Source organism: Sorex araneus, chromosome 9, assembly GCF_027595985.1.
Source record: "Sorex araneus isolate mSorAra2 chromosome 9, mSorAra2.pri, whole genome shotgun sequence".
Lineage (NCBI taxonomy): Eukaryota > Metazoa > Chordata > Mammalia > Eulipotyphla > Soricidae > Sorex > Sorex araneus.
Genome location: NC_073310.1, coordinates 12,186,604 through 12,238,795, shown reverse-complemented (window position 1 = coordinate 12,238,795; position 52,192 = coordinate 12,186,604). Strand labels below are relative to the sequence as shown.

Sequence of the window (52,192 nt, the reverse complement as noted above, 5' to 3'; positions counted from 1 at the left end):
TTGTTCGTTTTTGGCATACTGAATATGCCATGGGTAGCTTGCCAGGCTCTGCCGTGCAGGTGGGAAACTCTTGGTAGCTTGCCGGGCTCTCCGAGAAGGATGGAGGAATCGAACCCGGGTTGGCTGCATGCAAGGCAAACGCCCTACCCGCTGTGCTATTGCTCCAGTCCAAAGATAATAGGCAAAAGAAAAACCATCTTGGGGCCAGAATGATCTAGTTCAGCAGACAGGGTGTTTGCCTCGCACGTGGCTGACCTGGTCCAATTCCCGGCAGCCCATACGGTCCCCAGTCTGGCAGGAGGGATCCCTGAATGCAAAACCAGGAGTAAGCCCTGAGCATCACCAGGTGTGGCCGAAAGATCAGAGAAATAACCATCTTTGTCCTCTTCTGGTGTGAAAGCCTGCCAGCTGCTGGCAAACTCTGGGGTTCAAATTCGCTTTCCACCATGCCAGTGAAGACGAGGAGCGGCCTGGTCCCACCCGACCTACTTTCTGCCCTTGGTCCCACAGCACGCCAGCTCCCAAGCCCCCTTCCCGGACAGGGCCCCCCCCCCAGGGAGTCTCCTCAGTGCCAAGGCCCTGGGCCTCAGGTTCCCGGGGGGAGCCCAGAGCTCCCCACTACCCCCAGCAGCCTGGCCTGGCAGGACACACCGCCACGGGGGACACACTGATCCCAAGGCAGGTTTCTTAGCCAAAGCAGCCCTCTGGGGTACAGGAGCCCCGGGGTGCTGCTCGCACCCCCACAGGCGTCTACTCGGCACAGCTCTACCAACTGCCTCGAACGCTGCCCCTGGGGAGGCCGGTCAGGGCTGGCTGAGGCTGGAAGGAGGAAGGAGACCAGGGAGGCTGGGGGCGGGGGAGTGTCCTGTCTGCAGGTGCCAGGGGGCAGGGAGGGAGGCCAGACAGAAACTTCCAGAACCCCCCTCCCCCATGAGCGAGACCTTCCACAGACACAAACCCCTGTGGGGCAAACTCTTAACATTGTAAACAATCTTTATTACCAAGTCCTGTGGCCAGCCATCAGGGAACCCAGAAGCGTCTCTGGGACGGAGGCCGGGACACAGACTCAAAAGATTCTCCCCAGGGACTGAAAACACAGCTAAGTACATCTGCCTTGGTTTAACAAAAGCAAAATTCTCCAGGGAAAAAAGAAACCCAAAAATCCCAAAACCCACCACCAAAAAATAAAAATAAAAAAATAAAAATCCCAAAGTAACTTCAGTCCATAAAATAAAACAAAAACCAAAAATACAGTGGCAGTTTACGCTGCCTTAAAAATCCCAGCCTCGTAGACCTAGAAGGCCCTTTTCCCCGGGAGGGAGCAAGCCGCCCTCCCGGCAAGGCACACGGTGGCCTATCACCCACCACAGGGCGGGCCTCAGGCTCCCCTAACATGGGGCTAGGCCCAGGTGCCCGGCTCCGAGCACCAACTCTGCCCTCTGCCCTCGGGCGGCAGGTGGAGACCGTGCCATCTCGTGCCCAGCCCCAGTGCGGACAGAAGTGGGGCAAGAAAAAGTCTCGTCGTCTTTCTCTGGCCGGTGAAACAGTGCAAGGCCTGTGCAGCCGGGTTCAAGGTTGCTTTCCGGAAACTTCTTCCCATCAGCCGAGGGCTAGAGGGGAACCATTTCCCTCCCCCCCGACCTCTTCCTTCAACCCAACTTCCTACGAGGCAGACATTTGAACAGTAGCTTCGATAAAACCCCCACGGCGATGCCCCCACGGCCCCTGCGTGGTCACAGCGCCTTCCAGTCGATGGGCTCCTTGCCGGACTTCCGCAGCAGCTCGTTGGCTTTCGAGAAATGTCTACACCCGAAGAAACCCCGGTACACGGACAGCGGGGAGGGGTGAGCCGTCTGCAGCACGTGGTGCCGCTTCTGCAAGACAAGAGGGGAGACGGTGACTGCGCCGCCGCCCCTGGGGCTCAGCGTCCCTGCACCCCGCCCGGTGCACCCCCCCAGCACCCCCATCCCGGTGGGCACCACACGGACACCCCCACTGCTCCCACGCCTGAGGAGGGCTGCAGTCTGCCTTCCGAGGTGGACCTGCCACGGGCGGCTGCCAGTTAGCTGTACTGTTAGCTCTGCCGGTCTGGGTAGGACTCAGCCGGCTGTGAATGGGGCGCTGGGGTGCAGCCAGGCTCTTGACCCCAGCCCCCCTCCCGTGAGTGCAGACCCACACCAGGAAGCAGGTGTGGCAGCAGGGCTCCGAAGAGGCAAAACCCAACATTTGCTCCAGCGCCATGGAACTATAAAGGAGCTGAGCCAGGCTATATATAGGGGCGGGCCACTTGCTTTTTATTTTTATTTTGCCCTAGCTGATGGTGCTGAGGGTTGGTTCAGGGGACCATAACGTGATGCTCGGGGGGGGGGGGGGGGGGGGGAGGAGGGTGTCGAACCTGGTTCGGCCGTGTGTGCGCAGGCAGGCGCCTTACTGCCTTACTCACTGTGGTCTCTGGCCCTCCTCACCCCCTTCTCCTTTCTATACTGGAAACAACTGTTTCTCAACCCACCCCTGCCTTCAGGAGGCAGGAACAATGGTCAGAACTGAAGCCAGGCAGCCCAGAGCTGGGGGGAGGGGGAGTCAGGTCCTGGCGCCCCGCTTAGCTGCAAGGACATGACTAAGCGGCTCACACTTGGCGTTTCCTTCCCACCAGCCAGCTGGGAATAGCTGGGCCAGGCGCACCAAGTGACCAACGAGATACAGGACAGGGGCTCAGGCTGATCCCTGGCGTGTAGCCCACTGGAGCTTGATGCTTGGCACAGGGTCCCCGGATCATGGCCGGATGCAGCCCTGGAGACCCCCGGGCCTGCCGGTCACTTGCGAAGTGTCTCCCCGACGGCGCCCGGCCGCACACGCCGACATCCAGCCTGGCGTGCAGCAGAGGGCCCTGGGCCCGGCGCTGTGCTGAGCCTGGGGCCCAGTTTGAAGTGCTGAAACCACCCACCCACCCACCCGCCAGTGAACCGACCGGTCCCGACCTACCCTATCGATGGCACTGCCCTTCTTCTGGGCGTAGGAGCCCCAGAGCAAGAAGACGAGGCCGCTGGAGTTCTCATTCAGCCAGGACACGACGGCGTCGGTGAACTGCTCCCACCCGCGCTCCTTGTGGGAATTGGCCTGGTGGGCGCGGACGGTGAGCACGGCGTTGAGCAGGAGGACACCTGCGCACACCCCGGAGGGAGGGACGGGCTGAAGGCGGGCTGACGCAGGCCAGTTCACCCAGCCGGGGACGGGGTTCCGCCCGTGACAAGTCGCCCCACGGTGATCTGCAATCAGGCCTCTGGGCCGCAGGGGAGGGAGGGCACACAGCTCGGGGCCATCCTCCCTGGGCTCGGAGTTTGCAACGTGTGCCTCGGAGCCCGTTCTCAGAGAGAACCATTAAAAAAAGAAAACCCAGGGGCTGGAGTGATAGCACAGCGGGTAGGGCTTTTGCCTTGCACGTGGCCGACCCGGGTTCGAATCCCAGCATCCCATAGGGTCCCCTGAGCACTGCCAGGAGTAATTCCTGAGCGCAGAGCCAGGAGTAACCCCTGTGCATCGCTGGGTGTGACCCAAAAAGCAAAAAGCAAAAAACAAAAACAAAAAACCCAAACCCCCGAAGATTGGGGTAGTCCAGGAAAACGGAGCAGCAGGTGAGGCGCTCAGCCCTGGCAGGCCGCTAACCATATTCCGTCCCTGGCAGTGGACATGGTCCCCCACAAGCAGGAGCGTCCGAGCGCCACCCAAGGCCCCGACTCCGAGGCAGGTCCCCTTCACGATGCCCGAGCCCGGTTACTCGGTGGGAACAAGGATGACGATGACGACGGCGGGGAACAGACTCCACTTCCAAAAGAACGATGACCCCGGGGAAGCCCGGGTCTTTCACGAAGCCCACCCGCCCAGCCCGACTCTCTCTGGCCAGCGCAGGCCAGGAAGGCCCCGTCTGGCCCGGCCGTGGCTGGCTTACCTTGCTTAGCCCACCCCGACAAATCTCCGTGACCAGGATGCACGAAACCATCTATGTCTGTAGACAGCTCCTTATAAATGTTTTCCAGGCTGGAAAGCAAGCAGAAAGAGAAACCCCACCAACTCCGGGTCAAGACCTGTTCTAAGAGGTAAGCGACGCCCCTCCCCAACGTGAACCCAGGCACCCAGCCTGCAGTGCGCACGGGGTCCCTCTCCCAGAGACCCAGGCCCCAAGGGCTGGCTGTGCGGAGACCAAGGAGTCAGCTTCAGACACTAGTGAAACTGCCGCGCCCCCCCCACCCCGCCCATGTACGGTCACAGCTGGGCGGTCACCCACGCACTTCCGAAAGCAATCACAGCAATCACAGCTGCCGTACCTGGGCGGAGGAGGAACAGGCCTTTGAACGCTGAAGCAGAGCCCGTGCGCCTGATTGGGTCCGTGATAAGGATCCTGTCCCAGGATGACAACCTTCACCTGGGAACATGGGGAGGGTTAGCTGCCAGGCGGGCACGCCATGACTCGGCAGAGGGGGCTGGGGAGGCAGGCCGAGCCCCTCCCGCTCGCTGCTGTGTGCCCCCCGCCTCTCCCTCCCCCAACGCCCAGTGCAGGTGGGAAACAAGGTCTGAACAACCAAACAACCGAGCTTTCATTCCCTTCCGCTCTCAGAACCTAACCCTGCGCCTGAAACGGTCCAGCCGCCCAGAAACAGTGGCCACCCACCTCCTGTCCTTCCCGAACTGTTCCAACCCCTAAGAAACCGGGGAGGCGGTGAGGTGGAAGGGCGGAAGGGCCGAGTTTGTCACCGTATGTCTGTGCTTCCCATGTTAGACACCGAGCATCTCTGATGCCGACTGGGCCCAGTCACTAGTGAGCACTCGGCTTACTGCCCTACTTTTTAAATTTTTTTTAAAATCTTTTGGGTCACACTGGCAATGCTCAGGGGTTACTCCTGACTCTGCACTCAGGAATTACTCCTGGCGGTACTTGGGAGACCATACGTGGGATGCTGAGGACCGAACCTGGGTCAGCCGTGTGCAGGCCATGCCCTCTCCGCTGTGCTATATGGCTCCGGCCCCCTCCCGACTAATTCTTTTTTTTTTTTTTTGGCTTTTTGGGTCACACCTGGCGACGCACAGGGGTTACTCCTCGCTCTGCACTCAGGAATTACTCCGACTAATTTAAAAAAAAAAAAAATCAAAGTGTTATTACCACTCGAGCCCCAGGTCCCCAGGTCTGGAACCCGAGTCTCTCCACAGCAAAGGAAACGCGGTGACCATCTAGCATACCAGCCCGATACGCGTCTCCCACTCTCCTGTCACCCTTAGGTCTGCGCAGAAGTAGGGTGGCTGGTCAAAGGAAAGGTGCATCTCGACATTTCAGGCTCAAACCAGCTTTTGAGGCATTTTAACAATTCAAACTCCCCACCAAGGGGTCAGAGAGACAGTCCAGCGGGAGGGCGTTTGCCTTGCACGCAGTCGACCTTGGCCTAGGTGTGATCCCCAGCAACCCATAGGGTCCCAGCAGGGGTGATTCCTGAGCGCACAGCTAGGAGCAACCCCTGAGCACTGCTGGGTGTGCTCCCCGCCCCCCAACCAAACCTTCCCACCAAAAGGATGGGAAGATGCTGTTTTCCCTTTAGGGGTGAAAGTAGGAAAGAATGAGGTCAGGTCCAAGGGCCAAGGGAGCAGGTGAAAGGTTAAGAAAATAGGGTGCTGTTATCCGCCCACCTTCTGCCCCCCCCACCCTGGGGTGCCATTCAAGAACTGTCCACACCAACATTCTCCTTCCCAATCCTGGGACTGAGGCCTTCTCAGACCCCTCCCGCTGCTGGGGTGCCCAGATGGGCCCCTGCACCTTCCTCAGGCAAGCTCTGGCTCTTCTGTGCTAAAACAGGGACCCCCGGCCGCCCCCCACCCCCGGATAAATCACTCAGCCTCCCCGGGCCACTCTCTCCCCTGGGGATTGGCCGCTGCCTCTTCTTCCTCCCTATTTCCAGCCGTCACCGGGATTCAGCGCAGGGCCCGCGACTCAAACCAGGCGCCAGGCGAGTTCTCGGGACCTCAGAGGCAGGAGCTATATTCCGTTTGGGCTAAAATAAAGACGGCCAAGCCGGCGGCTAAGCGTGGGGCTGGGGGTGGGGCGGGGCAGCCGTATGGAGGCGGCTCAGATACCCATTTCACTCCCCGACCAAGCACACGTGTCACACCACAGGAGTAACATGTGTGCTTACAGAACAGGGAGGGGGAAAAGGCTAAGAACAAACTGTACCCACATCCGGTGCGACCTAGGACTGGACACGCAGGGCAGATCCAGGCTGGGAAACCCAGCCACAGGCCTCAGCTCAGAGGGCCAGTGTGCACGTGCTCTGCCTGCAGCTCAATCCGAACCGTCCAGGGCTGCACCCCACCCAGTCACCAGAACACACTGACACCAGGGAACCCCCGCCACCCCCAGAGAGTTAAGGTAGGCTGGGATGTGCCGGCCAGACCCCGCAATTTCTGCACTTTCCTTACTACTTATTGCACACAGGCCTTCATTAAGAAAGACTGGGGGGGGGGGGGGCTGGAGCCATAGCACAGCGGGTAGGGCGTTTGCCTTGCACGCGGCCAACCCGGGTTCGATCCCCAGCATCCCATATGGTCCCCTGAGCACCACCAGAGGTAATTCCTGAGTGCATAGCCAGGTGTGACCCAAAAAGAAAAAGAAAAAAAAAAAGAAGAAGAAAGATTCAGTATGGCCCTAAGAAACAAACACTACCTGATTCCCACCCCACCTTTTTTGTTTTTTGACCCACACCCCAGCAGGGAAGGGGGCTCAAGGCACCACTTGGGGTGTTGTAGACAGTAACTGGGTCAGCTCCAAGCACCCTGAGATGGGTAGAATCCCTCAGGCCCAGATTCCCCCCTTTTGACACCATGCCCCCCCCCCACTTACATCTCTTATGTCACACATCTGGGTCCAGGTGAAGACTTGGTGCGGCGGTGGGTATACCGTGTAATGCTTTCTTTCCTCGGCCACAAATCCCATGAGCTGAGTTAGAGATCAAGGAGCCTTCAAGTCAGACTCACTAGAAGGCATTTCCAGCAATTCCTTGCTTTTTCTGGGCCAGCCCCTTGCTTTATACCCACTCTTCCGAAAAACAACAAATAAAAAGACAGCTCCTGGGGCAGGAGCGATAGCACAGCGGGTAGGGCGTTTGCCTTGCACACGGCCGACCCGGGTTCGATCCCCGGCATCCCATATGGTCCCCCAAGCACTGCCAGGAGTAATTCCTGAGTGCAAAGCCAGGAGTAACCCCTGAGCATCGCTGGGTGTGACCCAAAAAGCAAAAAAAAAAAAAAAAAAAAAAAAAAGACAGCTCCTCCTCCCCCTCCCCCGCCTTAGGGTAGGGCGGGGCCAAGCCGATTGGCCCCAGCGGCCAAGCCCGCCCTCGCAGCTCTGGGGCCCGGCCCGGTTCCTGGAGAGCAGGCGCACTGCACGGCACTGCGCGGGTTCCGGGAGCGGAACCGATCACCCTTCGCGCAGCAGGCGCGCTCGGAACTGCAAGCCGGGGCCGCGGGTCCAGGCGCCAGCCCTGCACGGGGCACCGCCGGGATCCCCGGGACAGAGGTAGGAGTGGCCCCTGCGCCCCGGACAAACAACAACAGCAGCAGCAATGATAATAAAGGGCAATGCACAAGCCAGCCGGGCTCGGCCTGCCGTGCAGGGGGGCCCGCCCCGCCGCCCCACGCGCCCCTGCAGGAGTACCTTGATGAAGTAGGGCTTCCCGAACTCGGCGCCCAGCCGCTGCTTCCAGCTCTCGCCCAGGCCCGGCGGCACGTTGCGGGCGGCGAGCCTGAGCAGGGCGGCCGCCTTGTTCCTCTGGATGCGCACCAGCTGCTCGGGGCTCAGCGGCGCGGCGGCCGGGCCGCCCGGCTCCTCGCGGGCCCTCTTGGCGGGCGGGTCCTGCGGCTCCTGCGGGCGGCGGGGGGCGCCCGGGCGGCTCAGCAGCTGCAGCACCCGCCCCCCACCCGCCAGGCGCCAGGGGCTCAGGACGCCCATGGCCCGGCCGCAGCCCCAGTCCCGAGCTCGGCCGCGCCGCCCGCCCCGCCCCGCCCCGCGCGCCCACGAGGTCTTTTCGCGGCAAACACCAGCGCCGGTCCCGCCCCCAGGCGCCCCTGATTGGCCGCCGGCGAGAGGACGCTCGTCCTCATTGGCCGCCGGCGCGCGGGCGCCCGTCCCCATTGGCCACCCGCGGAGCATGGCCGCCGCCGAGGCGCCGCCGCGGCTGATTTGAACACGCCGAGGCCGGGATTCGCGCAAAGCACCGCCGGAGGCCCCGCGCGGGGGTTCGCGGGGGTCGCGCCGGGCCTGCCGCCCCCCGCCCCACTCTCCCTCCCGCGGGGCTCCCGCCCAGCGGCTCCTCAGCCGCGTCTCACCTCCGCGTCCCGCTTTTCTGCAGCCGCCAGGGCCACGCCGGGGCCCGGGCCCACGAGGTCGGGGCTGCGCGCGCGCCGCCGGCCCGCGGGGCCCGGGGAGAAGAAGGCGTCGAGGGTCTTCTGGCCGATCATCGCAGCGCCCGCCGCCCCGCCGCGCGCCCGCCGCCCCGCCGAGGGATTGGCGCCAAGCGCCCGCGCATGCTCCGAGCCCGCGCCGCGCCGGGGTGGGCGGGGGGCGGCCGGGGCCGGTGCGCGTGCGCGCGAGGGAAGGGCCCCTCCCAGCCCAGTGGTCCGCAGGGCATTGACTTTCTGTGTGTGTTTTTGTTTGTTTGGGGACCAACCCCCCCCCAGAGGTAAAAACTATAAGGAAGACATTTGCACTTTTTTTTTTTCTTTTTGGGTCACACCCAGTGATGCTCAGGGGTTCCTCCTGGCTCTGCACTCAGGAATTACCCCTGGCGGTGCTCGGGACCATATGGGATGCTGGGAATCGAACCCCGGTCGGCCGCCTGCAAGGCAAACGCCCTACCCGCTATGCTATTGCTCAGCCCCGACATTTGCACTTTCTTTTTTTTTTTTTTTTTTTTTTTTTTTTTTTTTTTTTTTTTTAATTTTTATTAAATCACCATGTGGAAAGTTACAAAGTTCTCAGGTTTATATGTCAGTTATACAATATTCAAACACCCATCCCTTCACCAGTGCCCAAATTCCACCACCAGAAACCCCAGTTTACCCCCCGCCCCCACCCCCTACCCCCTACTGTATAACTAATGAATTTCACTTCATTTTTTCTTTACCTTGATTACATTCCATAATTCAACACAAAACTCACTATAGTTGACATAACTCTCTCTCTCTCTTTTTTTTCTCTTTTTCCTTTTCCATTTTTTTTTTTTAATTTTTCCCCCTCATCCCCCTTCCTGCGCCTCATAGTATGGTGTACTCCACGCCACGTTGGCCAGCGTGGGGCTTTTGCTTAGCTCATAGTCCAGAGGTGGCTGTTACAATAAGAACCTTCAATATTTCAACAAAAACTTACTGTTATTATTTGGAGTTTCCCCCCCAAGTCTGACCTGTTCAAATGGAACCCTTTCACATTGATGACAATTATAAATGTTAAGTCGCGCGGACGCGGCAGCGTCCGCGCGGTTTTGGATTTCTGTATAAAGTCCTGGGAAAATTCTGCCAGAAACCAATTCCTAAAGCTGTCTCTGGTTCCCGCTTGTTCCACATCCACCGGCTCTGCAGGGGCATGGGCGCCCGGGCCGAAAACCCGGCCGGCCGGAGCCGAGCACGGGCCCGACTAGGGCTGGCTCTGTATCCTGCGGCTGTTTCAAGTTCAAAGCACACATTTTTTTTTTTTTTTTTTCCGCGCCACCAAGTTCGTACCTTCTCAATGGACCCGCAAAATGTCGGACACCACGCCTTCTCCCGGAGGGGAGAGAGACCCAGAAGGGAGGTTCTTTCCTCCGTTAGCCGGCGTGGGGCAAAGGCTTAATTCACAGTCTCCATCCATGGGTGCAGGCACTTGCTGGAACCCCAATTCCTAAAGCTGTCTCTGGTTCCCGCTTGTTCCACATCCACCGGCTCTGCAGGGGCATGGGCGCCCGGGCCGAAAACCCGGCCGGCCGGAGCCGAGCACGGGCCCGACTAGGGCTGGCTCTGTATCCTGCGGCTGTTTCAAGTTCAAAGCACACATTTTTTTTTTTTTTTTTTTCCGCGCCACCAAGTTCGTACCTTCTCAATGGACCCGCAAAATGTCGGACACCACGCCTTCTCCCGGAGGGGAGAGAGACCCAGAAGGGAGGTTCTTTCCTCCGTTAGCCGGCGTGGGGCAAAGGCTTAATTCACAGTCTCCATCCATGGGTGCAGGCACTTGCTGGAACCCCAATTCCTAAAGCTGTCTCTGGTTCCCGCTTGTTCCACATCCACCGGCTCTGCAGGGGCATGGGCGCCCGGGCCGAAAACCCGGCCGGCCGGAGCCGAGCACGGGCCCGACTAGGGCTGGCTCTGTATCCTGCGGCTGTTTCAAGTTCAAAGCACACATTTTTTTTTTTTTTTTTCCGCGCCACCAAGTTCGTACCTTCTCAATGGACCCGCAAAATGTCGGACACCACGCCTTCTCCCGGAGGGGAGAGAGACCCAGAAGAGAGGTTCTTTCCTCCGTTAGCCGGCGTGGGGCAAAGGCTTAATTCACAGTCTCCATCCATGGGTGCAGGCACTTGCTGGAACCCCAATTCCTAAAGCTGTCTCTGGTTCCCGCTTGTTCCACATCCACCGGCTCTGCAGGGGCATGGGCGCCCGGGCCGAAAACCCGGCCGGCCGGAGCCGAGCACGGGCCCGACTAGGGCTGGCTCTGTATCCTGCGGCTGTTTCAAGTTCAAAGCACACATTTTTTTTTTTTTTTTTTCCGCGCCACCAAGTTCGTACCTTCTCAATGGACCCGCAAAATGTCGGACACCACGCCTTCTCCCGGAGGGGAGAGAGACCCAGAAGGGAGGTTCTTTCCTCCGTTAGCCGGCGTGGGGCAAAGGCTTAATTCACAGTCTCCATCCATGGGTGCAGGCACTTGCTGGAACCCCAATTCCTAAAGCTGTCTCTGGTTCCCGCTTGTTCCACATCCACCGGCTCTGCAGGGGCATGGGCGCCCGGGCCGAAAACCCGGCCGGCCGGAGCCGAGCACGGGCCCGACTAGGGCTGGCTCTGTATCCTGCGGCTGTTTCAAGTTCAAAGCACACATTTTTTTTTTTTTTTTTTTCCGCGCCACCAAGTTCGTACCTTCTCAATGGACCCGCAAAATGTCGGACACCACGCCTTCTCCCGGAGGGGAGAGAGACCCAGAAGGGAGGTTCTTTCCTCCGTTAGCCGGCGTGGGGCAAAGGCTTAATTCACAGTCTCCATCCATGGGTGCAGGCACTTGCTGGAACCCCAATTCCTAAAGCTGTCTCTGGTTCCCGCTTGTTCCACATCCACCGGCTCTGCAGGGGCATGGGCGCCCGGGCCGAAAACCCGGCCGGCCGGAGCCGAGCACGGGCCCGACTAGGGCTGGCTCTGTATCCTGCGGCTGTTTCAAGTTCAAAGCACACATTTTTTTTTTTTTTTTTCCGCGCCACCAAGTTCGTACCTTCTCAATGGACCCGCAAAATGTCGGACACCACGCCTTCTCCCGGAGGGGAGAGAGACCCAGAAGGGAGGTTCTTTCCTCCGTTAGCCGGCGTGGGGCAAAGGCTTAATTCACAGTCTCCATCCATGGGTGCAGGCACTTGCTGGAACCCCAATTCCTAAAGCTGTCTCTGGTTCCCGCTTGTTCCACATCCACCGGCTCTGCAGGGGCATGGGCGCCCGGGCCGAAAACCCGGCCGGCCGGAGCCGAGCACGGGCCCGACTAGGACATTTGCACTTTCTTAAAAATAATTTTTAATTATTTGGGGGCCATCCCCGGGGGTGCTCAAGGCTTACTCCTGGCTCAGTGCTCAGAGATCACTCCTGGCAGAGAGATGATAAGGGGCGCCCCGGATTGAACCTCCCCCCGACCCCGTGAAAGGTTGCACCCATGTGGCTGAGCACGTATGTTCTCCCCATCTCCCCTCTTGAGATGTGGGCTTTCATGTTTTGCGAGCAGCACAGGGGCTCGGGCAGCCTATGTGTGCCCTTCCTTTGTTCAAGGTGGCCTTGTAGGGTTTCTCCAACCTGCCCCCACTGGGGCTTCTTACCTAGGTCAAAGTCCGTTGCTAAGGAGGTTGGGGGTGGGGAGGGGTTGGGAGCGGTGATGGTCTTTGAAATTCCTTTCCTGGTCTTTTGTTTCTGCTGGAGCTTCTTGGGTCTGTTGCTGTACAAATAGGTGAGGGTCTTTTCAGGCCTTCGTTCCTGGTTTTCTCCTGTTTTCTGCAAGGTGGGCTTTTGCCATTGCCTTGGGAGGGGGCCTTCCTTCCCTGTCCTGCCTACATCAAAATGAATCAGGAGGATGACACAGAATGATCTCGTTCACATTCAGGATATAAAGAAACAGAGGACAGGAATAACAGTTGCCGAAGGCAACGGAAAACTGGTCTTCAGTGGGAAGCTTTCCACAGGGGAGGGGGCGGTGACATAGGGTACAGGGGTACAGGCAGTGCACACTGTGGGGTATGCCACCGGATGGTGTAATGCACGAGACCCTACCATTAACGGTTTTGTAAACCAGGGAGAATCCAAAAAAAAAAAAGGATAACGGTACCAGCAACAGGGAAAATGTTAAAAAGCATAATTGGAAGTGAGAGAGGCCAGACACAAAAAGTTGATTGATATATTTATGGATTTACTGAGAGGAAATTCTGGAAAAGGCAAAAGTATAAGGACAGAGATACATTGGTGGGGCCGGAGTGATAGTACAGCAGGGAGGGCATTTGCCTTGCACACTGCCGACCCGGGTTCCATCCCCGGCATCCCATATGGTCCCCCAAGCACCGCCAGGAGTGATTCCTGAGTGCAACTCTAGGAGTAACTCCTGAGCATCACTGGGTGTGACCCAAAAAGCCAAAAAAAAAAAAAATACATTGGTGGTCATCAGGGACAGTATGTGGGTGCAACTTGGAAGAATTTTTATGGGTTCTATAGAACTTTGGGGCCCTGAGTGCACTGGGGATGTTGATCAGACAGCAAACTGCATGGTTAAAAGGTCAAAAGCAAAAGGCAACTCCACGGAGGGGGTCAGAGCACAAAACATTAGGAGCAACTATAGAACCTGCTGTGAATTCCGAGCATGCAAGCACTTGTCATATGTTCTCCGCTTTACAAAACGCCTTACGTGGGGTGGAAGAAGCATCAGGTCTGGGGGCCACACTCTGTGATCCTGGGGATAGAGATGGGGGACTGCCCCAGGCCCACTGCTCGGATCTGCGTGGTGCCAGGTGCCAGGGATGGAGCCCGGGGCCCTTGCATGCACCCGCTCCAGCCCTCGGGGCCAGGGTTGAGTAGCTCCTCGCTGGACAGGTGAGGGATGCCCAAGTCAGTCCCACAGCTCAGGCGGAGGAGACGGGCATGAAAGCCCGCCCTCCGTGGAGGCTGGCCTGCTTCTCTCTGCAGCCGTGGATGCTGATGGCTGATGTCCCGAGGCAGTGCCCCGCAGAGCTGGAACTGACCCGAGGCATGACCCGAGGCAGTGCCCCGCAGAGCTGGAACAAATGAGGGTCCAGGGAAACGAGGGGGCTGCCTGCGATGCTGGAGGGCGCCGACAGATGGCGCTCCCGTTCGCAGCGTTGAAGGAGGCCCTGTCTGGCCCCACGTGCTCCCACTTCCTTCCCCTACGAGGTCTCTGGCGCTGGATGAAACGGAGGGAGGGACTCGGCTTGTCTGGGTGGCTCTAGGCAGCAGTGTTCATACACGGGGCTGGGATATACATTGGGGGTGCGGGGAGGGGGTCGCCCTTGAAGATCCTGGCCCACAGGCAAAGTGGAGAAGTGAGCGAGCGTGTGCTTTTGCGTGCATTTGCACGCGAAGCCCCCCACTGAGCCAGGAACCAGCCCTCACTGTGACCGGTTCCGGCTCCCAAAGAAATAAAGTATCCAGGGAGGTGGATACAGTGGCCCATGGGATGCTTGCCTTGCACGTGGCCATCCTGGGCTGGATCCCCGGCATCCCGTATAAACCCCCAAGTCGACCTGGAATAAGCCCTGAGCACTTCCTGGTGTGGCCCCAAAACAAAGTAGCTAGGCCCCAGGTTTTGCAAGCTGGCCCTCTGCTTCTAACACCTAGCCAGGGGCCAGGGAGCGCCGAGGGCCCTTCCGGTGTTGAGGTCTTCCACCTCCTTCTTAGGAGGTTCTGATAAACTTCGTTTTTTTTTGGGGGGGGTCACACCCAGCGATGCTCAGGGGTTACTCCTGGCTCTTCACTGAGGAATTACTCCTGGCGGTGCTCAGGGGACCCTATGGGATGCCAGGGATCGAACCCGGGTTGGCCGCGTGCAAGGCAAACGCCCTCCCCGATGTACTATGGCTCCGGCCCCTCTGATAAACGTTGAAGAGGAAACTTACAGTGGGAAGTGGGGGTGTCCAGCTGGGACCCTTTTGGGGGGCAGGTTTTGTACTGATCCAGCTAATCTCTCTGTCCGTCCCCAGCCTGGCTCCCAGCCGCGGCCTCGTGGAGACCAGATGGACAGGTTCCTGATAAAGAAGGCTCCGCCGGACCCTTTGGGACTGAGGGGGCAGGAACAGGTGGCAGAAGACCAGGAGAGCGGCAGGAAAAGGCCGAGGAGAGCGGCAGACCCCGGGGCTGGGGGGGACCTGGCGGCCCCCCGCTGGCAGCGGATCCGAGCGGAGGGCCTGGACTGTGACTACACGCTCCTGTTTGGCAAAGCGGAGGCGGATGAGATTTTCCAGGAGCTGGAGAAGGAAGTGGAGTATTTCACAGGTGAGCAGAGGCCCTGGCCCGGGGTAGAGGTGCTGCTCAGGTTCCTGCGGTCCCGGGAGTGACTCTGGCCACCTCCACCGATGCTCAGGGGACCGTGTGGACACGTGAGGCTTGAGGCATGCACCTTAACCTCCATCTGTCACCTGGTGCCCGGACCTGGGTAGTTTAGAGGCACCAGAAGCGAGGTGCCATTGATCACTGTAGATCCGCTGACGACTTCACCCACCTCTAGACTCGGGACCACTAAAGGTGTGTGGGCTTAACTCAGAAACCCACTTACCATGGCGCTGAAGGAGGGTGCAGGGCCTACCAGGGGTTGAATCCAAGCCACTAGGGTGCATTGTGGGCCTCTGGAAGGTTGTTTTTTTTTTTTTTTTTGGCTTTTTTTGGGTCACACCTGGCGATGCTCAGGGGTTCCTCCTGGCTCATGCACTCAGGAATTACCCCTGGTGGTGCTCAGGGGACCATATGGGATGCTGGGAATCGAACCTGGGTCGGCTGCGCGTGCAAGGCAAACACCCTCCCCACTGTGCTATTGCTCCAGCCCCGCCTCGGGAAGGTTTTTAAGGCTCTCCTGAGACTACATGTTTGCTCGGCAGCGAGTAACCAAGTAGCTCCTCAGCCTGGGGTCCTCGGTGCCTCCAAATCTAGTGTCCAAGGAGTCTCCCTCCAAACGAGGCTGCAAGATGCTGGAAGCCCAGTAGAGCCCCAGGAGACGCCCCCCTCTCTCTTGTGGCGCCCCCCACCCCCACCCCAAGTCTCCTCACGTGGCAAATGTCGCCCCAGCAGGTGACTCAGTTATGCTCACGGTCCAGCCTCTTTGACCCACCCCGACTCTACTTCAGGATGTAGGACTGTGAAGCAGAGCATGGGGGCCGGAGAGAGAGCTCAGTGGGCAGAGCACATGCTAGGCATGGTCCCTGAGCACCTCTGGAAGAAACCCCTGAAGTGCAGGAGCAGTCCGGAGCACTGCCAGGTGTTCACCAAACACGAGGGGGAAATGCAGAGATTGGGCTAAAGCCTAATTTTCTAAAAGGGGGACAAGAACTGCAGCCGGGTGCCAAGACCGTAAGTCAAGGGCAGTACCTGGTAGGGGGTGTGGGAGGGGCAGGAACCACCGTGAGAATGCGGGGTCTCGGTGACTGCTGAGGGGTGCTGGGTCGGGGGTTATGTGTGGGTCCCCTTTTGCCCCCTCTGCTTCCCGATGACTCTGGCGTGCCAGCGGGCCTCCTCCGTGAGCCTTCTGAGCCGTCCTGTGTCCGCCCAGGGGCTCTGGCCAGGGTGCAGGTGTTTGGGAAGTGGCACACGGTGCCCAGGAAGCAGGCGACGTACGGGGACGAAGGGCTGACCTACACGTTCTCCGGCCTGACCCTGTCGCCCCGGCCCTGGCTCCCCGTTCTCCTGCGTGTCCGGGCTCGCGTCTCCGAGGTGACGGGACAGACCTTCAACTTTGTACTGGTCAACAGGTGAGCCCCTCCCCCCCTCCCCTGGCCGGCCGACCGGGTGGGTGTCCGTCACACCGCCTGAAGGGGACAGAGAGCTTCGGGGTGTGGGGTGTTTGGTTCCTTTGTAAAGATGCAGCTCAGTGAGGCGGGCCCGGGGACCCCCACTTCAAAGCAGGACTCGGGGTGGGAGGGTCAGCGTGGTCAGCGCGTTCTGTTACGGGAGCACCGTCACGGACAGAATGCCGAGCTCAGAGGCGTGTTGGTGGGAGGGGGTAGTGGTGGGGGCCCGTCTGAGCTGACCATCAGCCGGAGGAGAAGGAGACCAACCACCCATCTGGCCGGGAGGCAGAGGGGCAGGAGAGAGGGACACGGGTGAGCCCAGGAGTGGGCAGGGGCCAGCGGTTCTCAACGGGGCACCCGATGCGGGCTGCAGGATATCCCAGAGGTAAAATCTGGGTCGGGGAGCGGGCGCGGGAGAGCTCGTACACTGGGTAGGGCCCTTGCCTTGTACGTGACCCACTGGGGTTTGATCCCTGGCATCCCATCGGGTCCCCTGCCTCAAGGCACGCCAGGAGTAACTCCTGAGCACAGAGCCAGGGAGTAACCCCTGAGCATCGCCGGGCGTGTCGGAAAAACAAAAAATGTAAATACCTGGGTGGGGGGGGGCGGGGGTTGGGTCCGAGCAACACGGGCTGAGCCGCAGGGAGGGGTAAACTGCTGATGAGATCGAGCTTTCCCGAGGCAAACCCGAGAGGGGCCTCCTCCATCAGACTGGCTCCCCCCAGCCCCCCCCCAACATGGCCGTGAGGGGCGCCACTGCACCAGGAGGAAGCGGAGGCTCAGCCCTGCTGTCCCCCCGTAGGTACCGGGACGGCAGCGACCACATTGGCGAGCACCGGGATGACGAGCGGGAGCTGGACCCCGGGAGCTCCATCGCCTCCGTGTCCTTCGGGGCCTGCCGGGACTTCGTCTTCCGCCACGGGCAGTCCCGAGGGAAGAAGGCCCCCCAGGGGCTGGCGGCGGTCAGGCTGCCGCTGGCCCACGGGAGCCTGCTGATGATGAACCCCCCGACCAACACCCACTGGTATCACAGTCTCCCCGTCCGCAAGAAGGTGCTGGCCCCGCGGGTCAACCTGACATTCCGTAAAATCCTGACGAGTAAAAAGTAAAATAATAGTAATAATAATAATAACAACAACAACAATAATAATAATAATGAATTGTTGTTTGGGACCATACCCAGCTATGCTCAGGGCATACTCCAGGCTCTGTGCTCAGGGGTCACTCCTGGCGAGGTTCAGGGGGATGACACGGGGTGCCGGGAAATCGTCGAACCTGCATCAGCCACATGTAAGGCAGAAGAAACGCCCACCCGGCTCCAGCCCAGAAAGTAAAACTGTTTCCCGTCATTGTTAGCTCTGTTCTTTCCCCCCCTTTCTCCTCAATCGGAAGATCGGTGGCCTTTCGTTTTCGAAAGGGGGCAGAAGGCTGGGCCGGCGGGCAGGTGGGTTCTGAAAGAACCTGCCGAGAGGATGTCACGAGAAACCACCAGTGGACGCTCCCCTAACAAAACCATCCTTTTATTGCCATATTACACAGCAGGTACAAAAGGGGCCTTTAGCAAATATGTCAGTGAGCAGTTTTGAGGACATAAACTCCTACTTTAACTTAAGTTTTGTCTCCCTCCCCCCCCACCCCATAAAGCTACTCTGTAAATAACTTAGAAATAAAGATTATTTGGTTGCTACTAAAGGCCTAATAATTTACAAAGAAAAAAAAAAACGAGGAAGTTGGCTGTAGGGAAGGTGAAGGGACTTCAGGCAGATTATTCACATTTACACCCTAGCCTCTGACCTCTGACCTCTGGCTCCAGACCCGCTTCCGGGCAGGGCACCAGCCTTTCCTGCCAGCAGCTTTCAGCGAGGACGCGGTGCCAGGGCAGGGATCGCTTCGAGCGATCGCTTGGCCAGGCAGTTTGGGGTTCACACCACGGGGGGCTCGGACAGATGCGTCAGACGGGGTGGCACGGGGGAGGGGCTTGCTTCAGTGTCGGCACAGGGTGAGCCATGGCGTACGGGAGGGGTGTCGGCACCGAGCAGCACCCGGTGCAGGCCGGGACACTCGGGCCTGCGGAGCCAGCCCGTCAGCGTACTGAACGGGGAGGGAGGGTGGCGTCCTCGGGACAGGCCTGGCCCAGCCAGGGACCGTCCCCGAGGCCTCGTTCCCACCAGGGGAGACACGGGGCTGCGGCCTTACCCCAGGTGACCTTTGGGATTAGTCTGGTTCCAAATCTCAGCTGGGAAGAGGCCTCTGAATTTGGCATCTTTTTTTTTTTTCTATTTTGGGTCACACCTGGCGATGCGCAGGGGTTACTCCTGGCTCATGCACTCAGGAATTACTCCTGGCGGTGCTCAGGGGGCCATATGGGATGCTGGGGATCGAACCCGGGTCGGCCGTGTGCAAGGCAAACGCCCTACCCGCTGTGCTATTGCTCCAGCCCCTGGCATCTCTTTTTTTTTTCCAATCACTGAAGTATTTAAACGAACAAACAGAACAGAAACCTAGCGGCCATGTCACCCAAACCCCTTCAGCCCCGAGCTGCGTTATGAGACAGGGCCGAGGAGCCAGAACACCCCAGTGGGGCCCAGGTCTGAGCCACCCATGGGGGGACACACTCAACCTGAACGGCTGTGTCCAAGTCGGCTGGGGGTGACGTGCTTTTAGAAAAAGAGTGGGCAGGGCTGGACCGGGGCACTCATCAGCTCTGAGGTGCAGAGATACTTCGGCCCTGGCGTCAGTCAGCGCCCTTCCCTCCCGGCCCGGCTCTTCAACCAGGCGGGACGGCCTGCTCGAACCCCAGAGACCGGGGAAGACAGGCCACTGGTCACCGTGCATCTTTGCAAAGTACGAGGGGCTCCCAGGGGCCGCTGGGTTCCGGCTCCCCCCACCCAGAACCGGATCTCGGTGCCGTGTACCGAGGATGCAAGCAAACAGCTGTCCCCAAATCAACGACAGAGCAGCAACGGTTCCCCCCCGCCCCGCCCCCCTCCATCGGTGGGTTTGGCAGATGAGATTTTAGGTACAAATGATGGAGAGATAGAAAAGACGTACAAAAGGGGGTGGGCGGGGGGGGAGAGGTCTCGAGGCATCTCGCTGGCCAGCGAGTGACTGGGACGGAAGCGGGCGTCTCCAGGTCCCCAGGACCGTCCGCCGCGGGATCCGGGGAGGGGGTGCTACACAAGCCACGGAGAGCGGAAGGCACTTTTTCTTCTAGATTGTTGCCTTGGATCATTTCGCTAATTCCGAGATTTTTTTCTTTTTTCTTTTTTTTTTTTAAGTGGGTCTGTTTTATTAAAAAATAAAAGATCTAGGCTGAAATCATCATCAGAGGGAGTGGACGGAGCCAGTTTCCCTCGGGGAACACCAGACACGCTCGGCTTATAAAAACGCGGCTTCCATTGTCCGGTCTCTTTTAATTGCCTGTCTCGGGTGGGTAGGAAGACATGCTCGCTGCTTCGCTGCTTCCCGTCCCGTCACGGGCCGACTGACACTGTCCGGGGCGTGCCGGCAGGCCTGTTCCCAGGAGCCTGGCGGGGCCTCCACGCGGTGGCTGCTCTGGGAAGGACCCCGGGGAGCTGCTTGCGTGCCCGCGCACCTCCAGTTGGGCTTTGCCTTTCTTCCTGGCCAGTCCGGTCAGCTCGGCTGCCCCCCCTCCCCGGGGCCAGGGCCGCGTCACTCTTCCGACTTGTACTCCCGACTCTGGGGCTGCAGCTTGGACAGCACGCGCTCGTAGAACAGCAGGTAGGCGCTGGACGACAGGACCTCCTGCAGGCTGGCCTTGCGGACGCTGTCGTCCGACACCCACAGCCACTGGCTGCTGGTGGCCAGGGGGTTCTTGGCCGACGGCGGGGACCGTCGGTAGGTCACGAAGTGGCCCGAGTGCATGTCTCCGTGATGGACGACCACTGCCATCAGCCGGAAGAGGTACGTGGAGGAGCTGAAGGGGGGGGGAGGACAAACGCCAGGGGGGGTTACAGGGACAAGGGAAGCGTACCGGCCCCGCCCACAGCACAAGCCCGGCTTCGCGGCAGCGCACTGGTGCAGAGATGCATAGCCGTCTGCACAGCCCTGCGGGCATCCGCTGCAGGCCTGTGTCCTCTCCCTCCCTCCCTCCCTCTTTCTCTCTCTCTCTCTCTCTCTCTCTCTCTCTCTCTCTCTCTCTCTCTCTCTCTCCCCCCCCTCTCTCTCCCTCTCCCTCTCTCTCTTCTCTCTCCCCCCTCTCCCTCTTTCTCCCTCTCCCCCCTCTTTCTCCCTCTCCCTCTCTCCCTCTCTCTCTCTCTCCCTCTCCCTCCTCTCTCTTCTCTCTCCCCCCTCTCCCTCCCTTTCTCTCTCCCCTCTCCCTCTCTCTCTCCCCCTCTCCCTCTCTCTCCCTCTCTCCCCCCTCTCTCTCTCTTCTCCCTCTCCCCCCTCTCCCTCCCTTTCTCTCTCCCCTCTCTCCCTCTCCCTTTCCCCCCTCTCCCTCTCTCTTTCTCCCTCTCCCCCTCTCTCTCTCTTTCTCCCTCTCCCTCTCTCTCTCCCTCTCTCTGCCCCCCTCTCTCCCCCTCTTCCCCCCTCTCTCCCTCTCCCTCTCTCTCTCCCTCTCTCTGCCCCCCTCTCTCCCCCTCTTCCCCCCTCTCTCCCTCTCCCTCTCTCTCTCCCTCTCTCTGCCCCCCTCTCTCCCCCCTCTCTCTCCCTTTCCCTCTCTCCCTCTCCCTCTCTCTTTCCCTCTCTCCCCCTCTCCCTCCCCCTCCCCCTCCCCCTCTCCCTCTCCCTCCCCTCCCCCTCCCCCTCTCCCTCTCCCTCCCCTCCCCCTCCCCCTCCCCCTCCCCCTCTCCCTCTCCTTCTGCAGAGCAGAAGGCTTCAAAGACGTAAAGGCTTTCTAGGAGGTATGCCCAGGTGGGAAAATACTCTGGAGGTGGGGCCACACCCTGCAGTGCTCCAAGTTTACTCCTGGCTCTGCGCTCCGGGGACCCCAACCACGACTAAATCGGGAATCAAACCTGGGTCAGGCACGTGCAAACCAAGCACCCTATCTGCTGTCCTATCACTCTGGCCTCTAAAAACATTTTTCTTTATGTCTCATGCTTATATTCATACGTATTACATAGCAAAAACGTGCAGATATTTCAACCTCATGTACTGGGGGGGGGAGCTTGGGCCACACCCACCAGTGTTCAGGGCTTACTCCTGGCTCTGTGCTCAGTGCTCACTCCTGGCAGAGCTCAGAGGACTCTGTGTGGTGCCTAGGACTAAACTGGGTGTGTGCGGGTGAGGTGGGACACACCTGCCAGTGCTCAGGGGGCTACTCCTGGCTTGATGCTTGCAGGTTGCTGCAGACGAGGTCAGGGGACTCTGTGGTGCTAAGGCACCAACCCGGGCCTCCTGCACGCAAAGCATGTGCTCAGCTGAAACTCATTTTAAGGTGAAATTACACCATAAAATGAAAGAGGGGGTTCCGGAGCGACAGCACAGCGGGTAGGGCGTTTGCCTTGCACGTGGCCGACCCGGGTTCAATCCCCGGCATCCCATATGGTCCCCTGAGCACCGCCAGGAGTGATTCCTGAGTGCATGAGCCAGGAGTAACCCCTGAGCACTGCTGCGTGTGACCCAAAAAGCGAAAAAAAAAAATGAAAAAAGGGGGAAAAAAATAACCACCTACCTTCTATTTTTCTATAAAAAAGGGACAGAACAATAGTATAGCGGGTAGGGTGTTTGCCTTGCACACAGCTGACCTGGGTTCGATTCCTGGCATCCCATAGGGTCCCCCCGCAACACCGCTAGTGATCCTGAGCACAGCGCCAGGAGTGACCCCTGAGCACTGCCAGATGTGTCCCAAAGACCAAAAAAAAAAAAAAAAAGACTTTTGGAAGCCGAGAATAGCGACTCACCTGTAGTCGGGCACCACTGGCAAAGGGACGGGCACCGGGCTTGGCAGGGCGGGCAGTGAAGGCGGGGAGGGGCAGGCGCCATTCATGAAGATCTGTGTCTTGGGGCCCCCGGGCGGGTTCAGAACTGTAAGAGAAAGCGGTGTGGCGGGAAGGCTCAGCAGTGCTGCGTAAGCAACAGGACTGTGTCTGCCTAGGACTCGAACGCCCTGCCCTGCCCTGCCACAAAGGAAACCAGACAGCTCGTCCCGGCTGACAGCCTCTTCAGGCTCCCGCTCAGGTCTGAGTTGCTGCCAGCTCACACGGCCTCGTACGGCAGCCGGCCCGGGTCTGATCCCGGCATCCCGGACGGTCACCCCTAAGCGACATCACTGACCCGGAGTGACTCCTGAGTGCAGAGCCAGGAGTAACCGGCCTGAGTGCTTCCGGATGTGGTCCCAAAACAAACCAAATAAAAATCAAGTAGGCACCGCCCAGCTGGCTCCGAGCACTGACAGCTGGTGGGGCAGGGGGTGCCCCTGTGGGCCAAGGGCCTGAGTCAGGGGAGTCGAGATCACTTCTTGGCTTTTTTTTTTTTTTGGGTCACACCCGGCGATGCACAGGGGTTATTCCTGGCTCTGTACTCAGGAATCACCCCTAGCGGTCCTCAGGGGACCATATGGGATGCTGGGAATCGAACCCGGTCGGCCGCGTGCAAGGCAAACGCCCTACCCGCTGTGCTGTTGCTCCAACCCCCACTTCTTGGCTTTTGTAAAAAAATTTTTGGGTCATACCCGGCGATGCTCAGGGGTTCCTCCTGACTCTGCACTCAGGAATGACTCCTGGCGGTGCTCGGGAGACCCTATGGGATGCTGAGGATCAAACCTGGATCGCCCTCTGAGCCTACGCACCTGACTTGGGGGCGGGGGGCGCCCCCTGCAGCTCCAGGGTGGGGCCGGTGCCCTCGCTCTGCCGGGGGCCGTGCGCCCGGGGCCGGCGGCCCAGGAGGCGGTACTTGTAGATGTCCATCATCAGGAACTCGTTGAACTGCACGTGCTCGTGGCGCTTCAGGGGCGTGCCGTGGCTGGACCAGCTCAGCCGCTGCAGGTGGATGCACAGGCACTGTGGGAGCTGCGGGCGGGTGGGGGGAAGGCGCGGAGGTCAAGGGCTGGCGGCCGGCCCGGGTCCCCCCCAGGCGCCGCCGTGCAGGCCCGGCCGGGCACCCGCTCACCTTCCCGAGCTTGAGCTGTTTGACGAACGTCGTCCTCTGGTGCTCGACCTTCTCCCCGCTCAGGGTCCCTCTGGCTTCCATCTGAAACGGAAGTGGGCGGGCACCGCGGTGGGCAGAGCGGGAAGGGGACCCGGCGGCCCATCTCGGGGGTCCGTTCCCTCGGGTCCCGGGCCTACCTTGGTGCAGTTGTCGCAGACGACGTCCCGCACGGACTCGGACGAGATGAAGTGATGAAGGCAGTGGTCCAGGGTCAAGGGGTGACCCTAGGGCGAGGAGGAGGACAGCAGGTCACTGTGGGGTGGGAGGTCCCGGAAGCTACCGACAGCTGGCACGGGGGACCCCTGGAGCTTTTTCCTTTCTGCTTATCGGGCAACGGCGCCTTGCACGGAGACCCGCCCCCGTGGGCTGGTTTCTGAGGGGAACCGTGACTGACGCCGCCTCACGTCACGGGCTCCTCCGAGGCTGCCCACAGCTCTGCATTTGAGATCCGCGTGCACGTGTGTACTCGTGTGTGCATGCACGCGTAGACATGTGTGTGCCACTTCCCAAATGTGTGTGCATTTCCCAAAAAGCCAAATTTCCTACAGCAAGGGAGAAACCATCTGCCTGCATCTACCCCCCCAAGTCTGACCACGGTTCCACACGTGAAAGCTAGGACGGGGTCTACTGGGTGTGAGGGACACAGCCCACCAGAACAACAGACCTCACCGCCCTCGCAGGCCTGAGAGCATCTACAGGACCCCTCGTCAACCAATGGTCACACATACCCATGTGGCAGCTGGAATACTTAGCGAAAGGCTATCAAAGGTATCAAATCGAACAGGACTCTGGAAGAAAATAATAAAATGAGTGCAGAAAACCCAAAAAAAGTCTTTAAATTCTATCCAATGCCTGCTGGATGGGAGAGAGAGGCTTATGAACATCTACTGGTTTATATTATTATGATATACTTCAATATTTAGATGCCCAATGTGAATATAATAAAACATAATGTACTTATGTAAGAGCAAATGTTACTAAAAACTACCTTACAAACATAGGAAGTAGAATAATACTCAAGAATAGCTTAGCTGGGGGAGAGGGGGGAGGTATACTGTGATTCTTGGTGGTGGAATATGTGCACTGGTGAAGGGATGGGTGTTCGAGCATTGTATACCTGAGACTTAAACCTGAAAGCTTTGTAACTTTCCACATGGTGATTCAATAAAAGAATAAATTAAATAAAAAAAAAGAATAGCTTAGAAAAATGAGAAGATGGTGTAAGAATTGGGGATTTCATGCCACGGAAATAACCACAGACATGTTTACAGTGATACCCACTGCAGCATTATTTATGCAGAGCTGCAAAAATGTGGAGAATCCAGATTTCTAGGGAATGATTCAGTAAATGACATCATGTTTATAACATGTAGTATAATACTGAAAAAAGCATGGCAGGAAATGTAGTAGAAGAATGCAAAACTTCTGGGGAAATGTGTGTTATTATTATTCACTGCAAAAAAAAAAAAGCAGACGAGAAGTCAGAGAGGCAGAGTGAGCCCAGCGGGGAAGCCTTGCACACGGCTGACCCAGACTTAATCCCTGGCACGTCTATCGTCTCCCCAGCACTGCCGGGGGTCACTCCTCAGCAGAGTCAGGAGGAGCCCCTGAACATCACCAGTATGAATGACCCCACCCCACCCAAAACAAAATTACTTCATTAAAAATAGCACTGTTGTTCATTGATTCGCTGTTTATCGATTTGCTCGAGCGGGCACCAGTAACGTCTCCACGGTGAGACTTTTTGTTACTGTTTTTGGCATATCGAATACGCCACGGGGAGCTTGCCAGGCTCTGCCGTGCAAGCGGGATACTCTCGGTAGCTTGCCGGGCTCTCCGAGAAGGACGGAGGAATCGAACCTGGGTCGGCCTCATGCAAGGCAAACGCCCTACCTGCTGTGCTATCGCTCCAGCCTCACTAAAAATAAAGATTAAAAAAAATATATTTAAGACCAACAAGCCTGGGATGATAGCACAGCAGGCAGGGCGCTTACCTTGCACACGGCCAACCAGGTTCAATCCCGGGAATCCCATCTGAGGCCCCCCACCCCCACCCCGGCCTGTGCATCGCCAGGCCTGAAGCCTGAGCTCGGAGCCAGGAAAACAGCCAGGGCACTCCGGCTGTGCCCACTGTGACCCGGAGTGACCAAAAGGAAAACAATAAAACTCCAAAAGTGCTGAGTCAGGGGCCGGAGCGATAGCACAGCGGGGAGGGCGTTTGCCTTGCATGCGGCCGACCTGGGTTCGATCCCCGGCATCCTATATGGTCCCCCAAGCACCGCCAGGAGTAATTCCTGAGTGAAAAGCCAGGAGTAACCCCTGAGCATTGCTGGGTGTGACCCCAAAAAGCAAAAAAAAAAAAGTGCTGAGTCAGAACGCCTGCCTGGCAAGCTCTCTGGTCACGAGTTCAAGTCCCCGTCCGGGCCTGGCCCACGTGTGCCAATAATCACCCTGGCAGCTGTGTTCGCCCGCAGCTGCGCCGCCGCCAGGAACGTGACCCAGGCGTGTGGCAGCACCAGGACGACAAAAGGCGTGTGAGCCTTGGTGGGCCCTGAGTCGCGGGCTGGGGGCGGCTGGCCGGCCACCACGCGCCAGGCCCGGCAGTCTCCGCGCCGTCGCTCCGAGTCAGACCCGGCTCTCTGGGTCCTCCCGGGCCCCAGGAGAGGAAACACGCGCCGGGCCGCGGGCTCACCTGGTGCTCACAGTGTTTGCAGACCATGTTGCTTGTCAGTCTTCCGTGGAAGGGGTGCTGGGACTTCCAGTGGCTGGACGCGGGGTGGGGCGTGCCTGCAAGACACGGACACGCGGGTAGCCCCCGCCCCTGTGGCGCTAATCTTCTACACGCACCCTCCTCACGTCTAGACTAGAAACGTCCACTTCGGGGGGGAAAGAAAAGACACGGTCCTGAACGCTGAAGGAACTGCCTTCCGTGCTGACTTCCATTGCAAGGACAAACCAGCAGAGAAACCCGACAAACCAAAGTCACGACCCTTCACGCCTTACGGGGCGGGGGGGGGGGGGGCGGTGTCTACACATCAGGCACAGCCACGCTAAAGGAGAGGAACTCGGGGCTGGAGTGATAACATAGCGGGGAGGGCGTTTGCCTTGCACTTGGCCGACCCGGGTTCAAATCCCAGCATCCCATATGGTCCCCTGAGCACCACTAGGAGTAATTGCTGAGTGCAGAGCCAGGAGTCACCCCTGTGCATCGCCAGGTGTGACCCCCCTAAAAAAAAAAAAAACCAAAAAAAAAAAAAAGGAGAGGAACTCGTGGGGCTGAGTTGTGCATTTTTTACACACACATATTAAAACATTTGGGGGGAGGGGGGCTGGAGCGATAGCCCAGTGGGGAGGACGTTTGCCTTGCATGCGGCTGACCCAGGTTTCGAATCCCAGCATCCCATAGGGTCCCCTGAGCACTGCCCGGGATAATTCCTGAGTGCAGAGCCAGGAGTAACCCCTGTGCATCACCAGGTGTGACCCAAAAAAGCAAAAAAACAAAACAAAACAAAAAAACAAGAAACGTTTGGGAGGCCGAGACTGCTGCGTTCCCAGCGACGGTAACTTCGAAGCTCATCGAGAAGCTCGAGCTCTGAAACACCGGCGCCGCCCTGCGGCCTGGAGGGGGCTCGTGGGGCAGGCACGGCTCTGTATGGACAGCGGGGCGCTCTCGGGGCAGGTGGGGGGAATGAGGGGTGCAGGCCGGGGATGCAGCCTACGGTCTGGGTGTGTGGGGTGCAGCCTGGGTCCACGGGGGTCCGCAGGCAGCCCCAGGCTTGCTCCAAACGTGACCCCGTGTCAGCCCTGGGTCCTGCGCGGTCACTTCACCTCTGCAGGCCTGGGCTCGCTGGGGACAAGGGTTAACCATCACTGACCCGTGACCGGACTGTGTGCACGATGGCAAAAATGAGTAACTGTATCAATAACAAGCCGGGGACAGTTACTTCCCCGACACCAGGAACCAGGGTCCGGGGCCGGCATTTCCAGTACCCCATGGAACTGGTGTCTTTCTCCCCTTTCGTTCCTTCCCCCCCGCCCCCCAGTCCTAAGCCAGCAACGGTTTCCTTCTAAGGAGCCCTGGCGGCGGCTGGCGGGGGGCCGGCCCGCTGAGGCGCACGGCGGCCGCGGCTCACTGGGCTCTTCCCAGGAGCACCTCGGGGTGGCCCAGGGCAGCACCTGCCTGGAGGGTGCGTGAGCCCCGAGGAGACCGCGCGGGGGCGACTCAGGAGGGGCACCAGGGGAACGTGCCACGGCCGCGGACACCGAGTTCCCGCGGGACTGGGTGTCACCAGAGGCAGCTTCGCACAAGCAAGGCATGGTCCCGGCTAACACGGCACTGCGCGGCTGTCCCAGAGCCACGGGAAAGGACCCTACCTCTGGTGTGGCAGGTCGTCTGTCGGGGGGTCACCTCTGACTGCTGCTGGAGGGGAGAGACGGGGAGAGGGAGGGAGGGAGAGGGGGAGAGAGGGAGAGAGAGAGAGGGGAGAGGGAGAGAGGGAGAGAGAGGGAGACAGGGAGAGGGAGAGAGGGGGAGACAGGGAGAGGGAGAGAAACGGAGAGAGGGAGAGGGGGAGAGAGATGGAGAGAGAGGGAGAGAAGGAGGGAGAGAGAGGGAGAGGAGGAGGGAGAGAGAGGGAGAGAAAGGGAGAGAGGAGGGAGAGAGGGAGAGGATGAGGGAGAAAGAGGGAGAGGAGGAGGGAGAGAGAGGGAGAGAGGGTGAGGAGGAGGGGGAGAGAGGGAGAGAGGGGGAGGAAGAGAGAGGGAGAGAGGGAGAGGGAGAGAGAGAGGGAGAGGAGGAGGGAGAGAGAGGGAGAGAGGAAGAGAGAGGGAGAGGAGGAGGGAGAGAGAGAAAGGGAGACGGGGAGACGGGGAGAGAAATGGAGAGAAGGGGGGAGAGAAGATGAAAACCTTCCAGCAGCCCTTCGGGCCGCCCCGCTTCCCAGTCTCACGGGTCCCTCGGCTGCCCGCTCCACTGTCCATCCAGCACCACTGACGTCCCCCTCCCCCTGACCGTCCTCCAGGGGCCCGTCCCCACCCCTGCCTTCACCCAAGGCCATTCCTGCACTGAGGAGGGTCTCCCCTTCCTGGCGCTAACCAACTCCCCAAGGTCACAGCGTCCCGGGCAGCGGCCACCACTCCCCTCCTGCCTCCCTGGACACAGCGGAGTGAGTGGGGGGGGCAACCCTTTCTCCCCGCCCCTCCCCCGGGGGTCCCTTCCACTCACCTCCAGCGCCTGCACGTCAAACAGGGGCGTGACCTGGGGCTGCCGGTCCCGCTCGTCTTCCAGGGAGGCCGTGATGATGTGGAACAGCTCGTGGGCGTCCTGCGAAGGGCACAGCGGCCTTCAGGAGGGGGTGGGGGGAACAACAGGCAGCCCCCCCCCCCGGGCCGGGGACCCCGCAGGTCGGCTCTGCACTGACCACAGACGGCCTCCGCGAAGGACAGCGGGCAGGGCTGAGTGTCGATCCCCGAACCCCGAAGGGTCCCCGAGCACCACCAGGAGTGACTGAGCCCCGGGAGCGGCCGGGGGTGGCCCCCAAACCAAAACAAAAGCAAGAATTTTGCTGCCTCCATCAGAGGGGGGTTGGGTCTATTGTGGGGGTTGCGGGATCGGGGTGGGGGGAGGAGGTGTGCGGAGAGCCAAGCTCGGCCCCACGCGTGCCGGCCGGCAGCCTAGTGTCCAGCCAGCCCGGCCCCAGCTGGCCCAGGTGCCAGGGAATCACCCGCACGGACGGGAAGCAGCTGGTGTGTTCACGACGCAGAGGCCGGCCGGGGGCTGGGAGCTGGGAGGGAAATGAGGGATGGGGAAGGATCCAGAAGCTCAGGCCACCCCAAAATCTGGGCCACACCAAGCCTATCTCTGAGGACCATTCTATTTACTTATTAATTATCATTATTATTATTATTATTACTACTTTGGTTTTGGAGCCACATCTGCCGATGCACGGGGGTTACTCCTGGCCCTGCTCTCGAATCCCTCCTGGAGGTGCCTGGGGGAATGATACGGGATGTCGGGGACTGAACCTGGCTGGCCTCGTGCAAGGCAAGTGCCTTACCCACTGTCCTAACGGTCCGGCCCCAGTTTTATTTACATTTCTGAGACAAGGGCACTGTTCGAAAAATGGTTCTCCCCTGTACCTCTGAATCTCCCCAGGGGGAGGCCCCCTGTCTCTCCCGGCGGGCCCAGCGGTTCCTCTCACCCGAGGAAAGGCAGACCCACTCGGGAATGAGCAGTTTCACCCTGAAAACCCTGCATCTGGTGCTCTCCAGATGGGTGAAAAGGGGCTGCGGCCCTCATCGTGACTGCAGGAAGTTCCTGGGGCCGTGAGCAATAGTACAGCGGGGAGGGCACATGCCTTGCACATGACTGACCCGGGTTTGATCCCTGGCATCCCATATGGCCCTTAGAAGAGTGCCAGGAGTAATTTTTGAGGCAAAGCCAGGAATAACCGCTGAGCATCAGTGAGTGTGACCCAAAAGAGGAGAGGAGAAAGGAGGGGAGGGGAGGGCAGGGGAGGGGAGGGAAGAGGACAGGAGAGGAGGAGAGGAGAGGGGAGGAGCTGGGGGGAGGGGAGGGGAGGGGAGAGGAGGGAGGGGAGGGGAGGGGAGGGGAGAGGAGGGAGGGGAGGGGAGGGGAGGGGAGGGAAGGGGAGGGGAGAGGAGTTCCCAGTGGATGCCAGGAAGCTATTTGAAATTCCTGAAACTATCTGAAATATCACCAGAAAACAAATGCAGGCCAGGCAGTCAACCAGCTAGTTTTCTTGCTTGCTTGCTGGACCCCACTAAGCAGTGCTCAGGGCTCAGTCCTGACTCTGCACTCACAGATTACTCCTGGTGAGACTCGGGGGATGACATGGGATGCCGGGAGCAGAACCCAGGCATGCCAGGAGAGCGCTCTGCAGAGCTGGTCCCTGCCGCACTACCTTCCCGCCCCTCCTGGCCTTTACTCTGGCCTCTGTGGCCACGCAGCTGCGTCCAGATGGCACTGCAAGCCCAGGCCGGAGTGGGCAGCGTCCTCCGAGCCAAACCTGCCCCGGACCGTGTGCGCGCACCTGCTCTTCAAAGGACGAGATCTGCCACCTGTATGTTCTTAAGACGTCCAACAAGCAGCTGGCGTCCAGGACGTCCTCATCAGTCACTTCCTGGCAGGACAGAGCTGGAAGGAAAGCATAATAAAGGGCAGCCCGGTTATGAAATTCACTTAGCCCGACAGCTAACGGCACAGCTCACAGGAGCCAACCGGGGTGCCTGGACTTCCAAGGGGGTGGGGAGGAGAGGGAGGGGAGGGGAGGGAGAGAGAGGGGAGGGGAAGGGAGAGCTCTTCGGGGGCTTCTCTGATGCTGGCAGTCACATGCTGCTCAAACTGGCCTTTTCAAACCCGAGCAGCTCCCGGTACCACTCAGGAGAAGCCCACGGGGAGACACGCCTGGCATTCCTGCCCACGACTGCCACCAGATCCCCTGCCCCGTGCCTGGGCGCTTCCCGTCCTGAGAAGCAGTAAAAGATGACAGATCTGAAACACAGTTTAAGGGTCTCGTGCTTTATCTTCAGGGAGTCTTTAGGAACTGACTGGCTGTCCCAGTGCCGAGCAGTGGGGGGGTCCCCAGGGCTGCTCTTCACAGCCGGACCCGCCGCTTCTTACGCCTCGTGGGACCTGGTGTGTGCTGAATGTATGTCATGTGACTACAGCAGCACTATTTATTCACTTAGTGGTTTGGGTGGGGGCTACGCCCAGCTCAGTGCTTGGGGTCCACTCCTGGTGGCGTGGAGGGGACCGGAGAGGCGGGGCCCTGTCCTGGTCCAAGGATTCTGCATGGTGGGGAGTTGCCACAAGGACCAGTGCTCCTAAGAAAATGACGGCTGGAGGAATCGTTCAGGATGGGAGATGAGTGCCGAAAGCAGATAATGGACCAAATATGATGACCTCTCAGTGTCTGTGTTGCAAGCCATAATGCCCAGAAGTAGAGAGTATGGGGAATATTGTCTGCCATGGAGGAAGGGCAGAAGGGGGAGGGTGGGAAAGAGGGGGTATACCCGGGATATTGGTGGTGGGGAATGTGAACTGGTGGAGGGATGGGTGTTTGATCATTGTGAGACTGTAACCCAAACATGAAAGCTTGTAACTCTCTCACAGTGATTTGATAAAATTAAAAAAAAAAAAAAAAAGGACCATTGCTTGGGACTACTCCTGGCTCTGTGCTCAGGGCCAATCCCCAGCAGTGATCAGGGACCATATGTGGAGCCTGGGCTCGCCCCAGGGTCTGCTGCATAGCAAGACAAGCACCCCCCAGGCTGCCGGTGAACCCCCTAAGCTGCAGGTGAATGCAATCATGGGTTCTCGGTCCCTTGGCTCACCACCATCGGGATGAATTTGCGATCCCTCGGTTCTCAGGGAATAGAAGAAGCTGACTCACACCTCTCAGGGGCAGGTGGGCGGGCCCCGAGCATTGTGGAGTCCAGCCACACGGCGGGCACCGGCTCCGGACACAGGGCCCGGGGCCGAGAAGGCACGATGCCGCCTCATGTTCCTTACCACGGTGCTCTCACGTGGGCAAAGGACATGCGCGGACCCGTCACAGACCAATTCTGTGACTGACAGGGCAGAGTGGGCGGGGCAGACAGACAGACCAATTCTGTGACTGACAGGGCAGAGGGGGCGGGGCAGAGACAGACAGACCAATTCTGTGACAGGGCAGAGTGGGCGGGGCAGAAACAGACAGACCAATTCTGTGACTGACAGGGCAGAGGGGGCGGGGCAGAGACAGACAGACCAATTCTGTGACAGGGCAGAGTGGGCGGGGCAGAGACAGACAGACCAATTCTGTGACTGACAGGGCAGAGTGGGCGGGGCAGGGACAGACAGACCAATTCTGTGACTGACAGGGCAGAGTGGGCGGGGCAGAGACAGACAGACCAATTCTGTGACTGACAGGGCAGAGTGGGCGGGGCAGAGACAGACAGACCAATTCTGTGACTGACAGGGCAGAGGGGGCGGGGCAGGAAGGCGGGGCGTGGAGAGGAGAGGCCCCGTCCCGAGGGGGACCGTTCTCCTGGACCTTCAAAGCCAGGAGGGGAAACTCCAGGGCACTCCCGGGTTCGGACAAACACGCTTCGGCACGCAGGCCACACGGCGCAGCATGGAAGGAAACTGGAGTCCTTACATTTGGGGTTGGGCGAGGGGACTTTGGCCTGCCGTGGACTGCTCTCGGGCCACACCCAGCAGTGCTCAGGTCTTACTTAATCCTGGCTCTGTGCTCAGGGGTCACCCCTGGCAGGCTTTGAGGAGCCATATGGGATGCGGACGATCGAACCCAGAGATCGTCCCTACCCTCTTGTACTATCTCTCCAGCCCCTTTGGGAGGTCATTTTTTGGGGGAAACTTCTTTTCTGGGGGGGGGGGTCACACCGGTGATGCTCAGGACTTACTCCTGGCTGGGCACTCAGGAATTACTCCTGGCGGTGCTCAGGGGACCAGATGGGATGCTGGGAATTGAACCAGGGTCAGCCGCGTGCAAGGCAAACACTCTCCCCGCTGTGCTATTGCTCCAGCCCTTTAGGAGGGCAATTTTAAAGACCCAACACTCTCTCTCTTTTTTTTTTTTCTTTTTGGGTCACACCCGGTGATGCACAGGGCTTACTCCTGGCTCTGCACTCAGGAATTACCCCTGGCGGTGCTTAGGGGACCATATGGGATGCTGGGATTCGAACCCGGGTCAGCCGCGTGCAAGGCAAATACCCTATCTGCTGTGCTATCGCTCCAGCCCCCGAGACCCAACAGTCTCTTGACCAGAAAACCAGGGCTGGCCTCTCGGAGAGTTCTGGGTCCAGCTAAGGCCGCATGGAAGCAATTCCGAGCTGAGAGCCTGCCAGAGGGAAAGTCCTAGCTGCTGACAGCGCAGTGTTAGTAGTTGTTTTGTCTGTTATGGGGGAGGGGTGTGAGTCTGGACCACACCCAGCTGTGCTCAGGGCTTCCTGCTGACCCTGTGCTCAGGGCACCCCCATGGAGGGTCAGCCACATGCCAGGGAAGTGCCTTACACTATCCTACTTCTCCGGCCCAGAGAGGAAAATTCTTTTTTTTTTTTTTTTTTTTTGCTTTTTGGGTCACACTCAAGTGAATTCAGGGGTTCCTCCTGGCTCTGCACTCAGGAATCACTCCTGGAGGTGCTTGGGAGACCCTATGGGATGCCGGTCGGCCGCGTGCAAGGCAAACGCCCTCCCCGCTGTGCTATCGCTCCAGCCCCAAGAGGAGCATTCTTAAGGTCTTCACTGGAACTGGCCGGTGGCATATCCCAAGTCACGCCGGTCCTGAGCGCAACTGCTTCGAGAAGGCCACTGCAGGCGGCTGTCACCCCGTGCGGGGCGTCTCACCATTTCTGTGAGAAATCCTCCCCCGCACGGAATCTCGAGGTCAAATGGCACGGAACGTTCCGCTCTGTTCCGCTCTCCACAAGGCGGCCCTACGCTCCACCCTGCACCGCGGACAGCCGCCACCGAGTACAGCCAGCTGCTGGGACCTGAGGATTTCTTCTCCAATCTTTCCCAACTGGCAGATAATAATAATAATAATCACTGTCATTGTCATCCTGTTGCTCATCGATTTGCTCGAGCGGGCACCAGTAACGTCTCTCATTGTGAGACTTGTTGTTACTGTCTTTGGCATATCCAATACACCACGGGGAGCTTGCCAGGCTCTGCCGTGTGGGCACAATACTCTTGGTAGCTTGCCGGGCTCTCCGAGAGGGACGGAGGAATCAAACCCGGGTCGGCCATGTGAAAGGTCGGCCCCACCTACTGTGCTATCGCTCCAGCCTAATAATAATAATAATAATAACAACAATAGTAATGATAATAGTAATAATAATAATAATATTAATAAATGGCACCTGACTAGGATGTTACTAGTATTTCTGTGATTAGCGTCAGATTGAAAACTAGTTTTTCTTTTTTTTTTCCATTTTTTTTTCTTTTTGGGTCACACCCAGTGATGCTCAGGGGTTACTCCTGGCTTTGCACTCAGGAATTACTCCTGGCGGTGCTTGGGGATTTCCAGCGTCCCATAGGGTCCCCCGAGCACCGCCAGGAGTTAATTCCTGAGTGCAGAGCCAGGAGTAACCCCTGAGCATTGCCAGGTGTGACCCAAAAAGCAAAAAAATACATTTTTTTTTTTTTTGCTTTTTGGGTCACACCCGGCGATGCACAGGGGTCACTCCTGGCTCATGCACTCAGGAATCACCCCTGGCGGTGCTCAGGGGACCCTATGGGACGCTGGGATTCGAACCCGGGCCGGCCGTGCAAGGCAAACGCCCTACCCGCTGTGCTATCACTCCAGCCCCCCCCCAAAATACATATATTTTTAAGTATAAAAAATAAATTTTGTTTTTAAGTTTCTTTTGGGGGTGTGGGGGCCACATCCGGGAGTGATCAGGACTTATGCCCGGCTTGGCAATCCTGGTGGGGCTTGCAGGAGCGTGCGTGGTGCAGGGGGCAAGTGCCCTCCCCACAGGACCATCTCTCCAGTCCCGAAAGAAAAACTCTGAGTCTTGAAACCAGAAGACTCCTGACCAGCATGACTAGGCACCAGTACGTATTTCCCTTCCCTAAACCGGTGTAACCAAGAGGGTCACCAGGACGGTACAGGAGGCAAAGGTCAGCCTTATACTCAGCTGACCCCGGGGCTCCTGGCCCAAACAGAACAATCAAAGTAATAATAATAGTAAATAAAAGTTGTTATTCATCTAATTTATTTTTTCTTTTTGGATCATACCCCGTGATGCTCAGGGTTACTCCTGGCAGCTTGGGGGACCATGGTGGATGCCGTGATTGAACCGGGTGAACTGCGTGTCAAGGCAAACGCCGAACCCGCTGTGCTATCCCTCTGGCCCTCTAAATAGATTTTTAAATTGTTATTTATGTAGCTGTTTCTTTTGGGGTGCCGGGGACTGAACCCAGAGTCCTGTGCGCCAGCTCTGAGCTCTCCTGCTTCCTGGGCACGAGCTCCGTGCTGTCCTGCCGAGTCACAGGCCCAGGCCTGTCTCGAAACCACACCAGGGCTAAGGGAGGGAGGTCACGGGGCTGCAGCATAGCCTTGTCTTGCCCACTGCCGCCGGCCAGCAGGAACAGCCCAGGGCACCCCCAGCACAACGGGCTAAGCGACCCCACGCCCCCAAGCCCAGGCCTTGAGAGGTGTGGGCCAGTGGAGGGAGAATCCCCAGGAAGGGCCCCAAGGAGCACTGCCTGTGTAGGAGTCCCACCCCCTGTCCAACACACACACACACACACACACACACACACACACACACACACACACACACACACACGCGTGCGCGCCACACATCTCTTTTTTGGTGGGGGCACACCCAGCAATGCTCAGGGGTTCCTTCTGCACTCAGGCATTACTCTTGGCAGTGCTCGGGGGACCCGATGGGATGCTGGGAATTGAACCCGGGTCGGCCGCATGCACGGCAAATGCCCTCCCCGCCGTGCTGCCGCTCCGGCCCGAACCACACATCCTCGACGTTACAGCTACCCAAGCTGTGGGGCCCTCTCGGTCCCTCCCCCACCAGGCTCTGCTGGCTCCCTAACAGCATCTCGCCCTGCCCAACGTAGGGGGGGGCCCGGGGGTACCTTTCAGGAGGTGCAGCAGCGTCAGGGACAGGTACTGCTGCTGCTGGGCCGGCGGCTCCGTCTGCTCGCGGCTGTACTGGGTGGTGAAGTCCTCCAGCCACTTGATGAAGGCGGGGCAGGCGGACAGGCCTTGCAGGAGCGAGTTCATGAAGCAGGTGTTCCCCAGGTTCACCAGGCCGGGCACCAGCCCTGCGGGAGCCCAGTGCAGCCCGTCAGGACCGTCTTTCCTCTACGGGGGGGGCCCGGGGGTGGGGGGTTCTGGACCAGGGTCCTGGATTTGAAATCTCAGAGCGGAAGGGCCGTCGGCTCAGACACCCTGGGCCCAGCTCTGGCCGCTCCCGGTGCTACCCCAAGGGACATAAAAACAACCCCACCCCGGGGGGGGCGGGGAACCTCTGAAACCCACCCCCAGCGCGGAGCCTGGCATGAGTGGGCAGGAACGCTCACTCTCTCGCTCCCGCTCCCCCTCTGATAAGAGAGCACTGTTCCCCAGAGCAGCAGGACAATGGCTGAGTGTCTCCTGACAATGCTTGTGTTCTCGTGCTCAGGGGCAAAGACACCCCTCCGGAGATGCCTGGTCCGTTTTTCTCTTTTTTTTTCTCTCTCTTCTTTCTTTTCTTGGTGTTTGGGCCACACTGGTGACACTCAGGGCTGATTCCTGGCTCTGTGCTCCTGGTGGGGCTTGGGGGGAACCCTATGGGGTGCTGGGGATCGAACCTGGGTGGGAGGCAAGCGCCCTCGCCACTGTACTACCGCTCCGGCCCCCAAGGAACGGTTTTCAATGCTCGATGAAAAAGCGCCCAAAGACACATAAAAGAGAAGCTGCATAATGACCCCCCCTCCCCCCGCACCCTGCAATCATTGCCACCCCCAGCTCCAACAATGCTCAGCATTCTGCTACATCGACTCCCCGCTTCTGCTTTAGCTGAATTTTACTGAAGTAGAGCGCATTTACAGAAGGGTGTTTTTTGTTTTTTTTTTTTCTAGATAAAGAAAAGAGATTTTTGTGCTAACATAGAAGCTGACTTGAAACTTTACTAAAGGCCAACAGCAGGGTGGGCAAACCAGGCATGCAACCTGTGATTAGCCACCCCTGGGATCAATACAATGGTCGGAACGCTTAGGCCATGTTGGGGGGGGGGTGACTTTTCATTACAAAGCAGGTCTCAAATTACAAATTTAAGACTTCGGAGGGTAACACGCTGATGTTTTATTACTATGGGGTGAAAAAATGAGTCATTAAAATGATCTTGTTTGAAACGAAAGTAGCGCTTCAAAAACTAAAGGTAGATGGGCTGGAGCGATAGCACAGCGGGTGGGGCGTTTGCCTTGCACGCGGCTGACCTGGGTTTGATTCCCAGCATCCCATATGGTCCCCTAAGCGCCACCAGGGGTAATTCCTGAGTGCATGAGCCAGGAGTGACCCCTGTGCATTGCTGGGTGTGACCCAAAAACAAACAAAAAAAAAACCCAAAAAACACTAAAGGTAGAAAACAGACACTCCCTCCCCACCCTAACTCCCCGCCCAAAAAAAAAAAAAAAAACCACAACCCTCTCCCCCCCTGTCTGGGGCTGTTTGGGGATGACAAGAGTAAGGGTCACAGCTAACAGCAGCAGCCCGTGGCCTCCTCCGTACCTTTCCGACGTTTTTTCCGTTCTGTAATGGGACCCCAAATCACATAGATTCCGGCTGCCAGGGCAGCGGCGATCCCCCCGATGACACCCCAATTCTTCATGACTTTATACCTGAAACAGAAAGTAAGTTTTCCGTCACCGTCTCATCACAAAGGCACAGGACTCGGAGTGAGGACGTGACACGCCATCGAGAGGGAGGGTAGGCTGGCCCACCCAGCGCCTGCCGGTCAGGCTGAAACAGCACGTGACAACAGGGCCGTCCTGATGCTCGCTCGAGTCCAGGCACCGCGGTTACAACCGTCGAAGCTTAGAGCACGGTGGGCCCCGCCACCCCTCCCCGCACTGTTCGTTCATAAATGTCGCGACCCACAGCCCAGGGGTCGTCACTGTTCAACCCCGTCTGCTCCCTTCTCTCCTCTCTCCATCCCACAGCCGGGTGAATCGGCCGAATGTTCTTTTGGGGGGAGGAGATCTTCCAAGGGGGCTCAGGAGGCGCTGGGGTCCCCTCCCAGTGAGCCTTCCCCAAACCCCTCCCAGAAGTGTCAGGGGCCACACGCAGCAGTGCTCGGGGGCGGGGGAGGGGGGGTTCATGTGCAGTGCCGGGGATCGAACCGGGGTCAAAGGCAGTCGAGGCAGACGCCTCCGAGCCCCAGTGCTCTCTGGCTCCAGGGTCGGGAAGCAGTAAGGCCGCAGCATACTCAGGCCTAGGTGGTGCAGCCATCGGAGGCCCGGGGTGCGTCTCCCTGCGTCCCAGAGCACTCCCGCACCCATCTCCAAACCTCAGCGGCCCTTCTGCCACCGAGCCCAGCACCCTCGACGTGCAGAGTCCACCGCCTCCCTCGGTGGGACATGAACTCCTGGAGCTCATCTGCCCCATGGCACCGTGCCCTGAGCCTCCCGACCAGGCCCAGGGCAGCTTCTCAACGGACTGCAGGACTAGCGAGGACCCAGAGAAACGGACTTGGCAGTTGGAGAGATCTAAACTGGTAACCTGAAAGCTGTCTTCGCTTCAGGCCTGGCGAACACTGCCGTTATCTTTCACTGCCCACGAGGGGCTGCACCAGCACAGGAAAACTCTCTCTTAAGGGGCTGGAGCGAGAGCACAGCGGGGAGGGCGTCTGCCTTGCACGCGGCCAACCCAGGTTCGATTCCCAGCATCCCATAGGGTCCCCTGAGCACCGCCAGGAGTGATTCCTGAATGCATGAGCCAGGAGTAACCCCTGTACATTGCTGGGTGTGACCCAAAAAGAAAAAAAAAAAACCCTCTCTTTTAAGACATGAACCATGCAGTTCTCCAAGTCCACTGAAGAAGGCAAATCGGGTCTGCTGGGCAGGAAGAAGCACGGCAGCGTCCACTACACGCGTGTCCCACGTGTGCACCTACGTGTGCAAGCACCCTTTATTCCAGTATGGGGATAACATGAACATCGGGGATCTTACAACATGCACAATTTCCTGGAGTCAGTCAGAAGACAGGATACAGACCCGGGACCTGAGGTCCCCACAGATCTCTGTCCCCGGCCCCCGTCCACAGAGCAGAAGCACAAGTGCCCGGCCCAGCTGCCGTCCTCTCCGGCACAGTTAAATACCAGTCCCTACGTTATTCTATTGTAACCTGTTAGACTGCAGAGTTATACTCTCTCTCTCTCTCTCTCTCTCTCTCTCTCTCTCTCTCTCTCTCTCTCTCTCTCTCTCTCTCTCCCCCCCCCCCACCCCACCCTGCCCCGTCCCTCCCCGCCACCCCTGGAGCTGCTCAGGGCTCAGCCTCTGCACTCAGGGATCACTCCTGGCAGGCCGGGTGGACCACAGGGGATGCTGGGGACGAGGCCTGTGTCGGCTGCACGCGGGGCCACTGCCCTACCCGCCGTGCCATCTCTCCCACTCACCTTTCCCCGTGGTGGCAGGGCCAGAGCTGAAACTCAGGCCCTTGCACAAAACAGGGAAGGCCCTGACCCCCGGAGCCGCCCCAAACTGGCACTATCCCCGGGAGTGGGGGCTGCTGGTGTCTCCCCTGGGGCAACTTCCGGGCAGCTCTCTGCCAACCTCGCGGCTGCCTGAGTGTCGGGACCCCCCGACAGGGAGCTGCTCAGGCCTTAGAGTCCCAGGGATTACCCGGGCGACATCTGACAGTGCTGGCCCTCTCCAGGGTCACAGTCGACACCACTGTGGGTTGGGGGGTGGGGGTCACACGGTACAGGGGGCGGAAGTGGGGTGGACGCATGCAAAGGAGAGGCCCGTTACCCTAAAGCCACCTCCCCACCCCCAAGGCCTGTTCTGGAAGCTTCTGCCATGCACCTCTGGCTCCCAGAGCACGCTGGGAAGGCTGGGAAGGCTCCTGGCTCCCAAGCGAGGGGTACGCGGGTCCCCAGGCCCCGCCACAACGCCACAGGCTGCTTGAAAGGCCCTGCCAGCTGCTTCTCTGCCACCCGTGAGTCCAGGAGGGCCAGTCCCGCGGGTTGGGAAACTCCGAGACAGGCGGGCTTGGTCAAAGGACAGCCTTGCACCACCACGCTCCCGAAGGACACGGAGAGGCAGGGGAGCGCCAGGTTCTGAGAGGGCTCTGCACCAAACCGGGGGTGCTGAGGGCAGGGAGGGGTGGGGGGCGGGGGGCTGCTGCCAACCCCGTTTCTGGGCAAAGCGTTCCCATGGGACACGGGGGCTGCGCAGAGAGCTGCTTCTCCTCCCCTCTGCGCACCCTTCACCCCGCACCCACCGTCACCCGCGGCTCCCGGCCTTGGGAAAACACTCTTTAGAATGTTCTAGTCCCAGGGGCAGGGCGCACTGGGAGCAATATGCCTGCCATGCGGGGTCAGTCACGGAGAAGCTGTCAGCCGGGTATGGGGGGGCCGGGGGAGGTACCGGCCAGTTAGAGGGATGGGGTGGGGGGAGGGTGATACAGACCAAGGGGTCCTTGCTGGGGTGGGGACCTTTGTAAGAGGAGCCAGTAAGGAGACTGGGACGCATGCAGGCGGGGGTGGGGGGGATCTGTGCCATGACTGGGGGGGGTGGCAGGAAGAGGGGGACTGACGAAATGGGGTGCATGGGGGTGGGGCTAAAAAAAATCTCTGACCACTTAGAAGACTGAGAACCACGGTAGGACTTGGGGGAACCCTGAGAGGTCAGGATCTCACCTGCCTGGGGCGCCCCCCAAAGAACTGGGGGAGGGGCCCCTTGAGCTCTGGGGTCCTGGACGGCCCGCCGGGCACTGAGAGGCGGGGGCGGGGGCCGCAGAGAGAGAATTCGGGCCCTGGATGAGCCCCGGGGGTCGCTGCAAGTTCCGGGGACCACAGCATCGAGGGGGAAGGCTGCGGGGGGCGCGGGCGTCGGGGGGCGGCGCTGTCCAAGCCCGGCACGGCCCTGGGAGGCCCCGCCGCGCCGCCCGCGCCCGGGCCGGCCGTGCGACCCTGCAAAGCCCGGGAGGGTCCCCGGGGCTCCGCGGCCCCCCACACCAGGGCCCGGGACGGGGATCCGGGCCCCGGCCGCCCCGCCCCCCACCCCAGGCTCACCTGACGGCCGCCCCGGTGCGCAGGAGGCGCTGGAGCGCGCGGTCGGCCGCGGTCAGCGCCGCCTGCGCCCGGGCGCTCAGCATCGCGGCCGCTCCCGCCGCCTCCCGGGCGCTGGCCCCGGCGCTGCAGGCCCCCGCGGCGGCGGAACCCGCGGCCCGAGCCCCGGCTCCGCGGGGGAACCGCTCCGGGCACCCGCGCGGGGGAGCGGAAGCGCGCCCCGCCGGACCGCGGAGGCCGCCGGACCCGCGCTTCTGTTTTTTCCTCTCTCCTCCCTAGCAACGGCGTCGGTTGCTAAGGCGGCCCTGCGGCAAGCGGGCCCTGGCCTTTAATTTTTTTTTTTTTAATTTTAATTTTTTTTCTTTTTTGGGTCACAGCCAGCGATGCTCAGGGGTTCCTCCTGGCTCTTCACTAAGGAATCACTCCTGGCGGTGCTCGGGGGAATATATGGGATGCTGGGAATGGAACCCTGGTCTGCCGGGTGCAAGGCAAACTGCCCTACCCGCTGTGCCATCGCTGCAGTCCCAGGCTCTAGCCTTTAAGGTTATTTCTGGGTCCGCTTCCAAGAGAGGTCCCGAATCTTTTTCACTGCTGCGTTGTGCGGAGGGAAACTCCCGCCTGAAAACGGGGTCAAACCCTGGTGATGGTTTGTTATTATTGTGGGAAGGCGTAATGGTGGTGGAATTGGTGTTTGAATATTAAATGTAATCAAATTTTGTGAACTACTTTATAAAATCGCTGTATCACTGTCATCCCGTTGTTCATCAATTTGCTCGAGCGGGTGCCAGTAACATCTCCATTGGTCTCTGCCGCGTGCTAGTGTAGCCCTTCTGCATATTGGGGGCTCTTCTAGGATCAGGGGAATGAGGACCATCGTTGTTACTGTTTTTGACATATTGAGTACGCCAAGAGTAGCTTGCCAGGCTCTGCCGTGCGGGCGGGATACTCTCAGTAGCTTTCGGGGCTCTCCAAGAGGGACAGAGGCTTTGGGGGCAGCCTCTAATCACCTTTACAGGTGTTCCCAGTCTACTGAATGTAAGCTTTTGGTCGACTGGCCTGTTGTAACGACCTGCACACTGACAAACATGCACCTGCCTGCATCTCTGGGCAGCACCTGGGACATCTGCGGCCTCAGGTTGATCTCCTTGAGGTTGATAGAGTGCGCCCGGGGGTTGTTGGGCAGCTGGCAGAGCAGGACCCTATCTCGGAGGGTCTGTGCCAGGTCGAACGAACACCTGTGCCGAGTCCCAGGTCACCTCGTGATTGGTTGACAGCACCCCACAGTGGATGAGACACTGCATATACTGTCACCAAAGCTCTATGTCCAACGGCGCTGTGACTCGGCCCGGCCGACCAGGCGGCGATTCTGCAGCTTCTCCGTGCCCCACCGATGCCATCCTGTCCGAATCGTGCAAAACAGCCGGTGAAGTCCATCGGGAATCACGCGTAGAGTTCCAGCAGGGGTCACGTGTAGAGCTCCAGCAGGGATCACGTGTAGAGCTCCATGCCTGGCGTGCTGAGCCGTGTGTTGTCTAAAGCGAGATGGTGAACCAGGTTCGGGAGAATTCGAGGGGTTTGGGCAGCATCAGCGCCATCTTGCCTCCAATCTAATATGGTGTGGGAATTATGGAGCATGAGTAGGTAGTGTCTTATGATGCGGCCGCGTGCGCAGTTTAGGAGTATGTTCACTCATGAGTCAGGTTTGGCGCGAGCGTGTGGAAAATGGCCTGGAGCGTGGCGGTGGTTGGGTTGTGGAGATCGGCTTCACAAAATGAGCTTTATAAAACAAAAAATTAAAATGAAGAAATAAAATTAAAAAGGTTAAAAATGTTTGTTGTTATTATTATTACTTTTGCATCCTTGTGTGAGCGTGAATGACTGGAGCGATAGCACAGCGGGGAGGGCGTTTGCCTTGCACGAGGCCGACCTGGTTTCTATTCCTTCATCCCTCTCGGAGAGCCTGGCAAGCTACCGAGAGTATCCTGCCCTCATGGCAGAGCCTGGCAAGCGCCTCGTGGCGTATTCGATATGCCAAAAACAGGAACAACAAGTCTCACCATGGAGACGTTACTGGTGCCCGCTCCAGCAAATCGATGAACAATGGGATGACAGTGCTACAGAGCTATTGTCACCAGAGGAAGACCTTAAAGAAGCAGGTAGTGAGGCTGGAGCGATAGCACAGCGGGTAGGGCGTTTGCCTTGCACGAGGCCGACCTGAGTTCGATTCCCAGCATCCCATATGGTCCCCCGAGCACTGCCAGGAGTAATGCCTGAGTGCAGAGCCAGGAGTAACCCCTGTGCATCGCTGGGTGTGACCCAAAAAGCCAAAAAAAAAAAAAAAAAAAAGCAGGTAGCCCAGGCCTGGATAGAAGGCTCAGGGCTGGTGCGCAAGTTCCTGAAGATGTCGCCCCTCCCCCAACCCAAAAGGGAGCAAATTGCCCATCTCTGCTACTATCAGTAGAGAAACCCAGCCTGGCCTTGAATACTGTGAAGGTATACAGACATACTCCGATGCTTTGCTAAGTGTGTCAGATGCATTCATTCACCTTCCGTTTCTGCACCAACTCTTAACCCACGCTTCACAAAACAGGAAACACAAGAAATTAAGAGAAGTTTGTGGACACGGCATGTGATGTGTTGGAAAGGAGAACACCAGTCTGGCCAGAGCTGTAGCTCACACAGAGAACTCCGGCCTTGCATGTGTGAGGTCCTGGGGTCCATCTCAGCACGGCCAAAGGAAAGAAAGAAAAAGAAGAGAGATAAGGAAAGCTAGGCAGTGGAAACTATGTATCTCCAGAGTAGCTATGTAGCCATCATTTCCTAGTAAAGGGCTGGAGACATAGTTACAGGGTTAAGGTACATGTTTTTGCATGAGGTTGTTCCGGTTCAATCCTAGACACACACATGGTCGCCTGGGCACCACCAAGTGAGCCCCCACAAAATATTTTTTAAGTAAAAGCTGACGAAGTGAAATCAAGTTTAACAATATCCTTTGCACACCCTAATATATCCCCAAATACTGTCATTTTTTTTTTTGCCAGGGGATGAATTGGTAACACTCGAGTGACCTGTGTCTGGCACACCTCACCAGGCAACTGAGGCCCACTTGATCTGCGCAGCCTGAGAACCACCCCCTGAATTTCCCAAGGCTGTGGTTCCCCGGCTAGGGCAAACCCGTGCGCTTTTCGAGAAAAGAAATCCTAGACCCCATTCAGCTCTTTCCTAGGTTCATTGACTTTGCTTGCAGCAAGGAATTTTGGAGAAGATAAATGGTCATAGAAATCATTTCTGTTCAGAAATACAATAGGAAAAGAAGAGAGAAGTTCACGGAGGGAAGTTTTGGGGCCATATGGGTGACTTCAGAATGGAATGTGCAAAGTAAAAGGATGAAAATTGACACACACACATACACACATACCAAGTGTGATTGTGGAGGATGTATGTCCAGGGGGTTGCTTTGCGATGCTGATTACATAGATCTCTGTGGTCAAAATAATCTACAGCAGTCTAGTGGAAATAACAGGTTAAACAGAGAAATGGAGAGAGCATGTCATTGTAAAAGTTAGAGAACAAGTTAACTAGAAATGAGTCCTAGACTTACACATAAAAGACTTTCTCTTTTCTTTTTCTTTTTCTTTTTAATTCCCCCCCTCTTTTTTTTTTGAGGAGGGCCAAGCACACTTATTCAGGAGCTGGTCCTGGTTCTGTGCTTGGGGGACTATGTGGTGCCATTGATTAAACCTGGGTCTCCCATGCATAAGACATGAACTTGACTCTTTGAAGGATTCCCCCCGGCCCGATAACACTTTGAGAAAAAAACTTGGGCAAAACAAAAGACTCCTTAAACAAGTCACAAAAATACACAAAGCACAAAAAAATCTTGAAGAGAATGCAGTCAGTGTCCTGAACGGCTCTGCCAGTGACGGTATGAGGGCACTTGGGGAAGAGAGGGAGAGAGAAAGAGGAGAGAGAGGAAGAGGGAGAGAGGAGAGAGGGAGGCGAGAGAGAGAGAGAGGGGGGAGAGAGAGAGTCAGAGAAAAAGAATGAGAGAGAGAGAGAGAGAGAGCAGTTAGTTATCCAGCCTGACCGACTTTGGCCTCCCCGGGGAAACATCTAGGAGTGAAATCCTTCATGAGAACCTTGCAATGTGTGAGTCCCACTAGATCGTTATCAGGGCTCTGTGATGGACACAGAATTAGAACGGGACACCACGCCCTGAGTTTGTGAGGAAACTGGGACCCTGTTCAGAGTCTACCCTTGAAGAAAAAAATTTCAGGAGGGCTGCAGAACTGGCTCTGCCCGTTCACACGACTGGCCCGCAGGAGGGCTGGATTGAGTCTGGCTTGCGTGGCTCCCCCCACACCGTCTGGAGTGATGATCCCTGCCCCAGTCCAGAGCTAGACATAGCCCCTGAACACTACTGGGCATTCCCCTACCGAAATTAAATAAATAAAAGAATTTGGGGGCCGGAACAGGACAGAGGGAAGGTACTTACATGGAATGCGGCCAACCCGGGTTCAATCCCCAGCATCCCATATGGTCCCTGAGCCGGCCAGGAGTAATTCCTGAGCACAGAGGCAGGAGTAATCCCTGAGCACTGATGGGTATGACCCAAAACTCAAAAAAAATAATAAAGGGAAAAAAGAATTCTAGGGGGAGAAGAATAGTGAAATACAAAGTTTTGATTATAGACGGCCGACCCGTGTTCGATTCCTCCGCCCCTCTTGGAGAGCCCGGCAAGCTACCGAGAGTATGGAGCCCGCATGGCAGAGCCTGGCAAGCTGCCCGTGCGTATTGGATATGCCAAAAACAGTAACAATAAGTCTCTCAATGAGAGACGTTACTGGTGCCTGCTCGAACAAATCGATGAGCAACGGGATGACAATGAAGAAGGAAACAGAGTTTAACTCATGGGAGATAACACAGTCTTCTCCAGAAGGAAGACAGTTGAGGGTGCCGCATAGAGTAAAAGGAATTACACATCCAAGCTGAGATGAGGGGAAGGGGGACCCCTGAAAGGGGCTATATGCCACTTCCTTTAGCATAGTTGGTTTACTAGTGTTTTCCCAAAATTTGCCCACACGAAGCTCTGTCAGTAGATAAAAGCATGTTGCGGGCATTCCATGTCAAGGGGGAAGGACTTGGAGCTTGTCCTGACCTCCTTTCATGCTCTGATCACAATCACAGCCTTTTGCTCCTATTGAAGCTTTTTCTCTGAAGGGGTCTGCTGCCTTCTCTGGACTGGACCTGGACCCACTAGAGTCTCACCTCTAATTCCTGCTCCAAATCCTGCATCCACAAAGGGAGTCTGGCCTCTGTGCTCTGGGGCTACTGGTAAGACTGATGAAAGAACAACTTATATTTATTTTTTTTATTTTTTTGCTTTTTGGGTCACACCCGACCATGCACAGGGGTTACTCCTGGCTCGTGTACTTAGGAATTACCCCTGGCGGTGCTGGGGAGCCCATAAGGGATGCCGGGGATCGAACCCAGGTAGGCCGCATGCAAGGCAAACGCCTTCCCCGCTGTGCTATCGCTCCGGCCCCAAGAACAAATTTTAAATCACATTTTGATTTATTGTTTCCCAAGAATGCATTGCCAGGGGCTGGAGCGATAGCACAGCGGGTAGGGTTTTTTGCCCTGCTTGAGGTTGACCCAGGTTCGATTCCCAGAATCCCATATGATCCCCCGAGCACTGCCACAAGTAATTTCTGAGTGCACAAGCCAGGAGTAACCCCTGAGCATCACCGGGTATGATCCAAAAAAAAAAAAAAAAGTCCCCTCTACCCACCTGCTTGATAGTCTTATCAAAATTGAAAACTTTTCCCCATTTTGAAAGACACTCAAGATATAAAAGACATTAAGTCACAAATTTCAGAAAATATTGAGATGACATATATCTAACAAAACGTTTCATGCTGATTAAGAAATAAACTATCACTTAATAAGACAAAGAATGTCCCGGGGCCGGAGCGATAGCACAGCGGGAAGGGCGTTTGCCTTGCACTCGGCCGACCCGGGTTTGATCCCCGGCATCCCATATGGTCCCCCAAGCACCGCCAGGAGTAATTCCTGAGTAAAAAGCCAGGAGTAACCCCTGAGCATTGCTGAGTGTGACCCAAAAAGCAAAAAAAAAAAAAAAAAAGACAAAGAATGTCCCCAAGACTGACAAAACTGGGTGGTCAGTCATTCAGAAACTATCCAAATGGCCACTATACTCATAAAAGATGGCCAATAGCATTAGTCATCAGCGGGGAAAATGCACTTCTGCAGCACAATATACCCACTGGATACCGCTTAGAATGGCTAAAGGAACAATGTCACTTGTTGGTGAAGAATTGAGCCAAGTTGTTGCAGGTGGGAATACAAATATTTTTAAAAACTGCTTGGTAGTTTCTTATAAAAATAAATGAAAATTTGGACCAGGGAAGTAGCTCAAGGGACTTTGCATTCAGGGGCCCTGGGCTCAATCCCCGGGCCCTTGGCTTCCCCCATACATGACCCCTAAGCACTGTCAGTTGTGGCCCCGCCTCCCAGAATAAAAAAATTAATTTTATAGTCCACCTATTCAATTCCAATGAATTCATGCAAAAGAAATGCAAATATCAGTTCACACAAAGACTTGTACGTTGTTGTTCATAGCTCTTTTATTCAAAATAGATCCAAAAGAAGGCAGCTGGGATAGAGAAGGGATCGCTAAGTCAATGAGGGTTGGAGGAATTGTACGGGACGGGAGATGTGTTCTGAAAGTAGATAAAGGACCGAATGAATGTGATGGCCTCTCAGTACCTTTATTGCGTAAATGCCCCAAAGTAGAGAGAGAGAGAGAGAAAGAGGGAAATTGTCTGCCATAGAAGCAGGGGGAGGGATGGAATGGGGTGGGGGGGATACTGGGGACATTGGTGGTGGAAAATGTACACTGGTGAAAGGATGGGTGTTTGACCATTGTATGACTGAAACTCAAACATGAAAGCTTTGTAGCTGTAGCTCACGGTAATTCTCTTTTAAAAAAATTTAAAAACAGATACAGGGCCAGCCCCAGCCGGGGCCGGGGGCTCGGCTCTGGCCGGCCGGGTTTTCGGCCCGGGTGCCCATGCCTCTGCAGAGCCGGTGGATGTGGAACGAGCGGGAACCAGAGACAGCTTTAGGAATTGGGGTTCCAGCAAGTGCTTGCACCCATGTATAGAGACTGTGAACTAACTTTGGCTACATGCTGTTCCAGGAAGGGAAATGATTCATTTTCAAACTTAAATCTTCGCGGACTTAATTACTATAATACAGAAATTGTAAACAGACATTTTATCTCTTCATTCTCATCAGTGGAAAACTTATTATCAAATATTTCCCTGTTAATAGAGCTGTATTCTTAGGGGATAAATTCCAACAAAAATAGTGAGTCTGTTTTGAAACTCTAACAACAATAGTGAGTTGTGTGTTGAAATCTGGAATGTAATCAAGGTAAAGAGAAAAGGAAGTGAAATTATCACTCACGTACGGGGTGGGTTGGGGGGTGAGGGGTGGGATGTATACTGTTTTTGTTGTTTTGTTTTGTTTTTGCTTTTGTTTTTGTTTTTATTGGTGGTGGAATATGGGCACTGGTGAAGGGATGGGTGTTTGAGCATTTTGTAACTGAGATATAAGCCTGAGAACTTTGTAACTTTCCACTTGGTGATTCAATAAAATAAATTAAAAAAAAAATAAATGTAACTATGACATTTTGAAAGACATAGATCAAATGCTGTTGAAATTTATAGAGTAATAAACCCCCTGAATACCTTGAAAAAAATTAAAAACAAACAACTAAAAGAAACCAAAATAACTCCAAAGTTCAAACAACCCCAAGATGGTAATTAACTGGCAAACAGATTAACAAATGTCAGACAGTCATACAGTTGAGTAAAAATTAAATCTAATCATGCACAGCTTTATAAGGGCCTATCTCACAGTGATTCAATAAAAAAAGACTCGGTGGTAAAAGAATAAATTTATAAAATATATATATATATATATCCCGAAGTCAAGTGGAATGAAAGAAGCCACCCCTGAGAGAACATTGTATGCTTCTGTTGATCTAGAGTCCAGAAAAATAAAATTCATTCACTGTGCTAGAAAGCAGATTTTTGGAATTAAACATGGGCAACTAGGGACAATGCAAAGGTTCTCTATCTTGACTTTGGTGTTGTTACATGGGGATCTACATGTACCACAAATGAATGAATTGCAAAAAAAGTGGGGAAAACGGGGCGACACCTGGTGGTGCTCAGGGGTTACTCCAGGCTCTGTGCTCAGGGATCAGTTTGGCGAGGCTCAGAGAACTTTATGGGATACTGGGAACTGAACTAGGGTCGACTACATGCAAGGCGTGCACCCTACTCACTGTGCTATCGCTCTAGCCCCTGAACTATGTATTTTAAATGGTCTTTCATGATCACCCTTCTGTGTAAAATGTAAAATAGCAGTCATCTTTTTTCAATATGGCCAATTAACGAAGAAAAATTAGGAGTAGTATAGGCCCCTGAGCACCTTGGGAGACCCTCCTCTAAATAATAAGGAAATTGGGCCAGAGTGATAGAACAGTGGGTAGGGTATTTGCCTTGCACGAGGCCAACCAGGGTTCGATCCCTGGCATCCCATATGGTCCCCCAAGTACCACCAGGGGTAATTCCCAAATGCAGAGTCAGGATTAAACCTTGAGTATCACATCACCGGTGTGCTCCACCCATAAATAACAAAATTTAAACAGTGCTCTAGAAAATAAATATTTAACACCACAGAGGGCCATAATGGAGGAACTAAGAAATTAAAAATTCCCGGAAGAGTATTGAGAACAAATGTCATTCCAAATGATTCATGATCATGATAAAGTTCACTGGTTAAAGCCTCTCATTAAGTCAGAAGCTGGTAAAGCAAATCCAACATGTCCCACCGATATATTAATCTAAAAGAGTTCCTTCTAGGTTCAAGTGAAAACGCATTGAAAGTAAAAGGAGGCACAGAGTTTTGCCATGCACATTGTAACCAAATAAGAATGGAGTGATTCTGGGGGCTGGAGCGATAGCACAGTGGGGAGGGCATTTGCCTTACATGCGGTCGATCCGGGTTTGATTCCCCGCATCCTATATGGTCCCCCAAGCACCGTCAGGAGTAATTCCTGAGTGCAGAGCCAGGAGTAACCCCTGTGCATCTCCAGGTGTGACCCAAAAAAAGAGCAAAAAAGCAATATCATACAATTATGATATTATTTGATAAATATTATAATATCATACAAACAGACTTTATGCAAAAAAAAAGTATCACTAAAGACCAAGGAGTGCTTACAAAGATAAAGGGCCAGTGCATCAAAATATAATTGTAAGATAGATGCCCTAAACAATCCAGCCCCCAAAGGCATGACGAACAGACAGAACTGGGAGAAGTACATGACTCAAGACTCACAGTCATGTACTTCAAGGCCCTACTTTCAGGGCTGGAGCAATCGTACAGCCAGAAGGGCATTTACCTTGCATGTGGCCAACCTGGATTCCATCCCTGGCACCCCATAAGTTCCCCTAAGCACTTCCAGTAGTAATTTCTGAGTGGAGAGCCAGGAAGAATTCCTGAGCATTGGGAGATGAAAGGGGAGGGGAGGGGAGGGCAAGGGAGGAGGGGAGAGTGGGGGAGACGAGGAGAGAGGAGAGGAGGGGAGGGGAGACTTGAAGAGAGGAGGAGAAAGGCGAGGAGGAGAGAGGAGAGGAGAGAGAAGAGGAGAGGAGAGGAGAAGAGAGGAGAGGAGAGGAGAGGAGAGGAGAGGAGAGGAGAGGAGAGGAGAGGAGAGGAGAGGAGAGGAGAGGAGAGGAGAGGAGAGGAGAGGAGAGGAGAGGAGAGGAGAGGAGAGCAGAGGAGAGCAGAGGAGAGCAGAGGAGAGCAGAGGAGAGGAAAGAGGGAAAATGAGGGTTGGGGAGGAGAAGGGAGGGGAAGAGAGAGGAGGGAAGGGGAGGGGAGGGGAGGGTGAGGAAGGGAGGGAGGGGAGAGGAGGAAAGGGGAGGGGAGAGGCTCCCAAACAGTGTTCTAAACCTACCAGAGGGAGCATGTTAATGGAGTGCCCTGCCTGACCGCAGCAAAGTCCTTTCTCTTCTCAAGAGTACACAGAACGGGCTCCAAGATAAACCATTTGTGAGGCCATGAAACACATCACAATAAATTTCAAAAGACTGAAATCATACAAAGTATGTTCTCTCGTCACAATGGAATGATATTAGGAATCAATAACAGAAGGGAGTTTGCAATATTCATAAATTTATGGAAATGAATTCATTCCTTCTTAAACCATGGGTAAACAAAGAATTAACAAGGAAAATTAGAAACTGCTTTGAATGAAAATGAAAACACGGATAGTGGGGGCTGGAGCGATAGCACAGCGGGGAGGGCTTTTGCCTTGCACGCGGCCGACCCGGGTTCGATTCCCAGCATCCCATATGGTCCCCTGAGCACCGCCAGGGGTGATTCCTGAGTGCATGAGCCAGGAGTGACCCCTGTGCATCGCCGAGTGTGACCCAAAAAGCAAAAAAAAAAAAAAAAGAATAATAAGTACATTTGGGGCCAAAGTGATAGTACAACAGGGGCAACAGCCAACAGACAGCCGATCTACCTGAGTTTAATCCCCAGCATTCTACACAGCCCCCTGAGCCAGCCAGGAATGATCCCTGAGCACAGAGCCAGGAGTAAGTCCTAAGAACCACTGGGTATGGCCCCAAAATAAAACAAAAAATAGTAATGAATAAATATGTGCCTTTGTTTTCACTTGTAGAATACCATCCTACAAGGGGCTGCAGAGATAGTACAGTAGGTAGGTCACCTGCCTTATACAAGGTTGATCCGGGTTCGATCCCTGGCATCCCATATGGTCCAGAGCCCACCAGGTGTAATCCCTGAGTTCAGAGCCAGAAGGCTTTGAATACCACTGATTGTGGTCCAAAAATTAGCACTGTAGCACTGTTGTCCTGTTGCTCATTGATTTGCTCAAGCGGGCACCAGTAACGTCTCCATTGTGAGACTTCTTGTTACTGTTTTTGGCATACCAA

General features: G+C 56.8%; 3 protein-coding genes across 4 annotated transcripts; 1 reads left to right on the top strand and 2 right to left on the bottom strand.

The window, feature by feature from the left end:
• Positions 1 to 979: 979 nt before the first annotated feature.
• UNG (uracil DNA glycosylase) lies at positions 980 to 8,031 on the bottom strand. Its single transcript, XM_004615597.2, has 6 exons — positions 7,694 to 8,031; positions 6,881 to 6,976; positions 4,323 to 4,420; positions 3,947 to 4,035; positions 2,983 to 3,161; positions 980 to 1,874 (listed from the first exon to the last, which is right to left on the bottom strand). The coding sequence occupies exons 1-6, from the start codon at positions 7,985 to 7,987 to the stop codon at positions 1,734 to 1,736; spliced, it is 897 nt and encodes a 298-aa protein (XP_004615654.2). The 5' UTR covers positions 7,988 to 8,031; the 3' UTR covers positions 980 to 1,733.
• ALKBH2 (alkB homolog 2, alpha-ketoglutarate dependent dioxygenase) lies at positions 7,393 to 17,374 on the top strand. The gene is made up of 4 exons (XM_004615596.2): positions 7,393 to 7,555; positions 14,460 to 14,751; positions 16,019 to 16,217; positions 17,059 to 17,374. The coding sequence occupies exons 2-4, from the start codon at positions 14,493 to 14,495 to the stop codon at positions 17,363 to 17,365; spliced, it is 765 nt and encodes a 254-aa protein (XP_004615653.2). The 5' UTR covers positions 7,393 to 7,555; positions 14,460 to 14,492; the 3' UTR covers positions 17,366 to 17,374.
• Positions 17,375 to 19,924: 2,550 nt separating this feature from the next.
• USP30 (ubiquitin specific peptidase 30) lies at positions 19,925 to 41,288 on the bottom strand. 2 transcript variants are annotated; one of them, XM_055146769.1, is made up of 13 exons: positions 41,136 to 41,288; positions 37,631 to 37,740; positions 35,995 to 36,183; positions 30,422 to 30,525; positions 28,594 to 28,692; positions 27,744 to 27,789; positions 26,062 to 26,156; positions 24,098 to 24,157; positions 23,507 to 23,593; positions 23,331 to 23,411; positions 23,011 to 23,230; positions 22,124 to 22,247; positions 19,925 to 20,193 (listed from the first exon to the last, which is right to left on the bottom strand). In XM_055146769.1, the coding sequence occupies exons 1-13, from the start codon at positions 41,216 to 41,218 to the stop codon at positions 19,929 to 19,931; spliced, it is 1,563 nt and encodes a 520-aa protein (XP_055002744.1). In that variant the 5' UTR covers positions 41,219 to 41,288; the 3' UTR covers positions 19,925 to 19,928. The 2 variants fall into 2 exon arrangements, with proteins under 2 accessions (XP_055002744.1, XP_055002745.1); XM_055146770.1 differs by having other exon boundaries at positions 27,744 to 27,786.
• Between the last annotated feature and the right edge of the window lie 10,904 nt (positions 41,289 to 52,192).

Excerpts from the sequence above, each read along its gene's own strand:
- UNG (XM_004615597.2), bottom strand. The coding sequence starts at position 7,987 with ATGGGCGTCCTGAGCCCCTGGCGCCTGGCGGGTGGGGGGCGGGTGCTG. Across the intron at positions 6,977-7,693 it reads GGAAGCCCTACTTCATCAAG|CTCATGGGATTTGTGGCCGA; the intron begins GTACTCCTGCAG and ends TCTCTAACTCAG. Across the intron at positions 1,875-2,982 it reads AGGGCAGTGCCATCGATAGG|AAGCGGCACCACGTGCTGCA; the intron begins GTAGGTCGGGAC and ends CTTGTCTTGCAG.
- ALKBH2 (XM_004615596.2), top strand. The coding sequence starts at position 14,493 with ATGGACAGGTTCCTGATAAAGAAGGCTCCGCCGGACCCTTTGGGACTG. Across the intron at positions 14,752-16,018 it reads GGAAGTGGAGTATTTCACAG|GGGCTCTGGCCAGGGTGCAG; the intron begins GTGAGCAGAGGC and ends GTGTCCGCCCAG. Across the intron at positions 16,218-17,058 it reads AACTTTGTACTGGTCAACAG|GTACCGGGACGGCAGCGACC; the intron begins GTGAGCCCCTCC and ends GTCCCCCCGTAG.
- USP30 (XM_055146769.1), bottom strand. The coding sequence starts at position 41,218 with ATGCTGAGCGCCCGGGCGCAGGCGGCGCTGACCGCGGCCGACCGCGCG. Across the intron at positions 36,184-37,630 it reads ACGGAAAAAACGTCGGAAAG|GGCTGGTGCCCGGCCTGGTG; the intron begins GTACGGAGGAGG and ends GGGCTCCCGCAG. Across the intron at positions 30,526-35,994 it reads GCTGCTGCACCTCCTGAAAG|CTCTGTCCTGCCAGGAAGTG; the intron begins GTACCCCCGGGC and ends CTTTCCTTCCAG.